General features: G+C 44.0%; 2 protein-coding genes and 1 pseudogene across 2 annotated transcripts; 2 read left to right on the top strand and 1 right to left on the bottom strand.

Moving 5' to 3' along the window:
- Positions 1-10,758: 10,758 nt before the first annotated feature.
- Positions 10,759-12,712, top strand: Cldn23 (claudin 23). Its single transcript, XM_052162168.1, has one exon. It carries the CDS (start codon positions 11,120-11,122, stop codon positions 12,005-12,007), a length of 888 nt encoding a protein of 295 aa, XP_052018128.1. The 5' UTR covers positions 10,759-11,119; the 3' UTR covers positions 12,008-12,712.
- Positions 12,713-20,732: 8,020 nt separating this feature from the next.
- LOC127668913 (prolow-density lipoprotein receptor-related protein 1-like) lies at positions 20,733-70,942 on the bottom strand. Its single transcript, XM_052162791.1, has 33 exons — positions 70,864-70,942; positions 67,459-67,572; positions 64,945-65,064; positions 64,145-64,384; positions 62,958-63,071; positions 60,934-61,053; positions 58,581-58,706; positions 57,828-58,031; positions 56,636-56,804; positions 56,154-56,322; positions 55,177-55,402; positions 53,534-53,659; positions 51,344-51,568; positions 45,594-45,905; positions 43,820-44,032; positions 41,933-42,115; positions 41,217-41,432; positions 38,409-38,647; positions 35,494-35,623; positions 35,123-35,307; positions 34,169-34,355; positions 33,115-33,333; positions 32,540-32,723; positions 30,958-31,159; positions 30,705-30,869; positions 30,187-30,387; positions 28,503-29,052; positions 27,586-27,711; positions 25,566-25,676; positions 23,159-23,395; positions 22,324-22,801; positions 21,137-21,236; positions 20,733-20,762 (listed from the first exon to the last, which is right to left on the bottom strand). Exons 1-33 carry the CDS (start codon positions 70,940-70,942, stop codon positions 20,733-20,735), a joined length of 6,300 nt encoding a protein of 2,099 aa, XP_052018751.1.
- On the top strand, positions 35,775-37,193 carry LOC127668949 (elongation factor Tu, mitochondrial-like; annotated as a pseudogene).
- Positions 70,943-71,926: the final 984 nt, after the last annotated feature.

The raw sequence follows: 71,926 nt of genomic DNA, 5'->3' as shown, positions 1-71,926 counted from the left end.
ACTCCAGGAAGAAAGAGAAAAAAAAAAAACATTTCTCAATACTTCTCTGCCAGTTTGATATGATACTTAAGATAACCTGTAGAAGAGATAAGATTAACATTAAAGTTTAAAATAATGCCAATTATAAATTCTGAGTATTATAACTGATTTATGAGTCAATTTTTTCTACTGCCGTGTGGTGTGTGTCTATAGTGTTTCCATGCCATACAAAGGAAAAATGCATAGAAATAAAGGAAATGGAATGTGTGCCTGTCATCCACTGTGTGTGTGCATTTCTGTGACTTGCCTGATGTCACCTCAAAACAGAACTTAGCTCCCTGCTTTCCATAGCAGATTAGTCCTAATTGTGGCCATAAACAACTGAGTGTATGCACACAGTCGGGAAAGCAAAGTGTCTGTCACAGGATGCAAGGTTGGCAGGGTGACTGACAGCTGGCTCACACCTTTAAGGCAGACAGAAGCAGGAGGCTCTCTGAGACAAGGTAATTCTGGTTTGTATAGGAGCTCCAGGCCATGCAGTGAAACTCTGTCCAGATAAAAAAGGTATTTTTTTTTATTTCAACAGAAAAGAAATAGAGCAACTTAATTTTAAATGCATATTTTTGGGGGGGGGAAGGAATTATGTCAAAGCTCAAAAGAAACCAATCAGCTGTAAAGCCCACTGCTGCAGGCTAGCCCAAGCTGACACTGTGGTACATCCACATTTACCATCTCTCTATGGCACACTCTGGTGAATCTCCTCCTAGGAAATATTCTGGTATTCGCTGCGTGTTTCTTTGGAACAAATGCTAATTCGGAAATAAAAGATCAATCACACAGTAAAGCTCTGAGAAACAGATCTCACATCATCCCGGAATTAAATAGACTATTTTCTCTACCACCAGCAGTTGGAGGGATTTTTGTTTGTGCAGTTTTTGTTTGTTTTATTTTCCATTGTTGTTGTTGTCGTGAGACAGAGTTCTTGCTCATTCCATGGCTGGCCTGGAACTTTCCAGTAAGAATCTTTATTCTGACCCTAACCCAAACCGAATACTATTTTCGCCTTTCACTGTTCATTCTTCTCATCTGTTGTGTGTTACGGAAAGAAGCACAGTTTCTTGTCACCCTTGGGCTTGCTGTTAGACGGCTCCTCTTGTCCCGGACCCCATACATTCTTGGTCCATGGTCACCATGGGGCTGAACTTTAGCACTGTTTCCTAGATGAATACAAAACACTAACTTCTTTTATGATGCATAAGCTAAGTTTTCTTCTAATTTTGTTTGACATCAATATAATTTGAACTTTCATACACCGAGCCTTCTTCTCCATAATTTTCGTCTTTCCATATCTTCACCATTACTTTCCTTGGAAGCTTTGAATGCATTTGCTTTATATGTAATTACGTAATGGGATTAATCAGTTTCTTACAACAGGATATCTGAGGTAACTAACACAAGGCAAAAAGGCTTCGGGATGGAAACTTGGTTTGGTAGGCCAGAGCTCAGACATGGGAGCCTTAGCTTGTCTTCCAGTTCCCATGTGTGGCCACCTGGGTCTGTAACCATAGCGCTGTGGATGGCAGGGACAAGAAGATCACTGGGATTTTATAATTACCAGGAGTCCTGGTAATAGGCAGAAGTCCTGTTTCAAAGGAATTGGGTAGAGGGTGGTAGAATAGAATGCCTTTATCTTCTTCTGACTTCTGTAGGCCTCTCTCTCTCTCTCTCTCTCTCTCTCTCTCTCACACACACACACACACACACACACACAAAGAGCCACACAGTCATACACAATCATACACCACTGTCAAATACATAGTCACATATGGACTCTCTCTCTCTCTCTCTCTTTCTTTCTCTCTCTCTCTCTGATACACACACACAGTCACACAGTCATAGACAATCACACACACTCACTACAGTCACACACAGTCTCTCAGACACAAACACTTATACACACATAGTCATACAGAAAATGAGGAATTAGTATGGTCACAGTTTGGGGGTTCTGGTCTACGCTTGATCATTCTCTTGGCTTTAGCCTATAGTAAGAACACCACATCATGGTGTGATCAGGAAGTACAGGAAAACTCATCACGTGGTCAGGAATTAAAACAAGAAAATCAAGGGTTTGTCAAACAAATAGAGTAATTGTTACTGAGCTTCTAGGAGGGGCTAGTTTTAAGTCAAGGTTTTATTTATAGTCTATAATATTAAGTACATGTGGCTAAAAAACATAACCAGCTGACTCTGTATCAACATGAGATGTCAACAGACTATGGCAGTACCATCATTTAAAAGGAGATAAAAACTTTCAGTCTAATTCTTTTTCAGTTTAACTTGTGTTCTTGACCTTACTGTATTCGGTTTACTATAAGGAAGACAAGCAGTAATGTTCAAAGCCTTAATCATAGACAACAAATATGGAGGCCAGAGACAGAGAACCCAGTGACATCTACTGGCAGCAAACTGATGTGGTTGGTGACTTCAGTTTGAGGTGTGGCTTCCCACAGTGAAATCAAGGCAGACAGACGGTCACTACTCTGTGCTGGGCGGGCTCTGGGGGCCAGAGGCTCATGGGAAGTCCAGTTCTCACCGTGCTTAGACATAGTCACTGGATTGGGATAGTTAACAGCTCCTTACAGAAGAACTGCAGGGGGATGGGGTTTGGGGGTGGGGTGCTCTTCAGAAAGGAGAATCTAGGGCCAGCTGGTACAGGGAGTTCTCTCAATAGTAATACACGCCTGCAGCTCTGAGTCACGCTTCGGTTCTCAGATTCTACTCAGGAGAATGTGGAACAAAGGGGCCAGTTCTGCGGTCTCATGCTATACTTAGTGCAAGTCCTCCCAAGGCTTCCATTTCTTGGTTATAAATCTCTGGACCTAGCCTGCTGTTCCTTATTTACTATGCCGAAGACTAGCATAGTCTCATCAGAAGGCTAGAATAAAGGCCTTTCTCATATAACCCAGGACCACCAGCCCAGGGATGGCACCACCCATAATGGGCGGGGCCCTCCTCCATTGATCACTAATGAAGAAAATGCCTTACAGCTGGATCTCATGGAGGCACTTCCTCAACTGAAGCTCATTTCTCTCTGATGAGTCTAGCTTGGGTGCACCTGGGTTATATAGCATGAGGAGGTGGGGATGGTGAGGACTGGAGGAAGAGGCCGGGTGGAAGTCAGAGCTAGGGCTGCATGGCCCAAGCTCTCTGAACCAGACATTTCAGATTTCTTTGGAAACCTGGATGTGTCATGTGATATTTTTCTGGAAGCTGTCTTGAGAGAGGATGTTTTGCTAAAACAGACGCATGAGAGGGTGTGTGATGTTTTGTTGGAACAGACACTTGAGAGGACTCATGATGTTTGGAAAGAATGTAAGTAGAACTCCACAGACAGTGAAGGGATGCTCTTGCTTTGCTACGCTCTGCAACGCTTTGCTGGCCTTCACCGGTTTCCAATGATCTTCACTTTGTAGAGAGAAAAGTACCAAAGAACCTCTCGAGGTATTCCAGCTGCTTCCTGCTGCTTCCGCTGACTTGTGTTGATTCTGTAGAACCTTGCAGTTTCTGCTGGACTGAGCTGCTGCTACTGATTCATGTTTGATGTTTGCAGTCGGACTGAACTGCTGGTCTCCTAACAATGAAGAGTGGAATTACCCCCACAGGACTACTGCCAATCAGCTTAAAGAGTCTACAGAGAGGAAGTAGGAAAGAAATAGAAGTGGAGAGGACTAAAGGGTGACTTAGGAAGTAGAGTAGACAGGGCTCCTTTCTCCCCTTGGTAAATGATACCTGGGCCTTGCTCACGCTGCACAGATAAGATTCTGGAAGGTGACTCAAAACATAAACTGTTCATGATGCACCCAAGGTGTTTTCATGCACAATAATTCTGATTCTAAGATAGAGGCAAATCATAAAGTGCATTCAAAAGCAGAAATTGTTCTTCCGAGCCCGAGAACATTCTGGGGCCTTGGGGGTGGGCGGTTCACTGTGCTTCCTTCCTTAGAGAGCCCGGGTTGGTCCCTGTGGTCACACTGAAAAGTCGGTGAGCTGTTGGCAACAAGCTGAAGTTCTACTATAGGCTGTGCATTGTGTGCCTCCATAATACAAAATGCTAAAAGTTACAGGCTATTCCATACTGACAGAGAGCGGGTAGGTGGTTCCCAAGGATTGCCTGGCAGGGAGAGGCCAACACAGGGTCAGCTCTGAGGGCCATCGATGTGTTTACATCTTGGTTACTTTGGTATTTTGCACGGATACATATGTTTATTAACTGGTGATTGAATGAAAAAAAAAAGAAAAATAATAAAAACGAAGGGCCTGAAGGCTCCTCAGCATGGTAGAGGAGGAGGGTTATTGTAGATATGAGGAAGAGTGTAGGCAGAGGAAGACACATCGGGGAGAGCCAGAGGATGAGGGTGACCTGAGCTGTGTGAGGAGATGGGGGAGGGGAGAGCCAAACCAAGAGGCCAGGAGGCTAGATCAAAGTGATGGTAACCAAAATGGCTGGATTGTGTAGGGAAGGGCAGCTAGTGGAAGGACAGCCCACACTGGGCTGGAGATAGTTAGGGTAGAGAACAGAACATGCTGACTATGTCCTGTAACAGGCAGAGGCTGAGAGACGCTGGGAGAACCTGGTGGCCAGGTCTGCTTTGAAATGTTAACTGGGCACCGCAGTTAGCCATCTGTCCTGGGTTTGACAGGTCTCAAATAGTTATGATATATGTAGAGTGGGTACATCAGTTGTACCTCATTTATGTGACTTTTCTTGCATGACAGTGTCCTACTTAGCTTCAGCTGTTGACCCAGAACAGCCTAGAGTCATCTGAGAGCAAAGCGTCCACCGAGGAATTGCCTGGATCAGATTGGCCTGGGGGCATCTTCATTGTTCACTGATGCGAGAGGGTCCAGTCCTCTGCGGACTGAGCCAGCTCTAGACATGTGGTCCTAGGCTGTATAAGAAAGTTAGCTAAGCACAGACAGACCTGGAGTGAACCAGCAGGTAGCATCCCCTGTGGTTTCTTCTGCACTCCCTTAGCTGCAAACCAGTTCCCTGACTGGAGGCGATACTGTGTGGAGAAACAGAGTGCCGCCTTCCAGTTCCCGACTTGAGTCCTCCATTAATGCCAGACTGTGACTTGGCAGTGGACAATGAAAGAAACCCTTTTCTTCTTCGTTAAGTTTCTTTTAGTCACAGTATTCTAACAGAGCAACTAAAAGGAAACAGAAACGGTCATTTACAGCAGTTTCCTCATACTTTATGATGTGCCATTACTCTGACTTGTCCTACATTTGATTTCAAGGGCTGAAAGACAGATGGGAAGAAAGATCACGGTAATCAAAAGTTATCAGGTAGAAAGAACAAAAGGCCACTTCACATTCTTGAAAATGTGTTCTCCAGGCCAGGTATCACCACGAAGGTTCTGCCCCACCCAATCCCAAGTGAGTGACGGCCCCTTCGCCCTATGGACACCCCTCTGCGTCCTCGGCTTCTCACATTTCACTTTCTGTTCACCACAGTACAGCAGTGTGGGGCTTCTGGGGATTTTCATTCTACTATAAACAGATGCTCTTTAGACTCCTAGCCCTATAAACTCCTTGCTGTTAGGGTGGACCTGGAATGCATCCCCAGAGGTTCCTGGGTTGAAGGATTGGGTCTGAGGCAAAGGTGCTCCGAGGTGGGGGTCTCTGCGAGGGGAATGGTTCCGGTTCATGGAGACTCTGATCTTTTCACGACTTAGCCCACTGCTGAGTTCATAGCTGAATGGGCAATCAGATGTGGATCTTTGGCTGGAGGAAGTTAATCTGTAGAGGCGTGACGTGACTTTGAAGGATACATGTTTGTCCCTAGTGTTCCTCCTTACCTCAGTACAAGTTTCCTCTGCCATGCCCTTTCACCTTCGTACACTGCCCTGCGGGGGGTGGGGTGGGGGGGGTGGAACAGGAAGTTACCGTGCACTGGAACCTCTGAGACTGTGATTCAAGCAAGCACGTCCTCGTTCAGTGTTTTGTCACAGTAACAGAAAAGTGGACCAACAGCAACCCAGTCAGGGTATTTACGATTGTGAAAACTCAATCCAGAACTTGTTCCTCTTCGTGAAAACGTCTCCTATTTCAATTTGCTTTTGCAGTAATACTGATCAAACTCAGGGCTCTGGGCATGCTAGGTCAGCGCTCTACCGCTAAGCTAGGCATCTGGGCCTGTTAAGCATCAAGATCCTAGTGGATCCAGCCCTTTTGTTTCGGAGAATCTTTTGTCTCAAGAGTTTGGTGATAGTGAGACATGGGAGTTGGGAAGACACGGTCAATAGCTTCTAATATTTGGTCATTGTCTTAGTCAGGGTTTCTATTCCTGCACAAACATCATGACCAAGAAGCAAGTTGGGGAGGAAAGGGTTTATTGAGCTTACACTTCCATGTTGCAGTTCATCACCAAAGGAAGTCAGGACTGGAACTCAAGCAGGTCAGGAAGCAGGAACTGATGCAGAGGCCATGGAGGGATGTTCCTTACTGGCTTGCTTCCCCTGGCTTGCTCAGCCTGCTCTCTTATAGAACCCAAGAGCACCAGCCCAAAGGTGGTACCACCCACAAGGGGCCCTCCCCACTTGATCACTAACTGAGAAAATGCCCCACAGCTGGATCTCATGGAGTCAATTCCCCAACTGAAGCTCCTTTCTCTGTGATAACTCCAGCCTGTGTCAAGTTGACACACAAAACTAGCCAGTACAGTCATGGAGAATGTCTTTTGTTTTGTTTTGTTTTGTTTTTTACAAGGTATTTATTCTAGCTTGAGCTAAGTCAAGGCAGCCATTTCTGTACACATGCACTTCCTGAGACCTAACAGTAAGCTTCTCAGGGGATTCCTACTGCAGGACCAATAGACCCAAGCTTGTTCACGACACACTCTCTGGGCTAGTAGGATATGCAACAAAACCACTAAAATACCTCTTTATATTTTACACTATGAATTCCACGCTGGCTTCAATTCCATGGCTCTCCTCCCTCAGATTCCCAAACCCTGGGATTACAAGAATGTACTGCTACATTCAGCTTAAAAATCTTCCTCTCCTTTCTCCATTCTTTCCGAAAATGCCTGGACAAACCCCAATGGAAAACACCAACATCTGTCCATCTTTGTTCTCTGCATTAAAGCGAAATATTTTTAAGGTACTTTAATTTGAAAGTACTTTTAAAAGTGGAGAAAGATGATCCTCTAAAGATCTATTTAAACCAAAGCTAGGCTGGCAAGGCATCTCAGCAGTCAAAGGCCCTTGCTGCATGGGCCTGTTGACCTGAACTCAGCCCCAGAAACCATACAAAGGTGGAGAGATCGGACTCTCCAGAATTGTTCTCTGACCTCCATATGTGGACTGTAGCATGTGCACACAAAACACATACACACACACACACAGAGAGAGAGGGGGGCAGAGACAGAGAGACTTACACACATAGAGTATAGTTAAAATATATATTTTTACAAACGGTCAGAGCAATCAGAAGTGCCACGACTGAGCTGGGGCTGTAAAAGGACGCTGTTGTTTTTCACACAATGCAATAATTTTGCTTGACATCACTCAGAAGAATTAAGAGCCGGGTCAGAAAGACCTCAGGACACTCGTCTTCATAGCACAGGTCACACTCGCTAAAGGGTTGTAAGGACCCAGTGTCTGTTGAGAGGAGTCATAAGAAACCCAAGTGGCCCAAACGCCACGGGAAACACTTATTCTGCCTCGAATAAGGATATGATACGTGTTTCTGTCAGGTCCAGAGGAGACTCCATTTTCACAAATTATTTCTGTTAGACAGAAGCCAGTTCCCTTCTGCCAGAAGGAACCATTTTCCTTAACACTAGCAGTAGGACAAATGTTTGTCTGTGGTGCCTACTAGCACACCAGAGAGCATGCTGGCCTCCAGACTCCTTAGTATAACAGGTGCCTCGTACAAATTTCAGAGTTTGTTACAGCATCCTAGTTCTTCTCAGCTTCTCCCCTACCCTAAGCTTCTCCAGCACATGGGATCCCTCCCCCCCAGCTACTCCTTCTCCTTATAACCCTGCTACTACTGCCTTGTTTTCTTTTGTGTGCTTCCCTCTCCCTCTCTCTCACCCTCTCCCTCTCCCTCCCTCCCCTCCCCCTCCCCCTTTCCCTCCAACCCTGGACAATGTTTCTGTTTCTCTCATGGTCAGGTCCAGTCCACTGGCCATCCTCATTCTACTACTTTCTCTTCCTGCTCTGGACTCTTCCTGATGACTCTAGCCTCTCTCTCTCTCTCTCTCTCTCTCTCTCTCTCTCTCTCTCTCTCTCTCATAGCTACAATTAAAATAAAAGCAGCTTCCTTTTACCCACACCATGGACTAGTCATGGGGTCAGTTTATACAGTTACAGGATGCATAAAGCTTGAGGACATTCTGCTTAGTGAAATAAGTTAGACACAGGCACAGCTGGCTTCCGTTGCCGTGAAGTATCCAGTTAACCCTGAAAAGGTAGAGTGGTGTTTAGTGAGGGGCTCAGGGATGAAGGGACACATCATTAAATGGTCAGTTTGAGTTTGGAAAGATCCAGAAGTTCTGGAGCAGGGTACTGGTGTTGGTTGCCCAACCGGGAGTGTGTTCATGCCGTAAACTATGCAGTTAAAAATGAGTAAGCCAGTAAATTCTATAGTAGGTTCATACGCTGGTGACTTGTTTTAACTCCACACAAGCTACAGGCAGTCTTGAAGAGGGAGCCTCATTTGAAGAATTGCATCCATTGTCTTGGCCTGTGGGCAAGTCTGTGGGGGTATTCCTAGATTAATGACGACTGTGGGAGGGCTCCGCCCACTGTGGGAGGTGCCTTCCCTGGGCAAGTGGTCTTGAGTTGTATAATGAAGCAAACCACTGAAGACCAAGGAGCAAGTCAGTACATGGTACTTCAGGACATGGTGGATCCTCTGCTTCTGCTTCTGCTTCAGTTCCTGCCCTGAGTCACCTCAACCATGGACAGGGATGCTTATGGAAGTGCGAGCCACCTATACCCTTTTCTTCTGAGGTTGGTTTTGGTTGGTGCATTACCACATTAACAGAATGAGAGCTAGGGCTGCACGCTTAGCCACAGAATTGAATTTTTTAAAATGTGGGGATGGATCAGTGATTAAGAGCCTGTGTGACTTCTGTACAAGATGACGGTTAGGTTCCTAACACCCACTTCTAGTGGCTCACAATCACCTCAAGCTACGTCTCCAGGGACCCAGTTCGATCTACAGCACTAAATCGGCTGATTTTAGTAACTAGTTTTAATTACAAAAAAATTATATAAAATATATTTCCATTGTAAGAACTATAGAGAATACAGAGAAATATTGTAAGAGAACATTTTTCAGGGAAAAACAAGACTCTTGCTCAGCGTCAAGTGAATATGTTCCAAATACGTAAAGGTATTTAAGGAGAAGGTGACCATCTCATACCTAGGCCAACAGGAATGTTAAGATGAGTTTGACAGCCAGTGCCAAAGTAGGTGGTAGTCAATGAACAAAACATATTACGTTATTGTGGGTAATTATATGCTCACTATAAAAACCTTTTTAAAAAAGAAACCTAAGCATGTGGATTGTAAACATTGTATTCTGTCAAATTGGCTAATTAAAGGCTGCACACCAAACCGGTGACATCCGGAATCACTAGCACCAATGCACATTTTCAAGCTTTTGTTTTTTTAACCAATCAAGGTGAATATCGTGCTTCTTCTAATTATATTTCCCTGATTACAAGTTTGTCCTTTTTCATGAAAAAAAAAAAAAGCTAGTTGACATTTTTGGGCAATAACCAATCATATTCCATCCCTTGGTGTTTATTTGGAAACATCATTTGTAGACCTCGGGGTTTCTGCAATATATTACAGTCCTGCTAAGTTCTGAATGGGAAAATCGAGTTGAACTCTTACCCACTTGAAAAAGTTTTCTGTTTGAAGCAGGGCAGTGGTGGTGCACGCTTTGATCCTAGCACTTAGGAGGCAGAGGCAGATCGATTTCTGAGTTCGAGACTAACCTGGTCTACAGAGTGAGTTCCAGGACTCTACACAGAGAAACCATGTCTCGAAAAAAACTTTTTTTGGTTTGTTATTAATTTTTAAATTTATTCATTTTACATCCCAATATCAGCTCCTCCTCTTCTCCCATTACCCCAGATCCTCAGATTCCTACTCAGATTCTTCCTGCATTCCCCTCTGTGAAGGGAGAGCCCCCTCCACTACCCCTCCCCCTTCAAGTCACTGCAGGACTTTTTGACTGAAAAGAAAACTCTTTTGCAACTCTTCAACTCCAGAAATACTCTCCCTTTCTTATGAGTTAAACTTCAGGCAGAGCGTGGGACCTTTCTTAAGCAAGTTTAACAAAGTTTCCATAGTGCAACTATTTGGATACACCCTAGGCCTGGAAGCTGTGGTGCACACAGGTCCTGTGCATAGTAAGCCCACCACTCTGCCCTACGTGGCTGAGGATGGCAGCGCAAAACTTTCAAGGGACACTGGTCACCAGCTGTGAGTGCAAGGAGACTTGCGTTGGCAGGGCCCATCGGCAGAGTTGGGGAAAATTGGGGGCTGTGTAGGGACGCTTTCCGACCTGACCTGAGAAGCACTGGGAAGAGGGGAAGGTGTAGCCAGGCGACAGGTGAGACGACACGAGCGGCCCTCCTCCCTTCGCCCCGCCCACAAGCGCGCGGGCGGTGCCAGGGAGCTAGGGCGGGGCGACCTTTGCTCGAGCCCTAAACCATCCGGGCGGGAGGAGCGGCCGGGCTGGGGTGGGGTGTCCGGGTCCTCTGAGTCCGAGGTCGCCTCTCGCCAAGTGGCCCCGGCGCTCCCGCCCCTCCCACCGGGTAGGGTTTGGCCGCGGGGGCCGCACCCGGGCGCGAGGTTTCGGTCTGACCAGACTCGGAGCTAGTTTCGATTAGGGACAGCGGTTGGGCGAGAGGGCGGAGCGGCCGGGACGCGAGAGAGGAGGGGACTCGGTGTGAGAGAGGCTCAGTGGGGACAGTCCCGCGCGGGAGACAAAGAGAGCCCAGAGAGCGCAGCGAGCATCGCTGCTACCTAGCCAGGCAACCTCGCCGACTTGAGAACGGGGTGCGCGGCGGAGCAGGCACAGCCGCAGGGGACCCACGGGGCTACGCGGGATGCGGACACCGGTGGTGATGACGCTGGGCATGGTGCTCACGCCCTGCGGCTTGCTGCTCAATCTCGTCAGTACACTGGCCCCCGGCTGGCGGCTGGTGAAGGGTTTTCTAAACCAGCCAGCGGATGTGGTGCTGTACCAGGGGCTGTGGGACATATGTCGCGAGCAGAGCAGTCGCGAGCGCGAGTGTGGCCAGCCCGATGAGAACAATTACTTCGAGACCCAGCCTGTGCAGGTGGCCCGGGGACTCATGGTCACGTCCCTGGCCACTACTGCCCTAGGGCTGCTGCTGGCTTCTCTGGGCGTGCGCTGTTGGCAAGATGAGCCCCACTTCGGGCTAGCCGGCCTCTCGGGCGTCGTGCTTTTCGCCGCCGGCCTCTTCAGCCTCATCCCGGTCTCCTGGTATAACCACTTCTTGACAGATCCCGACGTCCTAGCCACCCCGAGCTCGCCGATCACCGTGGAAGTCAGCTACAGCCTGGTGCTGGGCTACCTGGGCAGCTGCCTGCTGCTGCTGGGCGGCTTGTCGCTGGCGCTCAGCTTTGCGCCCTGGTGTGAAGAGCGGTGTCACCGCTGTCGCAAGGCGCCCCCAGCAGGCCCGCGCCGCAGCAGCATCAGCACCGTCTACGTGGACTGGCCGGAACCGGCGCTCACACCGGCTATCAAGTACTACAGCGAGGGTCAGCATCGGCCTCCTCCCGCGGAGCATAGGGACACCGGCAAGCTCAAGGTGGGATTCCCGATGCCGCGACCGCCACCCAAGGCCTACACCAACCCGATGGATGTGCTTGAGGGAGAAGAAAAGAAGGCAGCCACCTCCCAAGGAGGTTCCTCCTCTCGCAGCACTAGGCCCTGCCAAAATTCACTGCCCTGTGACTCCGACCTGTAGACAGGGCTCACCGGAGCTCCACCTGGAGTCTGAGGGTGACTTGAACTTCTGCATGGCCAGTGCATCTGCAACCAGAGCCCTGGATGCCTTCTTATCACTGGAGGGCAAGCCTTCTTTTTCTGGGGACCAAACTCCTCTCCAAATACTAGGTTGGGTTCGTTTGACTTTTCTGGAGTTTTGCTTTTCTCTCCAGAGGGATCAGGTCTTCTTATGCAGTGACAAGAGTGGGTGGCCTTTTTTGCATACTGTTCATCGCAGTAGCGACCAAATTGCAATCAGCCAAAAGTACAGTATTCTAAGTTAGTTACCCATGAGCCTTCACAAACATCACTCTTGAGGTGTTTTGGTTTGGTTTTTCCTCCCTGTTTCAGTCTACAGAGAATATAAATGGCCAAAAAAATGTAAGTCTGGCTGTATTTGAAGGTCGTGCCATAAATCCGGTAGCTTTAATGGCATTTATGAAGTGAAGTAACTTGTTTAACCCATATTTATATTTCTCCCTGCGTACATAGTATTTATCTTTTCTAATCGCTTGTTTCTGTGTAGGAGGTTGAGCTTGTCTTCCAGAAGCCAGGCGGATGCTACACTGTCCCGTTCTCTTAGATACCTCACCCTGAACAGAGATATATTTTGTACAAAACGAACTGTTAAGTTGCATTTGGCTAACGTCCATATGTACATATCTTATTTATAAATAAAAATTGTAAATGTCATTTTCGGTATCCCTACAAAAGCCTGTCTCTGGTGTCTGTTGGGCATCTTGGCATTTGTCACTAAGCAGTTTCCTGGCGTCTGAGCCTCCTCCTGTCTGCAATCGAGCACTCACATCTTTGCCCTTACCCGCCTAAGATTACTAAAAGGAGCCAAGGGGCCCCATTTAAATCCCAGTTGGCTTTGTTTTCAGGCTCAGGTTGTTTTCAGTGCAAGCCAAGTCTATTGTTGAAAAAAAAAAAAAACTAGCAGCACCAGTTTCAGGGACGAGATGGTAGAGCTCTGGTCCTCTTCTGCCCCAGCTACTTCATGTCCCAGCTAGGCAGCCGTGGTGCATGAGGAGCTGAAATCCCCAACAGCTCAGTCTGCCTAAACACTGGAGCCAAAAGCGCCTTTAACTGAACCAAACCTGTTATTTAAAGTTCAGAAGTGGGAACCAAACATGGAGGCCATGCTGGCACTGGAGAGCTACAGTTGGAGGAACTGAAGCTTGTGATGGACCAAGAAGGTAGGTGTTTGCAGCCGCTGCCACTTTGGAGGGGAATCATCTTGTTTTCTTAAGGAACGCCAACTTTACCATCTAGGCACATCACTTTAGTTAATTTTCCAAATGCAGAGTCCAATGCTAGAGACCCCTGAAACTTCATAAGTAGACTCCAGAAGACCACAGTGCAGAGGTTCTCAACCTGTGTGCTGCAACTTACCAAAGGAGGTCCTGCACATCATGTATATCAGATATTTACATTATGATTCATAGCAGTATCAAAATTACAGCTATGAAGTAGCAATGAAATAATTTTATGGTTGGGGGTCACCACAACTTGAGGAACTATATTAAAGGGTCACAGCATTAGGAAGGTTGAGACTCACACCCCAGTGTATATGGTCCTGGAGGTACACCAAGTGGCAAAGCTTCAGCTGGGCCTCTGGCTCATGTATCGCAGTTGGGGGCAGGAGGGCCTTCATCACCAGATGTCTGAGTACCTACTCCATGGATGCTTTAGAAGGGGGAAGCTTACTGAGTGTGTATTAGTCAGGATTTCTGTTACCACGGTGAAACACCATGACCAAAAGCAAGTTGGGGAGGAAAGGGCTTGTTTTGCTTACACTTCCATGTCATAGCCCATCATTGAAAAGAGTCAGGGTAGGAACTCAAATAGAGCAGGAACCCAGAGGCAGGAGCTGAGGTAGGGGCCATGGAAGGATGATGCATACTGGCTTGATCCCTATGGCTTGCTCAGCTTGCTTTCTTATAGAACCCAGGACCACTAGCCCAGGGATGGCACCACCCACGGTAGGCTGGACCCCCACCCCCATTGATCACTGATGGAGAAAATGCCCTACTCTTACGGAGACATTTTCTCATTTGAGGTTCTCTCCTTTCAGATAACTCTAGCTTGTGTTGAGTTGACCTGACACTAGTCAGCATACTGTGGGCATAGAGATAGGATCATAGAAAGTTAGCTCGGATGTATTCAGCTCCCACATCAAAGACAGCAGCAGGAGGTTCTGAAGTCCAGAGGTAGCTAACAACTTGGAGGACCTGGTTTCTTGAGTTGGCTTAGGGTTAGGGTTAGGGTTAGGGTTAGGGTTAGGGTTAGGGTTAGGGATAGGGTTAGGGTTAGGGTTAGGGTTAGGGTTGGGGCTAGGGTTGGGGTTAGGGTTAGGGTTAGGGTGGGTTAGGGTTAGGGTTAGGATTAGGGTGGGTTAGGGTTAGGGTTAGGGTTAGGGTGGGTTAGGGTTAGGGTTGGGGTTAGGGTTAGGGTGGGTTAGGGTTAGGGTTAGGGTTAGGGTTAGGGTTGGGGTTAGTGTTGAGGTTAGGGTTAGGGTGGATTAGGGTTAGGGTTAGGTGTTAGGGTTAGGGATAGGGTTAGGGTGGTTAGGGTTAGGCTTAGAGTTAGGGTTAAGGTTAGGGTTAGGGTTAGGGTTAGGGTGGGTTAGGGTTAGGGATAGGGTTAGGGTTAGGGTGGGTTAGGGTTGGGGTTAGGGTTAGGGTTGGGTTAGTGTGGGTTAGGGTTTTGTTTAGGTGGGTTAGGTTTAGGGGTTATGGTTATGGTTTGGGTTAGGGTAAAGGTTTAGGGTTTGGGTTCAGGTTAGGTTGAAAGCACTGAATTTTACGTGCATCTTGACTCCAAGCACTACTGCTGTGTGCTACTATTGAACAAAGTTGGTCTCTGAGCCTTTACCTTTCCTCCCTCCCTTACTCTCCCTGGCTTATAGACAAAGGTCCTTTTTCTCTGATGTTTGAAATTTGGTCACTGATAGCTAAAACTATCCCCCTCTCTACCAACAGAAATGAATCCAAATGTCCCTTTTAAAATACATGTATTTTTCCCTAAAAATGTTCAGGATAGCATGGAAGGAGACTCCTGCAGAGGGTTGGGATCCTTCCTTGATCCAGGGATCATTCTTTGCCACAGAAACACACACGAGACTTTAAAGAAAACGCTAGAGGAGCAAACTCTGGAGTCACGCTAGCTGTATGATCCCTAGGTTGTTACTGACTAGTTAAGATGCTGCGCTGACGTAGGTAACTCGCTGGTGTAGGACGGCTCCGCCAGCAAGCTTTTTACACCTTTGATAAGTGTGCCCAATCAGCACATAGAGTTTGTGACACCATTGAATGCTCACAGGCTTTCCTGCTCCCCAAGTTTGCCTAGGAGTCAGTCATGCCTGCCAAAGAAGAGAAGAGATCACTTTACATGGCATTGGCTATGCCTGTTCTCAGGTAGGACTTTCCCCGGGATGCAAGCCTCACTGAGTGAGGCGTGGTTTTCAGAGCAGAAGCTGTTTATCCACGCCAGGCTATGGGAAGGGCAGGCAGGCTGCTTCCGAAAACCGCCTCTTCTTTATTGCACAGGTCACCCATCCAGCAAGGAGTTTAAACACCTGACATTTTGCAAGCACACTTGTGGACACTGGAAAAAGAAACAGTTTGACTCTGGCATGCTCTACTGAAGGATATTATAGAATAGGAGAAGAGTAAGTCAGGGTCAGGAGATGGAGGAAGGAGGGTGATATTTTAGGAACAGCGAGAAGGGAAAAGGTAATGCTGGACTAGAACAGTGAAAGAAGAGGATGGGAGGAGCATCCCAGGCACTAGGGATGGCTGAGTCCACTTCCCTGGACCTGCTTCCTTCTGTCCATCACTTTCCTTCATTCAACAGCTGCATGGTAAGGACTAGAAACTAGCAGTGAAGACTAGGTACATCTTGACCTTTGCTCTCTATTGGGCAAATAATAGCATCTTTCATAGGAGACACATTCTCGAACAAATACAATTAGTGTTATAGAATGCTTCTGGAATAAAAAGTAATTTGACATATGACTAGCTAGCTGCAGAAGAACATTTTATTCTGCCAAGGTACAGAGTCGCCCCATAAACTATCAGGCAAGTAAGTGGAAGCCTGTAGCCCCAGATTCTCAGGGTGTGATGGCGCATGCTTATAATCACAGAATTTGGAAAGTAGACACTGGAGGATTAGACGTTCAAGGTCACACAAGGTTGTATTGTGAGTTTGTAGCCAGCCTAGGGACATTGTGATACTTGCTCTCTGAATACACACACACACACACACACACACACACACACACACACAAAGCCTTTCTTCTCATGCATAAATTGTCATGCATATAGAAAGTATATATATATATATAAAATCTCCGTGGCCACTGTTCCCAATTCCCAGGGGGATGTCATTACAGATGAGCTCCTTCTCCCTGTGTGAGAAGACTAAAAATAGGGACTCAGTTATCTACTACTTCAAATAAAAAAATACTGCTGGTGGGGTACAACCACTCTGGAAAGCAATCTGGGGGTTCCTCCGAAAACTGGGCACCTCACTTCCCGAAGATCCTGCTATACCACTCCTGGGCATATACCCAGAGGATTCCCCACCATGTAATAAGGATACATGCTCCACTATGTTCATAGCAGCCCTATTTATAATTGCCAGATGCTGGAAAGAACCCAGGTATCCCTCAACAGAAGAGTGGATGCAAAAAATGTGGTATATCTACGCAATGGAGTACTATTCAGCCATTAGAAACAATGAATTCATGAAATTCTTAGGCAAATGGATGGAGCTAGAGAACATCATACTAAGTGAGGTAACCCAGACTCAAAAGGTGAATCATGGTATGCACTCACTAATAAGTGGATATTAACCTAGAAAACTGGAATACCCAAAACATAATCCACACATCAAATGAGATACAAGAAGAAAGGAGGAGTGGCCCCTGGTTCTGGAAAGACTCAGTGAAGCAGTATTCAACAAAACCAGAACGGGGAAGTGGGAAGGGGTGGGTGGGAGGACAGGGGAAGAGAAGGGGGCTTACGGGACTTTCGGGGAGTGGGGGGCTAGAAAAGGTGAAATCATTTGAAATGTAAATAAATTATATCGAATAAAAAAATTAAAAAAAAAAGAAAAAAAAGTGTTTAAAATTCCCACCCTTTCTTACCACCCACGCTTACCCATGTTCCTCTGTGGCCTCACTATGCAGCAAGCAGTGAAATGACTCTTCCCCTCGTCCTCACAAAATGAGAAAGAGGGTCACGGATACAAAGATTAGCTTGTTCAAAACAAGGAAAACACAGATAAAGCTCAGCAGAGGGGACAATGCTGGTGAGTGGGGGAATGTGGAGGGCTGTCTTCAGTGGGGGGTATATCTATAATCCCAGCACTTGTGAGTTGGGGGACAAAAGGGGCTGAGGTAGGAGTATTGGGAGTCCACAGCCAGTCAGGTCAGCATAGCAAGACCCTGTGTCAGACAGTAGAACAAAGAATGGAACAGAAGCCTTGACTTACACATTATCCAGACTGACAAGGAGGAGATGAGTCAGTTGTCTCACTTGGAAAGCAATGTGCCTGCTGGTGGAGAGCCAGCCGGACAGAGCAGGAATAGCACTTCACAGGGATCAAGCACCTTTGCCACTTGCATGGCTAATGCTCTTGCTAACCCCTCCCCCACCACAGCCATTGGTGGCCATGGTGCTCCAGAGGTGATTCCTCTTATTACTGGGCTGCCAGGGACTAAACAGAGTAGTAGACTTTCCTAGCATAGGTGTGGTCTGTGCTGATGGATGAGACTTGCCCTCCTCATCTGTAATCCTGGAATGACTGCTGGATATTACCAGAGGGCCTCCTTCCCTTTAGTCCACTGAAGATAACAGTTAAGGCCTCTGCTGAGAGCACACACAGAAAATCTGGACAGAGCATACCAGGAAGCTGATTGGCATAAATGCTAGAAGCTGGTCTGGGAGCTACAAACTCTGTATTCAGAGTTTCACTTTCTTTGAATTCCATAAGCCTTCCAGGAATTAAAATAGTAGGGATCCTCCTAGAATTCCCCTTTGGCTGGCTGTTTTCTGTAAGAAGTGTAAGTAGCCTAATTTAACACGCTGGGGGGAAAATTGCTAGCAAACATAGAAAGTCATGTGTGTGGTATGTCTTTGAGCCTAATGCATAGGCCAATCAGCATTTCTTTCTAAAGATCCTTATTTTTCCAGAAGAACACCTAGAGATTTCACTTCTATCATGAGTTTCCTGCTCTATTTATTCATGGGCAGCTATGTTGTTGTGCTGCCTAGTTTTTTGTCAACTTGACAAAAGCTAGGGTCATCTTACAGCAGGGAACCTCAATTGAGGACATGACCCCATAAGACTGGGCTCTGGGTAAGCCTGTAGAACATTTTTTAAGTTAGTGATTGATGTGGGAGGGCCCAGTCCATTGTGTGTAAGGCCACCCTGGACTGCTGGCCCTGAGTTCTATAAGAGATCAGGCTGAGCAAGCCGTAAACAGCACCACACTCCTTCATGGCCTCTACATCAGCTTCTGCCTCCAGGTTCCTGCCCTGTTTGAGTCCTTGCCTTGGTTTCTCTAAATGGGCCATGCTTCAGGATATGTAAGCCAAACCAATACTCCTTCTGAAGATGTTTTTGGCCATGGTGTGTTATCATAGCAATAGTGATCCCAACTAAGAGAGCTGTAAACTTGAAGTTCTAATAACAAATGTAAAGAAACTGATAAATTAACATATAACATAGACATTCTCACACTAGAAGGCTGCTATGGTTTAAAATGCATCATTTCTACCAGTTTAAAAAAAAATGTTATCAAATTGACACATCAGCTCAGAAGATAGGGACAGATAGGAATTGTTAAATATAGTCTTGAGAAACCTTTCTGACATCATGCCCTTTTGCTGAAAAGGACATTCAGTATGTTGTATACAGTCTTGAACAGGGAAAAGCTTTAAAGGGATATGTTACAATAGATTCAGATGGAGTATACTTAGGCATATACTCATAGGAAATGTAGATGGTCCCGACACAGGATGTGAGGAAGGGGAGGAGGAGGAGGAGAAGGAGGAGGAGGAGGAGGAGGAGGAGGAGGAGGAGGAGGAGGAGGAGGAGGACGGTAATACACAGACTGGCTATGGCCAGTAGCCTTCTTCCCCTGAAATGGCAGGAATTCCTGGGGTCTGTGTGGAATCTGGGTCTGAGGAGTGACTGACAGTCACATTGAAGCACTGAGTCTGCAGAAGCCAGAACACAAGGCCTGAGGATCTGGAAGAAGGAGAAAGGTCCTGAGGGGACCAAGGCGGCAGCTCCGTCCTATCCAAAGAGATGGCAGTGATGTACTTAACCTGCTTTGATTTTTCTCATGGCATTGTCATATATGTGTGAAGAGTAAAGCCAGGGACTTGTCAAGGGCAGAATGATCAGGGATGTCAGCTTCTGGGAGGTAGAAAAAACAAATTCCCTTTGTAGCTGAGGGGACACGACGTACTGGGAGGTGGAGATGAATTTTCTCTGGCACCGCTGAGCTTCTGCCCAACTTAATGATGCTTGTCCTACCTTCTAGCTAGAAAGACCTAGCACAGCCTAATCAGGAAGGGAGGCTCCCATGGCTTTCGTTTTTCAGGTCAAGTTGATCTTTACTCAGAAGATTTTATACCTCATTGAAAAGCATGGAACATTTTATGCATATAATAACAATCCACATTAGGCTAGTGGCTTGTACAAGCTCATTCTGTGAAACAACATGCAGAAGTCTAGAAAAGATCTTAGGCAAGGAAACTCTCCCACATGATACTGGGCTTATTTCAATTTAGACTCATGTGACTGGATTCAGGTACTATGTTAAGCCATGTATAGGCATTGTATAGGACAAAGTGATTTGCCCAAGTTTGCTCCTACCAAGCTTTAGACCACACTACCATTGTGACCCTATGTACATCACAAATTCAATGCCTTTGATTGCCCATGAAGCACTATAACCTAGCAAGATAAGCAGACATATTAGCCGGCCAAGCACTTGTGCAGTCCTCATTAGGCAAGAGCTAGTTAGGATTAATCCTGGTGTAGCCTGTATCCTATGTTGATGATGATAGTATCCACTGATGTTATTTTAAATAGCATAAAGCATATCATGTGTCTGAGACTCTACATCTACAAAATACTTTTATCTTTTCCAATGGTTTCAGAATTGATTGCTGTTGTCATAATGGGAACGGTTTTTATAAACAATTGCCTACCTATCCAGAAGTGAAATTTATCCAGGCTAGTGAACCTAGAGAGCAAATACTTGAACACTTGTCATTATACAGAAACTTGACTTTTAACTGGAGTGGCAAGAAGATTTCTCTCCTTGGTGAACTAGAAAACTGGCTCAGAGGACTATCTCAAAGTCAGTGTCAGAGCTAAGATTTAAATCTAGAACTTCCGACTGGCACGGGGTCACGTGACTTGGACTGACTCGTGCTTTCCCCTGAGTCACAGCCTAAGCTGAATGGAAGTCAAACTGGATTCTCCCCATATTTAAGAAGCTACAGTTTTCTACGACCCACTAAGTGATCTAAAAACCAGACGGCCATCTCTAATTTAAGAAGAAATCACTTGAAGTAGTAATCAGTAGTTACCAGAAACTGTTAGGAAAGTTAAGACAGCATACAGATGAACTGGACAAGCAGCATTTATTTAAATGTTTTAGCTCTTTTTTTTTAATGAGGTCATTCAGTTTGTAAAGGGGTTAAGGATTCCTGTGGGAAGAGAGTTGGAGTTAGAGAACATACACTGCCTTTATACAAAACAAGAAAAAAAGTTAGCGGAACTAAATATGTTAGTAGAGATCATGGGGGTGGGGTACCTAAGGTTTTGGGGTAACTCAGATCCTAACAGCATCCCACCCCATTCACAATATCTTTAGCCCTATGTGCATACTACTGAAATGTCTATGCCTCTGTTTCATGCATGTTTTATTTTAATTCTCCAAATCGGAGCTAACTACCAAAGACTGTATAAGCAGAAGTTTAGTAAAATTACAGCCACATTTGCCCAGCCTGGATTTTTCACAATCACTTTTTAAAAGCATATCACAATACCCCCTTTCCTCAGATAAACCTCCCCAACGTACCTGGTCATCATAGACTTCATTGACAAAAGTCTCACTCTTCATTAGATTTTCTTCTTCTTGGTTATTTTCTTTATCATAGTCCAAATTTCTTGATGATGTTCTACAATCAAATGATGTCAAAGGAATAGGTTGCATAGGAACCAAGATTAAAATATTATTACAGTGGGGGAAGAGACCCCTCAGTTCTTAACATTCATTCCCTGCTCTGCAGAGGATGTAAATTCAGTTTCCAGTACCCACATGGAGGCTCAAAACTCTCTGGAACTCCAGTTTCAAAGGTCTCTCTGGCCTTTGAAGGTACTGTACACATAAAGCATACATGCATAATGCATTATCTAAGCAAACACTTATGCATACAATATAAAAATAAATAAATCTAATATATATATATATATATATATCTTATCCACTGTCTTGATTAATTACATAGAAACTGTGTTTCATTTTAATCACCTCTTAGATAAAGCAAATGATCTGAAATAGATGATAGTTGAGTCCATTATTATTTGTTACTAGGTAAAATTTAATATTGTTTCTCCCCTTAAGAAAACCCAGTGACCAGTCAATGGGAAATAACTTCGGGGATAGACAAGGGACAGCAGGACATAAGTGAAGTAGGAAAGCAGGATGACAAGGCAGAGGGACCAAGAGTAAACCAGTTACCAGGACTGGCTCCCTAAGGAGAGGGCATGCAGACACAAAAGAGGAGGGAGACATTGTAAAGGGGAAAGGAAGATGTCCACCAAACAAGGAGAGGAATATCAAAGCAGAACAATCTACTCAGACTTCTTGAGAGAATGAATTCACTGCCTTCTGTGACAGCCAGCCTGGCATCCTGGCAAATTACTAACCTCCTAACAAACATTCCTGCAGTCCCAGGTGCTGACCTATCACGTCATAGATGGGGAATCTCTTCCCTTTCCGTACTGCAGCTTCGCCACTGACTGGCCTTAACACAGATTGTACCCTTGCAAATTTCTCACCCCCAATACTTTATCACACACCTCAGGTCTCAAGGAGATTGACCCAATTCCTATCTTTCCTGGTCATTTAATAAGTGCCTCATCCAAATCTTTCCTCAGAAAATGAATCCCTAGAATGGACTTAAACCTTTAACTCTACTCATCATGTATTATAAGCTGCCATTGAAACACAGCTCTTACATGAAAACACTCATAGGCACTCACCTCTTGAATTTACGTTCTCTTCTGGAATGTAGAAACAGCCCCCAAACTGCCAGAGCAGCTGATAAAGCAATGACTCCACCCAGTGCCACGTAGCCACTGACGGGGCCACGGGCTGCTTCTTGGCAGAACTCACCACCATATCCAACCAGGCAGCGACATTTTTGTAGTTTTCCTTCCATTATGCAGATCCCTCTCCCATGGCAAAAGTCTTGGCTACAGGGTGTGTGTTCTGCTGTCTGCAAATGCTTGGACTGACCAGTTTCCACCCTTCCATTGGTTTTGGGGACGTTGCTCTCTGACACAGACATTTGACTGGTTAGTGTTTTTCTGACAGGATGTTTCATGTCTTCTTGCCCTAGATATACATCCGTGGCAGACTCAGTAGTCTGGAAAAGTTCAAAAGCTTCTGGTATCAACCTTTTCTGAGCTTCTGATTTCTTAAGTACTGATGTTGAGTGGATTTTACCTGGATTTAAACCTACGAAGACCAAGACAGATGGAATCATTGGCCCAACCTCCTTCCCTTATGCTGTGGTTACTCAGTCATTCTATCTAAGCTGGTGGTATCAAGACCTGTTCAAACAACTGTCCAGCTTCTTGACTTCACTCGCATGCTCCCCGTCCTAGAACCATAGGCATATTAGTTTTCCAGAGGAATGTATAACAATTTATATGCCCCAAAGTAGGGATTTCATATTGTCCAGTAACAAAACCCAGTACTAACATGACAGTGTTATGTTATATAGGATAACTATTTAAGGAGTGGTATTGAATTGGGTACATCCAAAAGCCATGCACGCTGTGGCTCAGTGGAGGCTGGGTAGGAGGTACTCACAGTCCACTTCATCAGAACCATCCAAACAGTCAATGTGACCATCGCAAATTTGCTCCTTGGAAATGCACCTCTGGCCATCCTTACAGCATTGTGACATCGGAGAGCACTGGACAGCTTCCACGCATGTGTGGCCATCAACCAAGCAGTATCCACTGGGACACCGGCAAGTCTTGCCCTCGGGATTTGGTAAACAGATATGACTGCATCCTCCATTGTCTCTTGAGCAGCTGTTGTTACCTGTACATCACCCCCGTTCCCAAGCCAACAATAAATATATAAAGTGAGATTAGGCTCTGGAGGGAGTTTTCTACAAGCTCTTTACAAATACATTAACAGCATATGACACAGATGTTTCCAACAAATTAGATAGCTCTTCAATTTGATTCCTTTTAGTTAATTGGGCTCTGAGTAATTCTTCATAGATCAGTATGGCTATAAACATATAACAAGGGCCCACCTTAAGAAAAATTGAGGGGATCTCCTAATTATTCAAGACCACATTGTGAGCATGCTTTACCCAAATGTCAGAACAAGAAAATTCTTGGAAATAAAATTACGGTTAGTTGAAGCCATGGAAACTGTGAGGTTTGTTATCCCTTTTGTAACCTGATTAAGAGAGTCATTTCTCATTTAGCATCATTCTTCAAGGCTTCATTTTAAACTTGTGATGCGGTCTTACTTTGTGAGACACTCCAGGCACTATATCACAGAGCTGTATATGATGCAGACAAACTTACACAAAGGTTTCCACCTTTGTACCTCCTGTAATGCTAAGAACTAAGTGAGTTCTTCCATTTATCACTTGGCAGAAATCTTAAAATTATGTCCCCACCAAGCCAAGACTCTGGTGGTTTCCACATGACTAGCACACTTTCACAGAGGTTTGACTGTCACAAAAACCAAAGGGCAGCTTTCTCTTAAGACTGATTTGCCTATCACATCACATCTGACTGTCCCCAAGTTGATGGTTTGAGAGTCATTCAACATCAAAAGTAGATACAATGGAGTAGCAGAAAGAAACCTAGCTCCTCTTCAGAGTTCAAGTGTGTGTGTGCTGCTGAAGATTCCATCTTAAGTCTCTTGGGTAGTAGGCAAGAGTTACCTCAAAGCAGTCCCCTCCAGTTCGTTTTACTTTAAAAACAGGATCTCAATAAGTAGCAGGCCTGCACCAACCACCAGGTGTCCCTCAAGTCTTGAGTGGGTGTTTTGCTTGTAACAATACTAGTCCTGTTTAGTCTACATGAGCCAAGTGATATATTCTGGTTTCTGATTTTCCTTTTATGTGAATGTGTGTCTCATTGTCTATATGTGCTTCTTGTACTTTTTCTTTGGTTCTTTTTTCTTTTTGTTTATTTTGTCCAACTCTCTCTCTCTCTCTCTCTCTCTCTCTCTCTCTCTCTCTGCTTTTATTTTATTTTATTATTATTTTTTAGATGCCTGTTTGTATTCTACTTGGGGGGTAAATTAGGGTGGGTAGGAAGTGGGGAAAATATAGGAGGAGTTAGGGGAGGAAAAACAGTAACAGAATATACTGTATGAAAAAAATCTATGTTCAATAATAAAAAAGAAAGAAGCAAGTGAGAGGAGGAGGCTTACTTGGTGGTAACGCTCAGGCACTGTGTTCACAGGAGCTGGGTTAGATCACAAACACAATGATGCCCCAAACAACAACACACAAAAAAGGTAGAAAACACAACTGTTGGAAGCCAAACAGGCTAGAAGGTTCATAAAGACAAAAATAATTGAAATACAATGTAAAAGAACAAAACTGAAAATAGGACTCAGATTCTATAGTTGGAGGTCTTTAGTGCCCCTCAAAGGTCTCTATGGTCCAGTCTAACCACAGTACAACACTGTTGAAAGGCACTGGAAATAGAAGAAATACGGCTTAGTGGGAGGTATTTAACCATGGGAGGCACATCTCTGAAGAGGCCTCTTCCCCTTCTGTCTTTCAAACAGGAGGAGAGCAGATTTTCTCTGCCATGTGCTCCTGTAATAATGTGTTGCTTTGCCATAGACCCCAAGGCAAGGAGGCACAGTCACAGACTGAAACCTGAAAACGCAATGAGCCAGAAGACCTCCCCTCTGCAGAAGCCAGCTGTCTCTGGGGTGTGTTATAGTCATTGAAAGCTAACATCATATCTACCAACGTCACTTCCATGGATTTACCACAGCCATGTTTGGTACACTATTAATAAGGCACTGGTGTCAATGGTATGCCTGACCCAGAATGTAAGGAACCGCCTATAAACAAGAGCACTGTGCAGAACAGTAAGAATTTTAGACAGAGATATGTTAACATAGTGGAAAACACCAAGACATTCCAAGGAGATGGTAGAGTGGAATTCCTCCTCCTTGGGAACTCAGTAGACTGCAATGTCGTCACAGTCACTGGGCATGTACTTACCCTGTTGACTAAGGACACTATACACTTTTAAGTCGACAATCTTCTGGTCCACTTGGAACCACTGGTTTTCCGAGACTTGTGCCTTGTTGTACCAAACTCTGGTGATCTGGGCTGAAACAAGAAACAGTGAGTAACTGTTAAAATCCATGGTAGAACCGTTCCCTAGGCAAAGGATTGCATTCAGTAGGGACACTTTAACCCATCCATGTTATCTAACGAAGCAAAAAGGTGCTTTTCAGAAGAGGCGCCCATGTTTCTGCATTTTATTGTGAGAAAGAAGTTCTGGGAGAACTTTTTAAAATGACAAACTTCTAACCATAACAAAGTTGCATGTTAGCCACCAGTTGTGTGGTATTATCTTGGTACTAGGGACGCTAAGACAGGAATATTGTGAACTTGGGACCATCCTGGGCTACAGAGTGAGATACTGCCTTAAAAAACAAACAAAAGCAAACAAACACAAAAAATAAAGTCAAATTTACATGTCAATAAATTATAGCTAGAGCAGTAATAGATGTTGGACTAGATAGTCAGAACATGTGACACTTATATGCAGTCCACGTGGTTAGTGAAGAATATCTCAAAATCTATTGGAACATATCTCTGGAAATGATTCATCTGTGAGAGTCATGAGGAATCCTAAAGTGGGTGGAAGGGGGCTCATCATGAGTCATATACCTCAGATCCTCTAGGATATTACTGACAACTTGTTTTGCTGTGGTCAATAGACATTTGGAAATTTAAGGAGACAGCTTTATTTTAATTTTTTTCTAGTTTCCTCAAATCTTGATACTCGTTAGAGGTTTATTCACAGGAATCTAGCACAAATACAGAGGTGTACAAGAACACTCTGACTTTGAACAATAAATAGTGTAGAAATGCTACATTGGAGTCAGGAATACAGCTCGTTGTGTGCCGGGAAAGCAGATGCAGGCGAACACTGGGGAAGAAAGGGATCAGTAGATAGGGAATGGGGCTTTGGGAAAGGCTATAGGGCTTTGACTACGAATAAACTGTTACAATAAACACGTACAAAAAGGTCATGGTAAAACCCATTTCTTTGTACATGAGCGTGCAGAGTAGAAGTGCACACAAAAGAACATACAAATTAGAAAGGGTAATTTAAAAATGAAACTAGAAAGAACGTTGTATAATCCACCCGGTACCTCAAGTTTCCTTTGTCGACTAAAGACATGCATTGTCATTTCTTGATGAGCTGGAACGGCTAGTAACTGGGGGTGGCCATGCCACGTGGTCCCAACTCCTGGCCCTGTTCCCTCTGCATTAGCGTTGCCCAAAGGTACATGTGCTGAAGACTTGGTGTCCAGCTTGAGGTTAAGGCAAGGGAGTTAAAATTTTAGGTCCCTGGCCTTCCTCTTTCTCTCTTCACATTTTGCCTCCATGGGGTAACTGGATTCTCTACCACATTGTCCACCATGATATACTTCCTCACCGAAGATTCAAGTGTCATTGGAACAAGTGAACTGAAACCCACAGACCTGAGTCCAAATCCTCCTCATAAGTTGGTAAGTTGGTTGCCACAGGTGTTTTGTCACAGTGGCAGATTGATAACATGGCAGGAAGGATCACCCTATGAAACACAGAAGTTTCAGGATCTAAGCTTTATCTTATAGAACAGTGGTTCTCAGTCTGTGGGTAGTGACCTTTTGAAGGTCTCAAATTAAATATTCTACATATCAGATATTACATTGCAATTCATCACAGTGGCAAATATATGGTTATAAAGGAGCAACAAAAATAATTTTGTAGTTAAGGGTCACCACAATGTGAGGTCACAGCGTTAGGAAGGATGAGGGCCACTGAAACAGAGAATAACCAAATATGTGCAAGGCCCTCCAAGTCAAAGATGCACTGTTCCACATCCTCTGTAGTCTAGGGAAGTTGGTCCTTCCTCTAAAAAGAAGACACTGCCAGGCACAGGTGCTATGTAGAAGCAGATATCCTTTGAATTGCAGGAGTAAGTTCAGACCACTTTTTAGTCTACACAGTGGAGACCTACCATCATCAACCGTTGTCCACAACATCATGTCTTGACCACACGCAAAGAGGTGAAGGCCCTTAAGTCCTTGGTGGTCCACTCTGTATCTTGAGCCATCTAGCTGAATACTTTGTATAAGTCCCTGCCCTGGAAAGAGATGGTCAGTTAATTTCATTAGTCTTGATAGCTATACTATATCCTGAAGATTGCTGTATCTTGTTCCAGTTTCAGAATGACATTGTTTGCCATTTGGGACCTGAAATCGATTCTCTGTCATTCATCTCTCCATAACAATGATTCACAATGGTTTCTTTATACATACATGCATACATGCATGCATACATACATACACATACATATGTAGTATATACGATGTGCATGTGTGAGTGTACATGATGAGAAAGTATGTAAGTTAGCTGTTTACATATGAGTGTAGGTATGTTTGTGTCCCAGCATATGTTTTAAGGTCAGTGGACAAAGTTTCTGTCTTTGCTTTCCATCTTGTTTAAGGCAGAAGCTCTTCACTGTTTACTTCCTCATATACCAGGCTAGCTGGACCATGGAATCCTACCTCCAGTATCACCACAGGACAGCTGGGATGTGCTGCTATGCCTACATTTACATAGTTCTTGGGATTTCAACTTAGGTCCTTATACTTGCAAGGCAAGTGCTTCCCCCACTGAACCATTGTCCCAGCATATATCATTCATATATTTTGAGTTTTCAGTCTTCTCTTTTACAAAGGGGCGGCTGCATGACTCTGTGGACTATACTGTGCTACTTAGGGATACATCTATTTGTCTCTACTGTGTTGGCAGATTCAGGAGATCTAAAAGTTCTTTGAGGTTATAGCTGAGAATCCTTGACCAGAAAGAACTTCATTATTCAGTGCAAGGTCTGTAAGGTTCATATTTAGGGTGCCGATATTAATTGCTTACCAGTATCAGCCCAGTACACTCGGGTCCCTGAATCCGAAAAGGCCAGGCCCACAGGGACTTGGGATTTCAGCCATAGCACTTTTCTCCGGCTGCCATCCATAGAGGCACATTCAATGCTGGAGTCACGTCTCCCGTTATCCTGTGAACCCAGGTCTGCCAAGCACATGACTGCAGTGGGTGGGTGGAGGGCAATGGAGGTTGGGTGGTAAAGGTTTTCACTGAGCAAAACAATGGGATACTGGCCGTTTGAGACCGCAACGTTGATGTAGGGATTCTCAGTGTCGATCCAGTATATGTTTCCACTCATCCAGTCCAAGGCAAAGTCAATCACCGCACCCTTCACAGAGATGACTCTCCGCCATGAGAGTGTCCCTGGCTCTTTCAGCCTCAGCAGCCTGATGTCACTGGTGTTGAGCTCTGACAGGTAGAGGGCCTTTTCCTGGACAAGATAATCCACTGCCGCCAGCTGTTTGACACTGGTAAAGGGAAGTGTTCTGTGTTCTGGTACAGTTGTTTGTTGCGGTGTAGTCTTAAGATTTTTCAGATAGATCTATGGGGAGAAGTTAGGTAGATGGCAGTGATCAAGTCTACTCGAATCTTCTACTCTCAATATGATATTGGCGCTAGGATGATTAAATCAATATTTCCAGACACTCTACATTTTGAAAGCAGAAAGCAGTTGATTTGTTCCTTTCCTGGAGCCTCTAGCACTGAGAATTCCTGAAATCCATGTGTCTTAGTCAGGGTTACTATTGCTGTGATGAAATACCATGACCAAGAGCAAGTTGAGGACGAAAGGTTTTATTTGACTTATGCTCTTATGTCACAATATCATCAAAGGCAGTCAAGACAGGTACTCAAACAGGGCAGGAACCTGGAGGCAGGACCTGATGCAGAGACCATGGATGAGTACTACTTACTGGCTTGCTCAGTCTGTTTTCCTATAAAACTCAAGACCACCAGTCCAGGGATAGCACCACCCACGATGGGCTGGGCCCACCCCCATCATCATTAATTAAGAAAATGCCCTACAGCTGGAACGTACAAGGCACTTTCTCAATTGAGACTCCCTTTTCCCAGATAACTCTAGCTTGTGTCAAGGCGACTTAATGCTAGCTACTACATCACACATTTTGACATGATCCCTGTTAAAGGCCTTTATCTTTAAATAATATTCATTAATTAATATCACACTGGCACTGGAGCTTTCTTCAACCCTAAAGTGTGTATCATGGTTTTATAATACCAAGAACTGACAAGTCCTCCGGGTGGAGACGTACATGACTGTACTTTTAGCATCTATTAATTTAAGACATGATACTTCACAAAATGAGCTTCCTCCCCAGGGTAGAATGCAGGTAGCAACTTGGATTGAAACTAATCTGAATCCTCATAAATCACTGGATAACTAAACAGAGGCAAACATATTCTCTACTTCCCAACCTTACCATATCAGGTGTGCTAAGTAAGTTAAAGGAACTTAAGTGCACATCATTTTCTTTTAAGCATTTCAAGAGAACCTTATTTTGGTCAGCTTAACCCTTCTCAGATGGAGATATTTTGTATCACAAGAACACCCAAGGTACAGTGAATACTAAAACTTAAGTTGTGGAGAAGTCTACACTCAGTCAGAAACAGAACATGAACTAAGCTTAGGCGTGTCAAGAAAGCTCTAGAACAGTACCTGGGTGAGAACAGTGGGCAAGACTAGGAACACAAAGCCAGACTCCTGGAGGGAGACACAGGTGATTCCATCATCTGCCAGTAGGAGGCCAACCGGACAACGGCAACTTCCCTTGGCTCGTGGGCTCAGAAGGCACAAGTGAGAACATCCTATGTCCAGACAAGGACTAGAAGACCTGGGCTGGAGGACTTCATGCATTATCTGAAAGAAAAGGGTGCTAAAGTGCTAAATCCTTTCAAATAGAAAGTCAACCATTCTTCTCTCCTCTCCTCTCTTTCCTTCCCTCTTTCCCTCTTCCCCCCACTCCACCTTCCACCTTCCTTCCCTTCTCTCCTTTTCTGTGTGCTGAAGATTGAACACATGGCCTCATGCCTGCTTAACATGTAACAGCACTCTACCTCCGAGCTACAGTCTCAGCCCCAAGAATGCTCTTAATAGCTGTAGATGGTGCCACTAAGCTTGGTGATTTGGGGTAGCTCAGAGGACCGGGCAGATGTTTTAAAGAGTCCTCCACATACCTTGAGTCCATAAGGCTGTCCAGAACGCTTGATTAGGACAACCCTGTTCTTGCCTGTCATCTTCTCAACATGCTGTATTGTTCTTGTCTGAAGGTCAGACCAGAAGACTTTATCTTCGAACACGGCGACTGAAAAGGGACTCTTGATTTGTGTAAGCTGCATCATCTACAATGGTGAAGGTGAGCTTTCTGGGGTGAGCTTTACACAAGACTCATGACATTTCAACTGATCCTAATGTCAAAAGGACACTTACACTAAAGCCACTACCATCTAGGTTGACAGAGCCAATGCAGTGAAATTTCTCATCGGACCAGAATATCTTCCAACTTAACTGGTCAAGAGCGATGCTAGTTGGTCGGCCAAGGCCTTGATTGACAAGTGTCTTTCTGCTGCCACCATCCATGCCAGCTTGCTCTATTCGAGGTTCCTCTCCAACTTCAGACCAGTACATCAATCTGTGTGGATAACAGCCAGCTGTAAGGTAGCATACCACCTTGGAGAACATGTCTATCAATTAACTTCTTAAAACATTGACTTAAAAAGATTCCAAATGTGTCTTAAAAAAATAATAGCTTAGAGTTCAATGTCATCATAGCAATAAGGAAAAAAATGCTGTTATGGCTATATCAATGTTTCCTCGACTTTTAATTATTTTAGTTTCTTAAGTATAATTGTGAAAAATTAAAAGGGAAATTTCTTGAAACTTTATGGTAACATTTTGTCATTAATTACCACAAGAATCTTGGGAATACAATAGTTCACAGCCTGGAAAGTATTCATGGAACTTACCAGTCTTTCCTTAACTAGAGGGTAGGTTAAGAAAGAAAGAAAGAAAGAAAGAAAGAAAGAAAGAAAGAAAGAAAGAAGGAAAGAAAGAAGGAAAGAAAAGGAAATGAAAGAAAAGAAAAAAGAAAGAGAAAGAAAAAGAACAGAAATAGTGAGAGAAATAAAAATAGAAAAAAGGAAAAATTAAAAATTAAAAATGGCTTTGAAAATTGTCATGGGTGGATGTGTAGGTGAAACCTCATTATTGCCTATGACTGATAAATGTACTAGAAATTACTGTTAGTTTCCTGCATTGAGTCATTCCAACAATTTCTGAGATGTGTTAAAAAGGTAAGTAAAAGAAAGGATATCAAATGTGGGTTACCATTGGACCCTAGATTTCCTGTATCATTTTCTTATATTCGTTATTCACATAGTCATCCCAGTGACAGAATTGGAACGTTAACTGATTTGTGAGCCTTTGGGCTGGAGGTTGTGTCAATGGGAAATTTTCTTGTCTTGAAGCCTGACAACGTGAGTTCAGTTTTTGGAAAAACCAAATGCTGGGAAGGGAGAACTAGCTCCTACAAGCTATCCTGTGACTTCTACACATATACCATGGCACTGGAACATGTGCGTGCAAGCACACACACACACACACACACACACACACACACATACATACACGCGCGCGCGCGAGCGTTTTTTAAATTATAAAATTACATCCCTTTTCAGAAAGAAAAGACTGTAAGTGAAATCATTCAAGCTTAACTCAAATCTGGATGATCGTAAATTAACTATCCTTATTTCCCTCCCTCTCTGCCATTTAAAAAATCATAAGTACATTCCCGGAGTTCATTGTTTGCCTTAGATACCATTAGTTGACCACAATGTAAATTTCACTTTGAACTTTTCCCAAAATTTAGGTTGATATCAATCAGCATTAGATCTAAAATTAGTCATGTTTTCAATTCACTCATTCTGCATTGAGCTAACACAAACATCAAGTAGAATACAGGAAGAATAAGAAGGTTGCGATTTTGAGCCTGGTGCTTTGACAGCCGACTCACCCATTTAAGGGATCCAAAGCCAAAGACTGAGGCTGAATCAGGTCATCATCCAGGACAACTGTGTACTCAGATTTTCCTCTCCCAATAGCAGTTAACTGAATTGCCAAAATCTGGCCAGCTCTCCCATCAGTCCAGTAGAGATTTCTTCCAATCCAGTCAACCCCTATACAGTCTGGCTTTATCCCTAAAGAGACCATTCAATAGGTATGCTTATGCTAAACTGTAATTTCAGTAGGCTTAAGACAAAAGACTCTAGACTTATATGCCATATTCATCCACTTTCCAACTGCTATGTGCATATGCAACACATAAAACTATTAATATGTCCCAAAATACTATTGTCGAGGAAGTTCATCATTAAAGTAGTGGTCGTTGGCTTGCAACTTGGTAGAACCCATGTCCACTAAGATGACAATGGGTATGTCTTTCTGTTTCTTACTAACCAGCAAGCCTTGGCCTCTTTCAATTGAAGAGATAAAACTCCACTCATGTTTACATTAGTTGCCCCTCATCATATTGTTTATGTTCTGCATTGCATTGTGTGGATTTAATAAGAACTTTCCAGAGCTGCATACCTTGTACCACTATTCCGGCCTTCTTCGTGGTCATGCTTATCCACCTTATACTTTCTGAATTTGGATCTGCCCAGAAGATTTTCTGATCCACTAGGTCATAGTCCACCGAATAAATAACCAGGTTCTTGTCTGCAGTTGCCAGAATATCTTCTTTTAAGCTTCTCAATCCAGAAAGGAATAAGTTAAACTCAATTGAAACAAGAAGGATTGGCTCAGCACCTGCGCAAGAGAGATAGCTTTCAACACAACCATAAAGAAGTTTACATAGTAAAGATCAGCACCGGCTAAATGAAAGAATATAGCACAATGTAGGGCCTTTGGATTATCCTGGCCAAGGCTGGGCTGCCAATTACCTTGCACAGAAGTGTTTTATAACAGTGGTTACAGTAATAACCACATCTTAAAGGTATATAGAATGCAACAATTATTAACTTAAGTAAAAGTAGCATCTTTTTATTTTATCTTATTTATTTTATGATTTATCTTACTTATTAATATCTTATTTATTTTCTTAGTGGACTAAATAGTGAGTTTCATTGTGGCACTGTATTAGACACATCAGTGCTACCTGCTCACATTCACTCCCTCCCCCTACTGTTCCCCACAATGTTGGTCCATTCGCTTTCTTCAAGTAGTCCCAGTTCCATTTTCCTGTCACACAGGCACATGCACACACTCCACAGATAAGAGAAAATATATGACATTTTATCTTTCTTTTATTACCTCTCTTATTCTCCCCTCCCTTTAATACTTTGTCCCACCCACAGTCCCCCTTTAACTTCCATACCATGCATCTATTCATATTTAAATTTAGATTCCCTACAAGTGACATAATTTCATTTTTCTTTATGGCTGGATAAATTCCATGATGCACATACACCACATTTTTCTTTATCCACATCTGGTCATAGACATTAGGCTGGTTAGCAGTGAAATATTGGGGCAGGTGGGCAGGAAAGAAATGTTTGATAAGTCATGTTGACCCACAGTCACTGAGTCAGGGATTCAAATCTCACAATCCATAATTTAGAAGATAGTCCCAGCTCCAAGTTACCTGTTGCCTTACAAGTGTAGCCATCAGGCCCCAGCAAGTATCCAGGGTGACAGGCACAGATATATGAGCCCTCAGTATTGATACAGGTCTGACTGCAAGGTTGACCAGATGGCTGCTGGCACTCATTTACATCCTGACAGATTTGACCACTCCTCTCCAGCTCAAAGCCTGGGGCACAAACACATACCTGAAAGAGAAGAGAAGCCATCAGCATACTCCGAAGACATACTAGCATTGATAAAAGGGCTTTGATCTTCATAGGTGAGCCATTCTATGTTGACAACTAAAACAGCTTTGCTCTGAACAGACCCTTCACTTTGTCTCATCAATCTTGCTGTACCCCTTACACCCTTCTATCCATCATGGGACAGGAGTAACAATGGCTAGGTTCACCTCAGGATATCAGAGCCTTTGCTGCATCCATAAGTGGAAAAGCACATGGAGCTTACTGAATTGGCCATCTGCCAGCGGAGAGCTGGTGTGACCAAATATCAGAACTCTTTCTTTCACTCGACTATGAGACTCAAGTTCACTGCATGCTGCTGAGTAATGCTGCCTAACATAGACAGTCTGCAACAACTTATGAGCAGGGCAAGTTCCAAATACCTACATGGAAGAAAATTTCACACTGTCATTTTCCTGACCTGCCCAGATATTGGAATCTTAACATCATGCAACATTTCTCCTACAGCTCACAGCAGAGATTGGAAGAGGCACAGGAGTAATTTTAATGACAGTGTCCTAGGAGACACAATATAGGGGAGAGGTTAAACAGGCCTCAGGAGGAGCTAGAAAAGCTCAGGTACCTGCAGAGGCACTCAAGACAGTTCTACAATGTATATATTTTTTGAGATCAAGGTGCCATTGGGGGACAACCTGAATGAGTACAGCGCTGATTTCTCTCAGAGCACTTAGGTGGCTGATAGAGAGCAAATTGCAGCTTCAGCAACTCACCGGCCCAGCTGGGGACGGGTAGCAAGAGTGGTCACAGAGCCCAGGGCTGCACACTGATGAGGAGCACTCCCCACCCTCATCTGAACCATCCGCACAGTCCTCTCGCCCATCACACACCATGCTGAAGCTGAGGCAGGCACCAGCAGCACACTGGAACTCGGAATCCTGGCATTTCTGGGGAGCACCTGTTGGAGAGGAATGGCTTTCTACTAGAGTTTTACAAGCATCCCCCAGCATCCCTCCTCTACAGGGCTCCTTTATCTACAACCAAGACCCATCCAATGAGAGAAGAGGGTGGGCTCCAGGTTCTGTGGCATTCGCATGGAAGCCCCTGCCTTCTGCCTCGGCATTGAGGATGCCCTTGAACTTACATCCAGCCTCGTCACTGCCATCTCTGCAGTCACTCTGCCCATCACAGTGCCAGAAGTCAGGCACACACTGGTCCCCACTGCCACAAGCCCACTGCCTTGGGCCGCATGAGATCACCTTGAGGCCGCAGTCCTGAGGAGACAGTGACAGTCAGTGTCCATCTGAAGAAGGAATTTGCAGAGTTAGACAAGGCCCAGGGTTAAGAGACTACTTTCTGCCTCAGTTTCTGTGAATTCATACGTGCATCCTCCCTGTTGTGCTTAGAAGACCTTACTTCATTGCCATGTACAAAAGCGCGAGGGAGGTGTGCTGAGTTCCAACGCTTAGTATTCTGTCTGGGTCCCTGAGTACTACCACAACCACAACTGTCACTCTATTGCAAGTGACACTGGGCTTCAGCAGTTTTGGCGCCAGCTTGACTCTTTTGACCTGCTGAAGGTCCCAGCATCACCCTTCAGATGCTACCTCTTGTGTCTGGCGGTCAAGCAAACCCGTGTGCATGACAAACTCCATGTCAATGTGAGTACCATTCAGAGTAGACCACAGTGAGGTTATCTTGACATCATGAATAGTTTACCAGAGAGAGATGGGCTAACTCAAGAGGTATAAGAAGATAGACAATGTCCCAGAGGAGCTAACTCAGGGTATTACTATCAACATACCTTATGAGAAGTTACATAGCTCTGCTGCGAACCACTGTGCCCACACAGACTGACCACCTGGTTATGCAATTATGTTAAGAATAAGGTCACAGACCCTTCTCCCCTACATGGCAGCATCCTGGTGATGGCAGCTAATGACAGCCTCATGTCCCCAGTTTGGAGAGTACTTATTACTATGGGCTAAACAGATTGGGGTAGAACATGTTGTGGTATATGTAAATAAGACAAACACTGTCCAGGGCTGGGAAATGGTTAAACTAGGGGAGTTGAAGATCCAGGGGTTGTTTGCTGAGTTTGACTATTAAGGAGAGAAGATTCCAGTCATCATGGGCTCTGTTCTCTATGCCCCTGAGAACCATGATCCTGAACTAGGCATAAAGTCTGTGTAGAGGCTGCTGGATGCTGTGAGTACTTAACCAGTGCCCACTCCACACCTAGAAAAGCCATTTATGATACACATAGAATGAGGTTACTCTATTCTAGCCTCGGGACACTGGTGACAGGTACAACAGAGTGTGGCATATATGTGAGTCACTGGGATATAAGAGCATTTGACCTGTGGTGACGAACACTGAGATGTTCTACAAAGAGCCTGGAGAAGGCTGAGGCAGGGAGATATCCTGGGGGCTCTGGTCTGAGACTTGAATCAGGAGGCTCTGAGGCATGGTCATGGTCAACCTAGGCTCCATTCAGCCTGACTAGAAAGTTGAGGTGCAGGTTTATGTCCTCATCAAAGAGGACAGTGGCTTCCACAAGCTCTTTGTGTATCATTTCATGCCTGGAATGGTCTCTCTTTCTTGGGACATGCATGGCCTTGCGTGCCATCTTTCCTGCAGGGAATCAACTTGTCATGCCTGGAGAGGACCTGAGTGAGGCTTAGCCTCATCTTCTCACAGACCATGATTCTAGAGAATACAGTGATTCATCTTGAGAGATGGCAACAAGACCGTTACCCTGACCTTGTCACTTACACACCTGCTGTGACTGAGGAGTGCCAACCTCAAATGGATCTGAGTCTGAACCCCTGCTCAGGTTCTTGAGCTTAGTAGGGCTGCCCTGATCAGTATTTCCTACTGTGCATGCAAGCTGTGCCCACACTGCATGTAACTAGGGGCACCTCTACTCTCAAGGAGTGACCTGCCAGGTGAGATGTGCAAATAAGCTGTTTTGCAACTAATCTGAAAATAAATAAATTGTAGAGGAATGAGCAACTGGGAAGTATTCATTTCATCTGGATAACAGAAGGAAATAAATAAACTTCTAGTAATAAACTTGGAAGTCTTTCTTCTGCAATGGATACATGCTCTGGCGAATTAAAATTGACAGTATCTTTTTCATCTACTCTGACTTGAGTATTTAGAGGGGAAAGGCGATCTGTGCATCTGTTCATCCCCAAAGCCCTTAAACCAGTGTTTTTCAGTCTATGTGACATGACCCCTTCAAGGGCTTAAACAACCCTTTTACAGAGTCGCCTAAGACCATCAGAAAATATGAATGATTTTTGTTATGATTAATAACAGTAGCAAAATTACAGTTATGAAATAATTTTATGTTTGAGAGTTGCTACAACATGAGGAAACGTATTAAAGGTTCACAGCATTAGGAAGGCTGACACCTACTGTTTTAGACACATTTCTAGCTGTTGAACACTAAGGTCATATGCAAGCTGTGAGCATCTGAGAGACATCATCAACAGTTCTCCAGGAGCTCCAAGAAGCTTCCTGGTAACAATCAAAAGGAGCTGGGGACCAATCTGTCTATTTCCAGAGCTCAGCTTTTGATTGGCTACTCAAGCCATAGTGGTCATGTTCTAATCCTTGGAGTCCTCCTACAACACAAGTGCTTCTTAAAAGTTTGACTTCCTACAGTTTCCAGGTAACACCCTGATGAAGTTATGGGTGACTTCTCTGCCTCTACATTTTCCTGAATTTCCCAACAGAAAGCATGGGTCACTGTGATGACTGAGAACTACAGTTATCAATTGTGTTTATCAGTGGATTCAAAAATATTTTTGAAGATCAAATCTTTACCATGCATGCACAGATTGTTATTGCATTAGTTGATATAACTTAGTAACTTAGAGATTTAATGTATGAGAGAATATGGGTCCATTACAAGCAACTACTATGCCACGCCCTAGGGAAGATTTGAGCATACACAGATTCTAGCATTCTGGGAAGATCCAAGGACTGACTCCCCTTGGCTATTCAGCGGCAATGGTACCTCTGCATTTTTCTGAAGGAGAAGTATGCTACCTTCTCGTCGGTTCCATCTTTGCAGTCCACATCATGGTCACATATCCACTCTGCCAACACACATTCTCCACTCTTCGGGCACTTCATCTCCCCTTCTGCGCACTGCAGGGACCAGGCAACAGGGCAGCCTTCCTCATCTGAGTGGTCCAGGCAGTCTCGGTTCCCATCACAATGCAGAGAAGAAGATATGCACTGGCCGTTCTCACATTGAAAATCAGAAGAGCTGCATTTTTCATGAACTGAGAAAGGTAATGCTTTGGGTAAGGGCTCAGACAACTCTGAGGCAACCCAGGGGTTAGAAAAATATTTTCAGGATTCTCCTGAGTTCTGCTATCACCATGGGAACTAGCCTCATCAGATATCGAAAGAAAACTCCAGTTAAAAGTTACCCTAAAAAGAATTTACCATTAATCTACTGCCTCAGTTCTGCCTTGGTCCTAGAAAATACAGGCTAAGAGATAGGGATGGGAGAACCTTTATACAGACCTGACACAGGCAAAGTGAAGGCTCTCCGCAGCAAACTTCCTGCATCAACAATACAAGAAATTCTCTCCCAACACCCAAAATGTTCTATAACTACTGTTACTGGACTCAATGCCTACACACAGAAGATGTTTGATTTAATCACAGAAAATTATGTAAATAGATCTCAAAGGTGTGCTTTATCTAGAGTTTACATTCCTTTGAGTATCTCATTCCTCCTGATGGTTGCCTGATCCAGCTGCGATCACTGCCCTGGCTACATGGTTCACTCCACAACCAGACAGGCCTGAGCCCCACCCAGCTCTTCCCACTTTAATCCCCTTGACAGAAGGCTCCCAAGGTGATGTAGGTCTTTGAACCATGCCATTAGAAAGAGAAATCAAGACTCTGTGGCCCATAACATTAAAGAGAAAACAAGACCCCCAAGTGAGATAACCCAGCAGTTGAAAAGGCCTGGGAGCAAATGTAAAACATTGAGGAAAGTAGATTGTTAGCTTGACAAAAAAGTAATTTTGCAAAATAGACTAGTTTTTTCCCCTAACGGAAATATTCTTGCAATGAAAACAGGACAATATGGTAGGACACTCAAGATGCCTCTAGCTCCAGCCCTTTACCATCAAACGCCCATGGTAAGTACAGTACTCTCTGTGTGTGTGTATGTGTGTGTACAGTGTGTATGTGTATAGTGTATGCAGTGTATAGTGTATGTGTAGTATGTGTGTGTATTGGTGTGTATGTGCTTAGTGTATGTAGTATGTATAGTGTTTTTTATGTGTGTGCATACGTATGGGTGTAGTATATGTATAGTGTGTATGTGTATAGTGTATATAGTGTGTATAGTGTGTGTGTAGCATGTGTTATGTGTGTGTATAATGTACGTAGTATGTGTAGAATGTTTGTGTAGTGTGTATACAGTGTGTGCAGTATGTGAAGTATGTGTGTATGTGTGTATATTTATAGTGAATGTTTGTGTTATGTGTGTGTAGTGTTTGTGTGTGTGGGTATATTTGTGTAGCTTGTGTGTGTATAGTGTGTATGTGTATAGTGTATGTGTATAGTATGTTATGTGTGTATATGCATAGTGTTTGTGCATATGGGTATGTGTATGTACTGTGTATGTATATGTGTGTAGTGTATAGAGTATGTATGTGTGTAGTATGAGTTTGTGTAGTATGTGTTATGTTTGTGTGTGTATGGATATATGTGTGTAGTGTGTGTATATGTGTGTAGTGTGTAGAGTAAGTATAATGGTGTGTATAGTGTGTGTAGCATGTGTTTGTGTAGTATGTGTGTATAGTATGTGTGCGCATGTATGCATGTGTGTGTGTGTGTGTGTGTTCACCAGGATAAACAGTTGACATATGCCTTTTGCGTCGTCTCTCACTCTGTTATCTGGCCCTTGTTATAGTCTACTTAGAAGTATAATTTTCACATTTTAATACTCCTGGTGATTTTACTATTCCGATAAGCTCAGAGCAATGAAAGTGTTGCCGTATGTTCCCAGAACAAGACAATGCTGTGGCAGGCATAGCGGCACACACCTTTGATCGAGGCAGAGGTCTAGGGATCTGTGTGAAATCAAGGCCATCAGGCGTTTGGAGCATGTTCCAGACCAGCCAGGGCTACACAGTGAACTCTGTCTCAGAAACAAAAAGCAACCACTGCCTGCAAAGGCTGTGGTAAAACTTATGAAGCAAATGGCTAATTCAGATGTGTACCCAAGGCTACATAGTGAACAATCTGTCCCAAGCAGGGAAACACACACCCTCTCCCCTCCCCCTGCACAAAGGCTATGGCAGGCCTTAGTAAGCAAATTATCATATTATATAGGACTGTTAATAAATCAACAGTATAAAGGCATCTTTACTATTGTTACAAAAATAGTGCAGTGATGTATTTATTGGTGGGGTGATAAGGATGCTGTGATCAGAGCTTTGAAGTAACTATGTATGTATGTATGTATGTATGTATGTATGTATTTATTTATTTATTTATTTTTCATAGGAACAATGGTTCAGTACCTGCTCAGTGATAATGTTTAGGTTATCATTCATAGCACTCTTGTAGAATATAATTTCCAAAAAGAAGATGAATCAACTATAAGACAGTTGGAAGTATTCCCACAGACCAGACATCTGGGTTAGCACAGAGGGTGGCATATCTCTTTAGTCCAAGGGGCAGAGGCAGGTGGACCTCTGTGAATTCCAGGTCAGCCTGGATTACACAGTGAAACTCAGAACACCACTTTGGAAAATCACACACACACACACACACACACACACTTGCGTGTACATGCACGCCTCTTGGGAGGCTCCTGGAACTTACGGCAGCCTTGTTCATCTCTTCTGTCCAAACAGTCTGGCTTCCCATCACATCTCCAACTCTTAGGGATACAGCGGGTCTTGTTGTCACAGCGCAGTGAGCAGTCATCAGCCGGCCTCCAGCAGCCCAATTCATCAGACCCATCGGAGCAATGCTGGGCCCCGTCACAGTGATATCTCTCCTCTATGCACCTACTTCCATCCAGACACTGGAAGACCCCTAAAATGGAAAAGGCCTGGACTCAAATTGGTCATGAGGAAGATTTTAAATGAGATGAACTCCCTGTGTTCTGGAGTCTGAGGGTTAACAGAGTGCATCCCATGTATCTGAGTTCTGATGTTTAGAAGATACACAAAACAGCTTAATAACTTGTTCGGGTCAATTATGATATTAACCTGAACTAAGTCATTTAAATAATTGCTTTAACAACTTGCTAAATGATTGCCAACTCTTATAGAGTGGGCCATTTAGGTCATCCTGTGGACCGGCCTATAAGAAGGCAAATATTGAAACACTTAGCAAATTTAAGGAAGCAAACAGGCAACAAACACAGACAAATAGATGAAGTGTGTTCTTAGAGAACCAACATTCCAGCAGATAAGGACATGCAGACTTATCCAGAGGAATTTGGGAGGTCAGATTTTAAAACACACTCTGGGAGTTCCTATCATGGGCCTGAAGAGGAGCCTAGCAAAAGTCCCAACGTCAGGATCACCAACCTGGTTGATGGCAGATCTGGAAGCAGTTTTTCTCATCTGAGCCATCCTGACAGTCATCCTCACCATTGCAGAGAGATTCCCTGGAGATGCACCCCTTCCCGTCCTGGCAGGGGACAGAGGACCGGGCACAGAGAACAGGAGGAAGGGAAGGGGAAGTGGACACTGGTTCCTTAAGCCCAGGATCTAGAGCAAACAATATCACTTCAGCAAATCAATCCAGGAGGGCCCAGCAACAGGACACATTCCCACTGTCCCCTCCCTCAGAAAGTCATGTCAGGACTGAGTATCCATACGGCTCCACCTTCCAAGAACCAGAGAAAGCATCAGATCTTAAAGAATGCTTAGATATGTGAGCTGCATAGACCCTCATCCACTGGCTTTGAATTTCAGCAAGTTCTTTTTCCTTCCTGAGCTATCTGGTGTTCTATTTGCATCTGAGAAATGTAAAGCGAGTGTAACTGTGTGTTGTATAATGTTCTGTCAATCACAGACTGCACATAGGTGCTGCATTAGAACAACACGGAGCTGGAAACATCTGGTTGTTCAACTGGTATGAACAAAGCAACTGCTCTTATTTGGAGTGGTTGTACTATCAGTCTACGTCTGGGTTTGTGTGAGTATATTCTATAACAGCAACACAGCAGTGATACCACATAGTACAACGATTCTCAGGATGTGTTCCCAGCATGATGTAATACACCACTGTCCTGGTTCCTCGGCATGGGATGAGATCCAACGTGAGCTAGGCATTCATTTATTGAGATGCATAAATTACATTACCACAAGTTATATTTGCCAGCAACTATGTGTTAGAAATCAGAATAGGATTTAAGGCAGGAGGACTAACTATATCTGTGTAACCTCAAGAATAAATCATCAGACCTGATCTCCTAAGATCCCTTAACTCCTAAGATCAATATAAAGCAACCAGTGAGCCCAAAGTCCTGTGTGTCACAGAGAAGAGGAGATGGGATTGGATACAGAGAGAAAATGGTTCCACCCCTCTGGTGTCCAGTGTTCCCTGAGATGCCCAGCTGTTTCCACGAGGAAGGTTCTCAAACCTAGTGTAGAAACTCCTTTTTGTCTTCTTCACAACCTAAGACTGGATGTGTTTGGTCCTGTTGAAGGATTATGTGAAATGGTGATATAGAAACCTGACCCAACTCCAACAAATGCAAGAATGGTGGAGACTTCAGTTCAAAAACCTAAAACCCGAAAAGCTTCAAAATATAAAACTTTCCAAGTCCAACATGATGTCACAAAGGAAAACTCAATACCCAACTTCCCATGTCAGGTCCCATCTCAAAGGCAGGCACACTAAAACTGTTGTAGGAAATGACTTTCAGCTTGTGTTCATAATGTATGTATGGATTATAACAAATTTCACACTTGGGTTTCATCTGTCAGAGATTTCACTATGCATCTTAAAAAGGCTCCAAAGCTTAAAATAGAGGTCCAAAACTTGAACCACTCTTGGCCCTAAATATTTCGGGTAAAGGATATTCAGCCTGTATCATTGCCGTGGAGGTAAGTCACAGAAGGTCCCCTATACAATGTCACTGCTATATGTCTCATGAAAGAATGGGTTTTTTGGTAAATCAGTTTGGGAACAGTTTAGAACTGATTATGTTCATACCCATGATCCTTGAGTACATTAACATGAAAGAGCTTTCTCCCAAGGGCCATGACAGGTAGACCTCTCATGGTCATTTTAGCTGGCTAATTCTCTTAGCAACTTTGAAATGTGTTCAGTTCTTAAACTCCCATCATATGAACAAGTTAGGGAGAGTGTGGCTGGACTGAGGAGAAAATAGGTGGTAATATAAACAACAGGGTACCCAGGATTTTTACCCTAAAAAACGTGAAGGATGTCCCCACAAGACTCACCTGGCACTTCTTGGTTCTCGGCCAAGATGATCATTTTCTTTATGTGTGGTTCCTTCAGCGTGGAGAAGGGTTCCAGTGTCTTCCTGTTCCATAGCACAAGAGCTGCCTTGTCTGCGGTCACCAGGTAAGGCGCATGGGCCACCATAACCACATCGCTCCAGGTTGTGTTAAGTGAGCATGTTTGGTTTTTTACTAGACTAAGACTGTGCAACCCTAGGGAAGAACCAAGGTTGGTCTGTGACCTAGAGTGAGGTGGGATGCGTGGGCCCCATGCAATGGAGATCCGAAGACCCCAAACTCCAAGGAGGTACATTCCCCTCCTTGCAAGTGTCTCAGCTTTTAATTTTATAGGTTAAAAATAACCAATGGGTGTCTTAAGCCCCTGGACAGTGGTGATCTTAGATCTGACATGCAGGGACAGTGGCTACAGCTGCACTGTCTCAATTATGTGTTGTGTTTGGTCAGGGTTTTGGTTTTTTTAATCAACCTGACACAAACCAGAATCATTCAGGAAAGGGAACTTTAATTAAAAAGTCCCTCTGTCAGATTGGCCCATAGGCAAGCCTGTGGGGTATTTTCTTGATTAATGACTGATGTGGAAGGTCCCAGATCATTGTGGGTGGTACCATCCCTGGGCAGGCCATCCTGGGTTATATAGGAAAACAAATTTAGAAAGCCAGGAGGGAACCGGGCAGTGGTGGCACACACCTTTAATCCCAGCACTTGGGAGGCAGAAGCAGGCAGATTTCTGAGGTTGAGACCAGCCTGGTCTCTATGGAGTAAGTTCCAGGACAGCCAGAACTACACAGAAAAACCCTGTCTTGAAAAAAATAACAACAACAAAGCAAGCAAGCAAGCAAGCCAGGAAGAGGAAGCCAGTAAACAACACTCTTTAAGGCTTCTGAAGTATGTAGGTCTCTGCCTCTGTTTCTGCCCTGACTTCTCTTCCTTCATGATGGACCGTAAGTTGAAGGGTCAGGTAAACCTTTTCTTCCCCAAATTGCTTTTGGTCATGGTGTTTTATCACAGTGATAGAAAAGCATCATGAACTAAAAAACATAGCTATCAGTATGTTGCCACCAGGCTGCATGGTAGCTGTTAGGTAAGAAGATCAGAATCACCAAAGTTACGGCTCACACTTGATACCAGTGTCTAACCACAGCCCTGGTCGCTCCTTTGCAAGGAAAGTTTGCCTCTATTTCTAGTTGTGAAAGGAAAAACACATTTAAAACAAACCTTTGGAAAAACAACTATGTGAATCTTTTTGATGCTCTTAAGTCTATTATTTCTGAAAGTGTTCTAAGATTTTCAATTCCTAAACCAGAGTGGTAGATAAGAGATGGATTTGAAGTGCCTTGCATTTACTGTCAAATTTCAAGTCAAAGTCTTTGTTTAAGCAGTGCTCAGAATAAGTAGGACAGAACAAGAAAGGTTTTGAATATTCTCTATACAAAGTAACAGTACATGCTTGAGATGACGAATACACTAATTACTATAATTTGCTCGTTATACATTATATACGGGTGTCAAAATACCATAATTCAACCCACGTGCATGTGCAACTATTTTGTGTCCATCAAAAATTTAAAACAAAAATTTCCACCATAGACCAAAACACAAAAATAAATTTAAAGTTCAAAGAAATGACTAGAGGAAGCATGATGCTAAAATGAAGCTTTGGCATGTGTCCTCAGGTCCCCGCCCCCCCCCTGCCCCCCTCCCTCAACCCCTCCCCCCCACCCCACCACTGTGCTTTATCTTGTACAGTACTTACCAAGCCCTTTGGTGGTCCAGAGGATGCTAGCAGACCCAAGGTCCAAAGTCATCCGAGTGTCTGCTGCCCAGGTAGCTCTCCATACTTCCTGTCTGTTTCTGCCATCGAGGGTCATGCTTTGTAAGGGCTTCCCACTCTCCACCCAGTACAGCACCCTTCTGGGCCAATCAAGAAGGAGCTGCAGAATGATGTTTCGAGTGCTGTGGAGGGTGTGTGACTCAGCGCCCGGCATTCTGGTCTTCTGAATAGTACGTCGGTCACAGGGTACCCAGAATAGGTTCCCAGTGGATATGTCCACATTTGCTGAACAGACTGTAGGAGGGACAGAGGCCACATTGGAAAAGGCTTCTAGGCATGTTCATGTACTGGTTCTAATGGGTCAAGGGGAGAAGGACACCAGCCTCCTCAAGGAGACACTTCTTTGAATCATGAGCCTCATAGTCTGGATCCAGTAGCTTGTTGGTTGAGCTCCACTGGTCCTCACGGCCACCTAGAAAGATCTACTACATCTTGAAGGAGATGGCCACGTGGCCTGCATTTGCATGCAGGTCTGTAACTTCAGAGTTATGTTCCTTCTTCTCACGGGTCAATTTGCAAATCTATCAATTATACTTCAAGGGGCTAGAGCTGAAATTGCTTCAGGAAAACTAGGACACGTGACATCACTTCAACTAGGATAGAAAGATAACCATAGCGCATAGACCCCAAATCCAGGATGAGAAGGATCAAGTTCATAAAAATTATGGGTATTTCAATGATTAGAATGAAAATGCCAACCCCCCCCCAAAGTTCATAGGAAGTTGCACTATTAAGAGGTGTGGCCTTGTTGGAGTAAATCAAGCCACACCCAGTATCATTCTTTATTCTTGTTGCCTTTAGATCAGGATATAGAACCCTCAATTCCTTCTTCAGCACCACGTCTGCCTGTGTGCCACCCTGCTTCCCACCAGGATGACAATAGATGAAGTCTCTGGACTATAAGTTAACTACAGTTTAACTACAGTTAAATTAACTGTTAATTTATCTGTAAGTTAAATTTCTTCCTTTCTAAGAGTTGCTGTGGTCACGGTGTTTCTTCATGGCAATAGAAACGTTGACTAAGACAGGTATCCTTTTTCAGATGAAAATAACAGAGTTATGTGATAACTCCAAACACTCTTCACTTCCTACTCAAGCTCCATATAGCTAGTGTACAGCTGGAACTAGGCTGGGATTCAGCTACTGTGGGATGTAGCCTACCATTAAAATTCACAGCAATATCAAGCTAGAAGGTCAGAATGCCTCCCTCAAAACCCTGTGGCTATGCCTCTGTGTCCTCATACCAAGGATAAGGATGCTTCTCTCATGAGCTTGTCACAAGCTTAATTAAAATAGGCAAAAATCTTAAAATACTCTCTGCTATTTTATGGTAAGTTACTAAAGCTGATCAAACAAGCTCACAATAGTGAACCATCAGGGAACTCTGCTAGTTGGTGGATCAATATAAGTAATTAAATTAATTATATAGATTTTCTAAAAATAATAAATACTCAACTACTATAGTCTTTATTATGTTATTACTATTTACTATTACTGGCTTAGGATTTCTTATTGTGGAACTGAATGTGGTTCTGAATTTGGAATTCTTTCTGGATTTTTGCACAGGTCCTTGAGAAGGGGACTCTAGTCTAAATCCAATATTCTGTATATCCAATATCTTTGTTTTCTGTATACTTTATAAAACGCTGTATACTTTATAAAGCATCTGACTCGTTGAGAACAGATAAGGAATTTTTGTCCTATTGCATCATGGGGGTGTTCAAAAACCACTGAGATGTTGCTATTTTGGACTTTGAAGTTTCAAATTAGCACTGCACAAACGGTATCACACTTTTTTGCACAGTTTCAGTCCACAAGTCTAAAATGGATAGTTTTCAAATCCATTTTAACCATGTAACATGGTAGCTTGGAAGCTGGCATTGTGGGCATATTTACACCCTGAAATGCACAGCTCATGGGAGAGGACTTCTTTAGGGGTTGCTTGTTTGTGTGTTTTGTTCCTTATTTATCCAGAAATGGATAAATGCCTTTGGGCCAAATATGGTCCACTGCCTTTTTATATGGATAACTTTTCAGGGAATATGGTTAATAAGTCATACATTCTATAAGGCTATTTTCATACTACAATAACAGATAACCACTGAGCATGGTGGATACTCTTTGGTCTTTCATACAAAGTTTGTAACCCCTTTAATCATTACTTGAAAACAGCGATGACTTAGTAGGTCCAGATGCTTGCCACCAAGTCCTATAACCTGAGTTCAATCCCTGGAACCCACATGGCAAAAGCAGAGAATTGATTGTCAAACGTTGTCCTCTGACCTACTCACACACATGTGGCACATGGACATGGACACACACATGCATACATGTATACACACACACCACAAAATAAAATAAATGCAAAGAAAGTAGAATTGTTAAGAGTACTGATTCCATTTACATGTGAAATTAAACTCTAAATTCCCAAAAAGTCAACGAATCCAAGAATCATTATACTTATAATGCTTTATTGAGGTCATCAAAGCCATGTTTTTATGACACTAGATGACCTAATCCCCTTGTGTCTTCTCCACTTCACATTTGTTTCACTTTCCTATTGAATCAAAAGTATAAAATGATATTCAAGTCAAAACTGCACTTCTGCAACAACTTTACCAGATACAGCCAACCTTAGCTTTTGAAAAACAGCCATAGATTATGTACTGTTTATCTTTATAGAGGTAAGATTTTTTATGAGCATATGTCAGGTAATATATACACGTTTTTCCCATTATGTTAGTCAGTTTTTGTTTTTGCTTGTGTTTTTTAGCCTTTGATATCTAAGGTGGAATGAAGGATTTATTCTGATCCCTGACTTCATTCAGTCTGAAATTTGTCTCGAAGGCCTCTGGTCCTGTGTGTGGTCAGGCAGGACTCTATGGCAGTGTGCATATAGTAAAACAAAGTGGTCACGTTGTCTGTGAAGTTGTTGGGTTGAAGGCAAGCTGGACTTTCACAGGTTATTCCCCAGCAGCCTGCGTCCCTCGCCAGGCTCTGCCTTCTCATAACCCACTCATTTCTGAAGTCCTCACTCGTTTAATCTATGGATAAAGTTAGCATCCTACTGATTAGATCCCAGGGATGCTACCCAGAAACCAAGTCTTCATTCTGCATATGACTGGTCCAAGGGTGGTTCCAATGATAGGGTTCATTTCCTATCCAAACTGTAACATGCAGAGGGGCAATTGTCAAGCACTTTGAAGCACAGACACTGGGCATGATAGTGAGAAAGTGATGTTAACTACTGAGGGAGAAGATGATCACATGAGTTGTTACTCAGGGCGAGGGGGCAGGACATCATAGGGAAGCTGGTACACACAGGTACACACAGTACTGTGTAGTACTTGCAGTCCTATAAGGGGTAGACTTGCAGTACTACCAGTGCAAGTCTAAAAGCAGCAAGTCAACCCAAATGGACTGAGAGCCAAAACTAACTTTCCCCCTTATGCATTTATATGTTATTTGCTCAGTTGGGATTTCCTTTATACAAGTTGGTCACCTCAGGCATTTATTATAGTTATGGAAAGTTATCACCACTCCACAATAGAGCCAGCTCAGATGAAACCAGCAGTTTCCTAATACAATACTTAGTCTTCTTCTTTTACAGTGTGAGCACATTTTTTTTTTACTACATCACAGCCTCTCATGGGAGCATAGGAGGAACTTACATAAGATAATATGCCTAAATTCTCCTCATATCCATGAAATAATTCTTGCCCAAGCTCAATGCTCTCTCTCTTTACCATGCTCTTGCAGTTGTCAGAGAGCTTCCATTCTTATAATGAACTGTGGATTTAACCTTGGCCTTTTGCAGATTCAAGGTTAAATGGCTACTTGCCAGGTTTATAGAATGTTCTTTGAACAATGTCACATTGACTCTTAAAGAGATGTTACAATGATGTTGTCTTAGTTAGGGTTTTACTGCTGTGAACAGATACCATGACCAAGGCAACTCTTATAAGGACAACATTTAACTGGGGCTGGCTTACAGGTTCAGAGGTTCAGTCCATTATCATCAAGGTAGGAACATGGTAGCATCCAGGAAGGCATGGTGCAGGAGGAGCTGAGAGTTCTGCATCTTCATCTGAAGGCTGCTAGTAGAATACTGACTTGCAGGCAGCTAGGACAAGAGCATTGAAGCCCATATCCACAGTGACACACCTAATCCAATAAGGCTACTCTTCCTAATAGTGCCACTACCTGGGTCAAACATATATAAACCACCACAGATGTCCTCTCATTTTTTAACTAAAATAAAATTTAGCTGGATTTTTCAGCCTCAGTTTTCAACTTTAGCATAAGAATATGGTGTCTGAAAGAAAATGGTGACATCAGGACACTGAGGGGTTGTAAGAAGGAGGCCACATAAAGCAGATCTAGCTAGCAGGAATGATATCATCGCTTTTGCCATGTTTGATCACTGCTGCAATTTGTTTGGTTTTGACTATCCCCATAAAGTTTATGTGTTAGGACCTTGATGGTAAGCCTGTGGTGCTATTGGGGGACTGTGGAACTTTTAAAAGATGAGGATCAGTAGGAGATAATCCAGTAATTGGGAATATGTGTACTAAGAGGGTCTCTAGGTATCTAGTACCTTCCCCCCAACTCTGTTTTGGACCATGAGGTAACACGTTGGGTCCTTGATTCCCCACCATTGGCATACAGTACTACCACTGCAAGTCTAAAAGCGAGTCAACCCAAACGGACTGAGAGCCAAAACCAACTTTTCCCCCTTATGCATTTATACATTATTTGCTCAGTTAGGATTTCCTTTTTACAAGTTGGTCACCTCAGACATTTATTATAGTTATGGAAAGTTATTATCACTCCACAATAAAGCCAGTTCAGATGAAACCAGCAGTCCTTGCTATAATAACAGCAACACAGAAGCCAATTAGTATTTCCAGCCAGTCGGGAGGAGGTAACACTTCCATTAACCGGGAAGATGTCTATGGTTAGGCATCCCCCAGACAGCTGTTAGGTGCTGTCATGGTTAGTTTGTCCTGTATGTTTTCTGACTGGGGAATTAGAAGCTGCTGTTAAACTCCCATTGTACTTACCTTGCAGCCCTCTGTCCATCCCTGAGGAAAGTGTCAAAGGCACGTCTCATAGCAGGGCATAGCCTTAGTGTTTGGCAAAGTGCACAGGTACAGGTGTTTAGAAACCTAGTTACCCACCCCATAGCTCAGGTCCCTGTCCTTTACAGAGGAGATATTTGCTGTGTTTAGACAAAGTACGGGGAACTTGAGGGCGAGGTGTGGCATTTAGGAATGTGGGAAGGGAAAGTATACATTGCCATATTAAGAAAATATCTTGCTTTTCCTCTCCAAAATCTGCATTGCAAATGACTTTTAAATTAGGATATGAAAAATCTGCAATGCAAAACCAAAGAATAAAAGGTCCTTTTTTTCTAACCCCCACCCCCCCCCCATTCTTCCCTGACTTAAGGCCAGGAAAGCAAAATATAAAAACTCTTATATCTCTATTTAGCCTCATCACAGTGGTCGTGCCTGAGAACAATGGGTCAATAAACGATATCACTTTCAATTAGCCACATCTAATCTTTGGTATGAAGGAACATTCAGATTAGGGATAGATTGGCTCTTTGGCCCTACACATTTTAGAACCAGAAAATAAAAGGAGAAAAAAAGATGCCTACCACAGCTCACCTGTTTGCTGGCTCCAAATCTCTTGCTTTTCTCCTGAATATCCAGTTGAATAAACAAGATGTCCCTGGGCATTTGACCAATAGATGAAGTTTCTTTTCCAATCAATGTCCAGTAAATACAGGTTCCCAGAATGCTCTTCAACTAGAGTTCTCTCTATAGCACTTCCCATAGAGCTGACTTTCAGCAAGTATAGACGTTTGCCAGAGGAAAATACAACTTTTAATTCTACGAAGAAAAAGGAGAGCTGTGCTATAGAGATAAAGATAGTCTATCAGATGATCTCCAGGTTCCCTTCTGAGAGTAGCCATATCTCAAGCTCAGGCACCCATGCAAATGTCTTACATCCCTCTGCAGCACACACACACATACACACACACACACACACACACACAACACATAGCCTCTAAGGGCACAGGTTATTTGGGCGAATGCCAGTGTTCCTTAGCTTTCCCAAGGCACTGGGTCTTTCTGGTTTTTGATTGATGCGTAAGACTGCTGCTCTCCTTGATTTAATAATGTCTTGCTACTGGAGTATTTGTTTATTTGGTTGGTTGGTTTTCATTTTGGTTTGTTTTCCAAGACAGGGTTTCTCTGTGTAGCCCCAGCTGTCCTGGAACTTGCTCTGTAGATCAGGCTGGCCTCAAACTCAGAAATCAGCCTGCCTCTACTTCCTCTGTGTTGGGATTAAAGGTGTTTACCACCACGGACACTACTAGCTACTAGAGAATTTTTACTAATTTCTCTTATTTGAGGAAAAATTGAGTATGTTGGTTTAATTGCATGCTATATATAATGCTCAAAATTATGTCTGAGCTGATTACTTGGCAACAACCACTTATTCCATGTTGGTTCCATTCAAAGCTGTCTCCATGGATTGTATTTTTAAAAATAAGTTGGAGTACAAACACATTTACATTGTTTACTCTTCTTAAAACTTTCATGTTCTAGTTTTTAAAGCCACATATGTTGGGTAGAAATAGTCAAGAGATTGAGTAGATGTTAATATTTTGGAGATAAAACAGCAGCATGGGAAATTTGTGTTAACAGTATTCGACAAAAAATGTGTTCAAGAGAGACTTTGCTTAAAAATGAAGTCAGGATACGTGATAGCAATTGTAGAAGACATTTCTTCTGTTAATTTACATGTAAGATTTTTATGTAAACCTGTAGAATATCACTTAGGCTTCAAAAGAAATAGAGTTAGTAAAATGACTTAGCAGGTAAAAGTGGCATGTAAGTCTGAGACCCTAAGTTCTATCTCTGGAAGAAGAAAGGTAGCTGGACAGAACCAACTCCAAAAAGTTGTCCTCTGATGAACGTCTGCACACAGTGGCACATGTGTTCCTTGTCACAACTATAATAAATGAAACTGAAAATTAAAAGAGAAGAAAGCCGGGAGATGTGGTACACACTGGTGATCACGGCACCTGAGAAGCCAAGGCACAAAGATTGTGAGTTTGGGGCCAACATGGGTCACATAGTAAATCAAAGCCAGCCCAGACTGTGTGCCAAGACCTGTTTCAAAAAGTCAAGTGTGTGTGAGTGTATGTGTGTGTGTGTGTGTGTGTGTATGATTCTATCACATGCTAGAACATAGAGATATAACATTAAAGATATTATTCTAAATGAAATACAACAGAGTCATAGAACTCACAATTTCACCAAATATGGTAGGTAGAATAGGCAAGTCACGCACGGATAGACAGTAGAATGATGGTTGACAGGAACTACAGGCAAAGAGAGTAGTATTTGTGCCTAAGATGTAAAGAGCATCATTTGGGAAGATGAAGAAGTTCTAGAGATGCTCTTGGTGACAGTTGCACAAAAACACGAATGTTCTCAGGTCACAATACAATTAAAAATGGCTAAATATTAAGTTTTTGTTAGGTCACTTTAGCACTATTTATTATAAAACTAAATCAAGGGGACTGGCAGCTGACTCCAGCCCCTGGGAGGCAGAGATAAGAAGAACTCTGTGATTTCGAGGCCAGCCTAGTCTATATAATGAGTTCCTTGCCATCCAGAGCTACCCAACAATCAAACAAAAATAGAATGAAGGTGTATTGACAACAAACTGGTCATCAAAGGAGATCGTTGGAACAGAAAGTGATTGATTCAGAAGAATCTGCCTTACTTCCAAGCTAACCTGGAGCAAACCTAAGACTGTCCCCATTTCAGAAGAGCACTTACCACTGCATGTACCAGAAGGTAAAAGAAACAGTCCCTCTGGACAGACACACTTGTACCCCTTGGGATGGATGGGGGACAGGAGGCACAGGTGACTGCAAGAACCTGGAACACATGCCGAGTGTCTGCCTGTTTAAACAGAAACAGTAAACATAGTTTTAGGTTCCCTGTCCGAATCCATTCAAAACTCAGAACTGAAGAAGAAATCAGATGGTTTGCCTTCAGAGGAATCCAAATCTACTTGTCACCTTCTTGTGGCTGTGCTGACTGGCTGTCAGACAAGGGTCTGTCTTATGCTAGGGTCAGCAAACTTGAATCAACTGCACCTTCTCCCTTGAAGTTAATGCAAAATGAGGATCCCATTGGTTTGCTAGGAGATTCCCTTTAAGAAGAACAACAATATCAGCCAACCAGATCCCCCAGAGCTCTCAGGGACTAAACCACCAAGCAAAGAGTACACATGAAGGGACCCATGGCACCAGCTGCATATGTAGCAGAGGATGTCCTTATCTGGCATCATTGAGAGGGGAGGCCCTTGGTCCTGTGGAGGCTTGATACACTACCGTAGGTGAATGCTAGGGTGGTGAGTCAGGAGTGGGTGGGTGGTAGGGTAAGGAAGCACCCTCATAGAAGTAGGGTGAGGGTGAGGGTGAAGGGGATTGTGGAGGGAAAACCAGAAAGGGGGACAATATTCGAAATGTAAATAAACAAAACAACCAATAAAAAGATAAAAAATAAATGAATGAATATATAAATTTAAAAAAAGAAGGGTCTCTATTCTCCACCATGATTAGTTTCTAAGATACACTGGTGGTGATTCAGGACTTTGTTTCCTGCACTTGGGACCCAGAGATGGAAGAATCTGTGTGAGTTTGAGGCCAGCAAGTTCTAGGACTACATAGAGAGACCCTAGCTCAAAAACCTAAACAAACAAACAAACAAACAAACAAACAAATAAGACACATTAAACAGAAGCATCCAAGTTGAACCTGATGTACAGTTGGTGTTAACAAATACTTTTAATTCTGCCCTTCTGATTTCCATCTAGAAGTGGGTACCAAACTTTGTTCCATTTTCACACAATAGCCCATATGTCAGTGAAGACAAACTGAACCGACTGGGGACAGCTTGTGTTCTTCTTCTTAATTAATTTTTAAAGTTCACATGTTTTATTACTTTTTTGTGTATGTGTTTTGTCTGGATGTATGTATGCAAACCAAGTACCCAAAGCACTGCCTGGTGCTCCCCCAAAGCCAGAAGAGGGCATTGGATCCCCTGGGAGCAGAATGACAGACAATTGTGAGCCACAGATCAGGTGATGAGGATTGAACCTGGCTTCTCTGGAAGAGCAGCTAGTGCTCTTAGCCCTGAGCCAATGCTCCAGCCTGGAGCTTATATTTAGGGTCAATACTCCAGACCCTAAAACTCCAGCTGATGGTTTAGCCAGGCACAGGGCACAGGCCTTGGAATGAGCTTCTCTGTGATGTTTTTGATCTGCTCAGCTTAGTCAGAAATCCTATGCGAGACTGGATGGAACAGTGACTAGAACACATCCCTGATTCAAAACATCAAGTTTCAGTCACAGGCTGAGGTCACACCTTGGGCGGTTTCTATCTCCGCAATTGAGAAGCAAGGAGCTCACTTACTTTTGGGTTGCTGGGTCTTGTGGAGGACTGAGAAAGCAGAGAGGGAGACCTGGAGCAGCACCTCTCTCTCCTTTGGGCTGCTGGGTGAGGTACGAATCAGTTGAGTTTGATTTGCCCAGAAGAAAGCATTTTCAAATACAGCCAAACCAACAGGGTCTTCGTCTTCGAAAAATACCCGAGGGAAGGTATGCCTCCCGCTGCCATCCACGTTCAGTGTCTCTATGGACTGAAGAATTAGAGTCTCGTGAGACAGAGGTAGGCAAGTGCGACTGATGTTACGGTCATTCATCTAAGATTGTAGAGGCATCTGTTAAAGTCAGCACACTGAGTTGTCCTTCTTCAGATTTTGGCTACCATAGCGTCTGCTCTACATCCAGGCATGGTACCAATGCTGCTCGAGCAGTGAGTTCTCATCTCTAAGAATTATTCCCTCACAAGAGCATCCTGATCAGCTTAAATCACAGTGTAGGAAATGAGAGACTCGCGAATGTGTCTCATCCGGCTATGAGCTTCTGCTTTTAGTCACTATGTCATAGTGACCTTTTAGTTTGTCATTTCCCATATTGGGGGATTATAAACTGCATCATTAGGCCTTGGGAATCTGAGTACAGAACTCTAAAGTGTCATGGACATTTCCAGAAATCTTTAAAAAAAAACATCTTGTATCATGGGCACAACATAAATCATGGCCTTTTTTTTTTTTTTTTTTTTTTTTTTTTTTTTTTTTTGCAAAATTTTAGCACTGTTGGACTATAGAGTCTGTTAAAGCAACAGCAATAGCAGCACACCAAGTCTCCCAAGCTGTCGACACAGTCTGCTCTACTCAAAGATGCTGTGCAATTAAACCTGGATCTTCTTGTTTGGCTCCACAAGTTACTTCATGGAGTTAATGCTAGATATAAGAGAAGGCATAACTGTGGACCCATTCCAAGCTCCTGGCAACAGAGCTCCCATTCCTCTGGGCATAGCAACAGTACCTCTTTATAGCCACTGATCCAGTAGAGTCTCCCAGTCATGTGATCAAGTGTCAGTCCTAGGGGCTCCTCTGTGGTCACGACCGCTAGCATCTTCCTGTCTGAGCCATCCATTCCTGCAGTTTCAATAGTCTTTACCCCATTCTCACCTCGATCTACCCAATACAGATACCTGCAAGCAGCAGAAGTACACGGTTCTTTAAAAATGGCCTCAATTGTGCACACACATTATTCACAACAACTCCCTTCGTGTTCTCCTATGAGCTTTGTCCCTGTGCTGCTACCCAAAGCCCGAGAGCTCAGCTCCTGTATTTATCAAGCACGGAAAGATTTGGCTTCGTGAAATCCAATCTAGGATGTCCAAATATGGATTTCTGTGGAGCAAAGGAAATCTAAAGGCCAGTTTGCTCTCTTCTTAGTATCTAAAATGCCAAGGGATTTTTTTTTTTTTGCATACATCCCAAGAGAATCACTACACTACGTACCTTTTTGCAGGAAACACCACTAGCTCCTCAGGCACAAGATCCTTCTCCAAGATTTTGACATAGCCTCTGCCATCACTTAAGCCAGCACAGATGACTCTTGCAGAGCTGCTAGCCCAGTACAGCTGTCCCGTGACCCAGTCCAGAGAAATACTGCTCACAGGTGGAAGTTCTGCTGACACAGGAGACAGAGTTACACTGCAGGTAGAAATGATACTTGACAAGACTGTCGGACACCTGATTTGGATCTATGCCATGAGGCATATAGGACCCAAGGAATAATGGCTAGAGTTAGTCCATAGAGTCTCCAACATGGAGGGATACATGGGAATGAGGAGAAGCACAACCAAAGAAAATGAGAGTGTGTGACCTCAGCTCAGACGCTGGTCACCACAGATGTCTCTGGAAGTCGTGATGAGCTCTGTCTTGTCACTATGCCTACTGGGCCATGTCTCTTTTTACTGTGCTGTCTGGTTAATCCTTGCCCTCACCTAGTGAAACAAATTTTGGTTAGTGCCATCATCTTAGAGAGGTAGATCAAAGGACTGAGGACACAAGTTCAAACATCTAGTGATGGAGAATGCTCTCTGTGGCTTAAAGCTACATCCTAAGATTTGTATTCTTCTTAAAAAGTGCTTTTGTATAACAAACAATGTTCTGTGATGTTCTAACTGAACCAGCCTACCATACACATGTATCATATCAGGATTTCATATACTCTGATTCTTATAACAGGAAGTCATAAAATCTTGCCCATATAGATATACATAGATACAGATATAGATATGTAGATATAGATTAGATATAGATACAGAAACCTCTCAGAGTATGCTGAAGTAATCTTATAGATTGAATGTGGGGTGTATCACAAAACAGCCAATAGGTTAAAAGCTTGGTCTCCACTCTGGCACTGTTATTGCTGGGTAGTAAAAATTAAGTGAGGGGCCTTGTGGGATGTTTTAAGGTTGTTGGGGGGTATCCCCTTGAAGGGAATTGAAGGATGGCAGTCTTGTCCTCTCTCCATGGAGTAAGAAGCACCCCCCCTCCACTTCCACCATGATATGCTGCTGGTTGACCTCCCAGAAATTTGAAGCTCCAAATACTTTTCTCTTGTTTAAGGTTGGTAATCTCAGGAATTTTGTATCAGTAACATAAGAAGTATTAAAAAGTTGAATCTTAATACTCAAAAACAAACCTGGGTAGAGTGGAACAGAGTTTGGTTTCCCAAAGACAAACACATTCAAGACTTTATCCACCCAGAAGTACACGTTTCTGCTCAGGTCATAAGCCACAGAACTGGGCCTCGACTTCACAGAGATCAGCATCTCATGGATCCCTGTTCTTCGGTCCAGGATTCTGAGCTCTTTATCTGTTGCTATGAGAATCTTAACATCATCATCTGCAGTGGAAGGAAAAGAGTAGCTTATTACGCTGACACTTTCTTGTGTGCCTTTCACTTTAACTGAAGATGCTGTTCCTTCTTCTACACGCAAGTCTGCTTATCCCTAAGGCATAGGCAAAGCACACTCTGAAGAGATCTACTGGGCCATCTTAGTCATCCCGCCACCCCAGGTTACAGCACGTGAACGCTCATCTTTGGGACACCATTACCTCATTTGATTTCAGCCTCTGCAGCTCTCATCCAGACAGAACTCTAATCTGTACTTGTCACATAGCACCCACATGTGAGTGTGGCCAAGAAGCACAGGCCAAGCTAAATCTCTATTGGTTGACTCTCTTGAGCACCCGTTTCTACAGCCTACAAAGGAACTATGTTATTTTAAAGACCTCAATGCAACTGGCACTCTGGTTAGGTAATGCCTGTCACAATAGCATCTTCTTTGGAAAGAAAAGAATCATTGTGTCTAGTACTGCCTGTGTCACTTTTCTCTATAATTACTATTAAGAATAGAGCAGAAGCTGTGCTTGCTTTGCCTGTAAAACTCACCTGTAACTCGACAGTCTGTGCCATTGTAGAGCTGGTGACCTTGAATACAGCCACAGGAATAAGAGCCTGGTGTGTTATGACATAGTTGGCCACAAGGACCGTATGCCAGAGAGCACTCATCTACATCTGATGACAGAGAGGCGGAAGTCAGAGATGACTCAGGAATTATAGCTCCAGTATTTTAGTGCATAAAAGTTACTGAGTCACCATGGAGTTCCCATTCTCATGAATGGGAAGGGACTTCAGTATAGCAAGCCCTGCTGTTTGGGTGGCATAAATTACAATCTGTGTTAATCTAGCAATATCCTTGGGCTATACCATTTGCTAGTCACACCAAAGTCTATTTTAGAATGACAAATGTTAGGGCCTAGAAAACAATGATTCAAACTACAGCAGTGCTAGTGTTTGAATTGTATTGAATTATAATCACACACACACATACACACACAAAGACAGAAACAACTCAAATTCATCATTAATAACTAAATACGTAAAATGTGGTACAAACATAGTAGAATTCTATTCAGCCTTTAGTAAAAAAGGAAGACTGACAGATGAACTCTAGAGGCATGTGGCACACAAAAGAACAATGTTAGTTCACTATTTGTGCCACAGAACACTTCATCTAAATGGATGGAAAAGGTCATGTTTACAGCTCTAACAGAAGTACAGCTTCTTTACAAAGCCTGTAGTTACAAACTAAGCCTGGTGACACTTACCTATTAACCTACTACTGGGGGGATGGAAAACAGGAAAACGAGGAGATGGAGTACTTCCTCAACTACATAGTAAAATCATTTCTACCCTGCACCACATGAGACTGTGTACAAACAAACAAAAACAGCAACAGAAATTAAATAGGACTCTCTACTAGATAAATGCCAAAGCTATGAGAGATTTATTGATTTATGGAAAATGTTTTTCTTCTTGAACCACACAGACCTAGAGTATAACAGTACTCTTCTATCCCAGGAGACTAATCAACATATGGCTACTGTCAAGCTTTTAGCCCTGCCATGGGTCAGAGACCAAAAACTGTGCTACATCCCTACCTGGACGCTTCTGAGAGTCATGACCAGCTTCTAATGAAGCCTTACTAAATTTAATAATGTAAAGTCTTATTTTAATTTAAACAATAAAATGACTTAAATTTAATTACTTAAATGTATTAAAATGTAATTATACATTATGAGCTTCAAACTAGATTCATCAGAGTTATTGATGAAGTCTTAATAGAAAATCCATTGTAGAACACAATTTTAAAGTTCCTGCATAGCCTTCCCAGTTGGGTAGGCCCACAGGTCCATCAGAAGACAGTACTGAGCGCACAGATGAGGCTCAGAGCAGAGCTGAACCTGTCCTTTGAGTGAAGACATTATTCTTGTATTGCATTTTAATCACACTATATTGTTATAGATAAGTGCTATGGGTTACCAGCCCTATGATTTGCACTTTATTAATTATAATAAAGATGTGGATATTTTAGCCCTAATATTTCCATAATCCCATTTTACAAAAGAGAGAAATGAGACTTGAGGGTCGACTAGCCAGGAGAAGACCAGCTAAAAGGATCAAGCAAAGGCAAACGTGTTATGGGCTATAAGTTCAGAATCTGTCCAGACCTGGGTGCAGAGTCCTAGGCAGAGGCTGTGAAGTGACAAAGGTATTTGTTCAAGGACAGAGCCCAAAATCTCCACAATATGCACAATTTAGTACTTTTTCTTTGGCCAATAATTGACTTGCAAGTCTCACGAGCTAGGATAACAACTAGAGTCAACAGGGAATGGGAATTGCGATGCTGGTGGAAATTCATGTTCTTCAGGCTTCCACTTCTGAAACAGAGCCACATGGCTGAAAACAGTGGTTCAAACAGCAGGCCTGCTGGAAGTGTTCACAATCACAAAAACAGCGGACGCAACCCAAATGCACCATTAACAGCTAAGTAGATAAGACGAGGTATGAACGTAAAATAGAATTCTATTCAGCCTTCAGTAGGAAAGGAAGACTGTCTCTTGAACCCTAATGACACGTAACACACACGAGGACAAATGTGGTGTGACTCCACTCATGTGGCGGTGCTACATAGAATATACAAATCCACAAAGACAGAAAGCCAGGAGAGGTTACTAGAGGCTAAGGGGGTGAACTTTATGGGGTTATTGTCAAGTAGATAGAGAATTCCTGTTTGGAATGATGAAAAAAGCTACATATGCATGGTGGTGATAGTTGCACATTACAAACCTAAGCCCCAATTAACAGGAAACTTAACAAGGCTAAGATGCTAAAGATTCATGTTGTGTATCTTACGCCACAATAAGAATGTTTCTAAAAGACAAGCCAGGTGATTTCTGACCTCCACAGCTCCATCCATCAGGCTGTAACTGCCACCCTGGTGTGCAGGAACATTGGACACCCCAGTGGGTATCGCTGCATGGGCCCTCACAGCCCCCATTCAGCAGGGAGCAGTTTTTACCTGTAGGGACGAGATAGCTGTCAAAGCGACTGTACTCAGTGGCGATTAATGCCTTACAAGATATGTTGTATCATGTACCTCCTATAGTGGACTAGGAACAGATGGCTCCTGAGAGACACCCTTTGGCCCTTGCCACTGGCCTTAGAGTGTAAAGCTAGGGGAAGACTGTGGCGATGGAAAGATTTAAGCCAGGGAGATTGGCAGAGGCTTTTCTTTCCAAGCAAATATGTGGGCGATTTCAAGTGCAGGTCTAGTTATTTTCCTTCTACAAAGAGGCCAAGGCCTTCTTATGTGTTTCCTGTGGGGCTATATGGATGAGGACATTTGGTCCTGCATTTTGTATTTATGAATACAATCTTTCAGGCACAAACCCTACATTTGGCCTTGTCATTAGTGCATTTAATAGCCTTCACTTGAGCTCCTGTAGTACAAAGTGTTTTCAGAAGCCTTTCAGGGAGTCTCAGGCAAGGGGGACAGGAGACAGATGACCAAATGACTTGAGGTCATTTGAGGTGATGACACCCACTGTCCCTTCTCCAGCAGACCCAACAGTGACTCTTCTAGAGAAAATCAGAAGGTTAAAAAGACAGGGTTACAGCTGGGTGATGGTGCACACACCTTTACTCCCAGCACGTGGACAGCAGAGCCAGGCAGATCTCTGAGTTCGAGGCCAGCCTGGTCTACAGAGCAAGTTCCAGGACAGCCAGGGCTACACAGAGAAACCCTGTCTTAGAGAGAGAGAGAGAGAGAGAGAGAGAGAGAGAGAGAGAGAGAGAGAGAGAGAGAGAGAGAGAGAGAGAGAGAGAGAGAGAGAGACTTTTCAGCAACCCCTCCTCCTCACCAGAAAACATGCTGAGGTCTTTCTCAATTAAATCTGCGGAGAATTCTATTTTTTTCCCTTAAACAAATTGATTCATTCCTCCCCCAGACATTTGCCAAATGGTTTCTATTGCTTTAATTGATTTTGTAGTTTTCTTGTACTGATCTGCAAAGTCAAGTTGGGTCATAGAAAACCCAGGCTGAAGGTTGAACAAAAGCAGCTGTGTGCACCAGTCAAGGCGCTCTATAGAGGCCTCTAGGCTGGTAAAGTCTCAGTGCATTGTTACAGATGGTTGAGCCTTGTGTAAGGGTCCGGTTCTTGTTGAGATCTGTTACGTGGCCACTACCAATATTAGATGATGCACTACTGGCTTTGTTCCAGAATTCATAAGCAGTACTATATATAGGTTTTTAGCTAACTAATCTCCTTAAAGCTACAAACTAAGAATTACCCTTGATGTTTTGCAAGCTAGGAGAGTTTGCTCAGTTACGATACCAAAGCCAAGAGCTTTAATGTAATAAGCAAAAATGCAATATACTTAAATATAAGGAAAAAAGATAACTTCCTGCATGCGTGCGTGAGTGTGTGTGTGTGTGTGTTTGTGTGTGTGTGTGTTTGTGTGTGTGTGCGTGCGTGCGTGCGTGTGTTTCTTTTCTAGAATTCTCTCAAGGAGTTGGCCCTGATGATAACTGTCAGGGTTGAAATCTGAAATGTCAACTACAGATTCTCGTGTTTGAACACGTGCTCCCCAGATAATGGTGCTATATTAGGAAGCGTGGGACCTTTGGGATATGGGAACCAGCAAGCAAAAGTGGGTCACTGGGGGCAGATCTTGAGTTTCAGCCTCAGCCCCACTCTGCAGAGATGAGAAAAGCAGCCACCACACACCCCTCCTGCCTTGGACAGCAGACCTCAGCCATGGCCTGTGAATGCCTACCAAAATAAATCCCTGTTTCCTTAATTACTTCTGCCAGATACTTTGTCACAGCCAAGCAAAAAGTAATTAAGACGGTGACTAAAGCATTAGGCTCTGTCATCTCGTCTCCTCGGCCTCCCGCCTGAAGCTGAGGAAGCAGCTTCTTACCGCACGTCCTGGGTTCATCAGCACCATCTGTACAGTCAGCTCTCCCATCGCACATCAGAGACTCTGGGATGCATTTCCCACCATCACAGCTCACAGCGCCTTCTGGACAGGAGGCTGTGGAAGAAGTCGATCATTCTTTTTCGTTACTACTTATACGGGAGGAGCATAGAAAGAGACAACAACTCTTTCAGTAGGTTACATGGCAGTATTTCCATAGCCTTTAGCAATTCAAGGTTAGAGAGTAAAGCTTATCACTTTGAACTTTTCTTCTTCTTCTTCTTCTTCTTCTTCTTCTTCTTCTTCTTCTTCTTCTTCTTCTTCTTCTTCTTCTTCTTCTTCTTCTTCTCCTTTTTCTCCTTCTTCTCCTTCTTCTCCTTCTCCTCCTTCTCCCCCTCTTCTTCCTCCTCCTCCTCTTTGTCCTCCACTTCCTCCTCCTCCTCTTCCTCCTCTTCCTCCTCCTCCTCCTCCTCCTCCTCCTCCTCCTCCTCCTCCTCCTCCTCCTTGTTCTTCAGGGAATCAGGGCTTTAGACTCAACCACAAAAATAACAAGACATCTGGGCACTTGATTGAAACTGTGCTAAACTTGACTGATCTGGCTTTAAATAGTTGGAATTAAAATGGTGTTAGAGCCAGCCGCTTGACCCAAAATGAGCATTCCTTTAAGAAGTACTTAATTTACAGATGTTTGAAGCTGAGTGTGCTACAGTGTGCAGCCTTAGCTCCAGGAAATACTGAGCAGGATTCTGGTTCACCAACAAACCAGAGGCACCTGGGGCTTTAGACAAACCTGTCCTGGGTCTGGGGGGTTGTCTAAAAGAGGATTATGGTGCTCCCCACACTTAGGGGTTGTTTTTTTCCTTTTTAGTGGGATCTTTCCCCCATCACTATGTGAGGACAGGAGTTGTCTCTTGTTATGTTTCCTTCATAGACGTCAGCTCAGGCTGTCTATGGATTGCTCTTCATCTATGGGAACATTCTAGGCAACGCTCATTCAGCATATAACAAGAGGTGTTTTTTTTTTATCTCAGCAGCTCTGCAATTCCATGGATACATTGCCTATTGCTAGGGAGTATCAACTTCTTAGAGAAAGGATGGCAGCCTCTGCCTGGGGGTTAAATGTGGACTATATAAAGCAGCCCGTGTCCTACACCCTGCCCTTGAAACATCAGTTGGGAAGCCAAGCTTACCACAGTCCTGCTCGTCCGAGGCATCGCCACAGTGATCGACGCCATCACACCTCCAGCTGTCCATGATGCATGCCCTGTTTCGGCACTGCCACTGCCCAGCCAAGCAACGGGTGTGGGGACAGTGTGCGTTTATGGACCCGTCTTCACAGTTCTGATGGGCATCGCAAGTTTCCCCGACATCCAGACACTGAGCCTTTCCTGGACAGTGGATTTTGTAGTCCGGACATGCCGTCAAGCTCTCTGAAAGGCAGGGATGATGTGGACAGAGAACTGCTGGATTATGATGGAGATGCATATCTAAGTGAGTGCTATGGCTATGGTGGACTCCGTCTACAGAACCGCTAAGAGATGCTAGTTAGACGTCATTAGTCACACGGGTGTGGCTTTTGGCGAGGAAGTTTTTCTCCAAGGAAGTTTTAAAAGAGTCGACAAGGTTAATAATTTTGAAAACACAAAGAAATAGTTCCAAGAGTCTCCTATAAGACCAAAGACAATGTAGCCTCTGGCTTAGCACACACAACCTCAGGCTATTTTACGGCTTACTTTCAGTTAGCATTGCTGATGCTGATACAAGCTTTGAGTGAGCAGAGAGATGACAGACTGTTGAAAATAAGTTTTACAAGGCTGATGAAATGGCCCAGTCAGTAATGGCCCCTGTCGCTAAGCCTGCTGACCTGAGTTCAACCCCTGGGAACCCAAGTTGTCCTCTGACCTCTCCACACACATGATGGTGCATAGGGCACACACACGCATCCACACATAAGTAAATAGATGCAATTTTAAAAGCAAGCTGTACCTACCACAGTTAACCTCGTCAGAGCCATCTAAGCAGTCGCTGGCACCGTCGCAGAGCCAGCTAGCAGGAATACACTTCCCAGTGCCACACTGCCAGGCTTCTGGGTGTCCACGACATGTTTGCTCTGCAGATCAGAGTGGGATTCAGTAACAGACATGGAGGAAGGTGCCCATCAGTTGGCTGGATTTTGTGCCATACGTTTTAAATAGCAAAACAATAATTACTTCTCAGTTCGACACTGATCACAACCCTCAACTTGCTGGTCCCTTCCACACTCCCAGCTATGACTTGTAGCATTCCTTCCTTCTCCCATCACTGGGACAAAACATTTGACAGAAGCAACTTGACAGAAGAAGAAGGTCTTTGGGTTCTTGGTCTAATAAGGGATACAGTCTATCAAGGCAGAGAAGGCATGGCAGCCAGAGTGTGAGTGGCTTGTCACTGCAGTCACGGCCCTCGGTAAGGGACCAGAGGGAGGTACATGTGCACACTAGGTTCATTTTCTCCTTTTCCACTTTGTTTATTCAGTCTAGGGTGTCAGTACATGGGAAGGTGCCACTACATTCAGGGTGAATGCACCTGAATTCTCAGGTGTACACTCTCTCTTCTTCTGTTAAACTATGGAAGCACCATTGCAGACATACTTAGAAATGTGCCTGTTAGATGACTCTAGATCCAGTCTAGTTGAGAGCTAACATCTGCCTTCACAAGGACCAGTGACCCAATATCCTTCACCGCTTACTCTTCCTACCATCTCTTAGAACACTGTTATCTAGCAAAAGTTTTGACAGAAAAAATACTTTGTACATGTTCTGTCTAAGTTAATAGCTGGTCGTACATGGCTAATGAACACATGAAAGGTAGGTTTTGCAAGACAGACTTGAGGTTTATTTACGTTTAGCCATTCAGAGAGATTTTGACCCCTATAGGTGGCTGGAGGCCAGGGTGATCCACCTCTTCAAATTCCTTTGATATTTGAAACTATATGCAGATCTAAGACAACCTGAGAACTAGTAAACATTGCTTCAAATTATTCCACTTAAGTAAGGAGACTTGGAGATCTAGCACAGCACATATGACGGCCACACATCGCAGCAAGCATGAAAGTGTCTTCCACCCTGTGAAAGTTCACAGGCTTCTGTATGTTCATTTGCTTCTTTGCTTTTTGCTAATTATTTGATTCTGGGGGATTTAACCTGAAGCCTTACACATGTTAAGCAGACCCTCGACCCTGTCGCTGCACCTTGAGTCCTGAGGGTATTTGGAATTTCATGTGAAGTTAGAGACAGCAAGTGACCATCAGGAAGAAGCATGTGGAAAAGAAAGAAGGGCATAATCACCAATACATTGTGATTTGCCTCTGTTCATGAGGACTTTATTTTCTGTCTTATATTCATGACCCCTTAAGAAGCCTTCTGCCTGTGCTGGCATGCAGATGACCTACCCGCGACTTTGAATAGTCTAAGCACTGAGAACTGGAGCTTCACAGCAACAAAATATTTCCTAAGTAGTTAACTTGGCTTCTAACTCTTTTTTTATTTGTTTGATTTGCATACAAAAAAAGCCTTTTGAGTACTGTGGCCTGTCAGGCTTCCCTGAAGGCCTCTGGATTGGTCTAGTTAAACTAATATGGATACCAAGGTTTAAGCTTCAATCTAAGATGCAAACTTTACTTTTACAGTGGTGCCACTAATACTTGAAGATTTGTGGATTAGTCTTTAAGAGCCTGTGGCCATTCTTCATGTTTGAATTTCTCCTCGGGACATACACACACACACACACACACACACACACACACAAACACACTAAGGCAAAAGATCTTAACCTGTGGGTTGCAGCCCCTTTGGGGATCCAACTACCCTTCCACAGTGGTTGTCTAAGACCATTGGAAAACATATGCATTCACATTATGACTCCTAACAGCAGCAACAGTACAGTTATGAAGTAGCAATGAAAATAATTTTGTGGTTCAGGGTCACCGCAACATAAAGAACTGTATTAAAGGTAACACAGTTAGGAAGTTTGAGAGTTACTACATTAATGTACCAAGAGGATGGGACCCAAAGTTAAGTAATTCTAATTGGTTTTTTTTTTTTTGCTGCATCTTAGATCAGCCTAGCGTCTTGCACATGCTACATGCTAGCTCCTCCCCCTTTTTGCATTTTTGAGACAAGGTCCTGATAATTTTTCCAGGCTGGTTTTGAACTCAGGCTATAGCCTAAGCTGGCCTTGGACTTGTGATCCTCCTGTCTCAGCCTCCCAAGGAGTTTGTGTTTCAAATATACTCCACACACACACACAACCTGTAGGTAATTTTATGTGATATTTTCAGAGAACCTGTCTTTTGGCTGAGACTCACCCATTGCACAAATTCAGGTATGGAATGTCCCCACTGTGATATCATGTTTGTATGAAAGCATTTTGGACTTTAGAACATTTCAGACTTTCAGATTAAAAATGTTCAACCTGAACATGGAAACCAGGGCTGGGGCCCGAGAGCATCTTGCTAAGTGCTTACCACAGTGCTCATCACTCCCATCTGGGCACTCTTGCTCCCCATTGCAGAGCCAGGCCACAGGGATGCACTTCTCACCACAAGCCACTTGCAGGGTCCTGTTACACTCTAGTTCACCTGCAGTGTGACAACCAAGAAGCAATGTCAAGACAGTTTCTGGCTTCCACAGCACGAGAAAAGTCTTCATCGTGATAAGAGGCCAAGAGTCTTTCCTTTTGGAAGACTCGATCCCCCTCAACTCACTTGGGATCACCAGGGAATTCCTTGTACTATGTGCCTGTTCTGTTAATTGAGGGAGACTCAAGGTTGTGCAGCAACAGACATGTGTGTGGTGCTTCCTGCTCTAGCTTGGTCAGGAAGCCAAAGAGTGTGAGCACTTAAAGGTTTGAGGTTTAGGCCGTAAGTACTTTCATTTCATCTTAGACATGTATACAGACCAGTGTTTAATGGGAGTCGTAGGCTCAAAGATGACATCCTTTTTAAGAGTGTTTCTCTAACAGCTACACTATAAATATTCGGAAGCTTTCAGCCCCTTGAAAAACATCGAATTTGTATTGTTCTATTCCAGCCAGGATCATCTATTTACTAAGCTCAGTGGTCCGTGGTTAACTAACAAAATCGAGCTAACTCATAAAGAAGAAAAGCCAATGGTTGGTAGAAAACATAAGCTATATTTATGGTCTGTACTCGTTGGCATCTCTACACTTGGTAGAAGTCTCAACAAGGTCTACCTCCAACAGCAGCTATGGGCGGCTAAGTGATTGAAACGGGCATAAAAGCTGATGAGCAGACCGTTCCACACAAGAGACTGTATCCCTGCTGTACTTTCATTCTTCTAAGACAGCATTATCAGTTTCACTGACTTTAAAACAAATTCAGCTCACACAAAGCCCTACAAATACACCCTCCACCCCTGGGGAGTACTATTTATTCATGGATTAGCGGCCACCTTTGGCATCTCCTAGCATTCCTTCTAGGCTACAACATGCAACTGGAATAAAGCTGTTGAGACCATTCCGTGTCTGGAAACGGCTACTATGGGAACGGGCTCAGCCAGCAGATCACCTGGGTTGGAACATTTTTATTGGATCACCTACAGACTGACTGGTAGGTCTCCAGCCGTCCACCTATGCAGACATGGGCTCAACCTGGACCATAGTTCTATCTAACCATCATTCCTGGTGGTTAGATAGAAGCCAGCATTCCTCAAGAACAGGAAAAAAGATTCCTGTGTGCCAAAAGGGGTCGGTCACTCTCCTTACCTCTGGCCGAAGGGACTTCCACAGCTCCATTGGCATCTTCCTGCGGCTGCACATCAAAGCTTACAGTAGCCACTAGGCTCCCTCAGTCCCTATTCACAAGAACCTGCCATAGACTCCCCTTCAGAGTCTCCCAACCCTGTCTCCCCACAGCTACTCACCCTTTTCATAACCGGCCACTCTCTATGACTCCAGCACTTACCCTTGTATCCCCTTACTCTTTTTCACTGTGACTTACTCTCTGTCTCTTTCTATTTTGCTTAACACAACTAATTTCTCCCACTCTGCTGATTCCCTAGGCCTGGAAAAGCCCAGTCTGCTAGCAATGTTCAGGCTATCATATTCTCCCTCTCCTCTCTGAAACCTTCCAGATGTTTCTGGCTGCTCACTCTAATCTCTCTCTCTCTCTCTCTCTCTCTCTCTCTCTCTCTCTCTCTCTCTCTCTCCCCACCCCCTCTCCTCTCTCTTCTCACCTCTCTCCTCTCCTCTATCTTTGCTCTCCTCTTTCTCCCTTCCTTCCCTCTCTTTTCTCTCTCTTCTCTCCCCCTCCTTCTCTCTCCCCCTCTCTCTCTCCCTCTCCCTCCCCCCTCTCTCTCTTCCCCCCCTCTCATATCTACAATAGAAATCTTAGCCAGCTTGTGGAGTGGTCACGTCAGCAGTTTCTTCACTGCGCCCTCTCGCACTCTGATAAGATGACCTCAGTTTCCTTGTCTATACAGGGAGTCTAGGCAATAAGTGATCCTACAAAAGGAGATTGAAGGCTTAAGTAGGCACATAGCTGCTTGACACAGAAGCTGCTAGATCGATGCTTATCAACCAGCAACTCCTTTGCTGCCTCTTGCAGCAGATCCTTCCAGAAGGATCTCTCAGAGCTGCAGTCAATGCTCAAAAACTCAGACCATTAGGTGAGTCACAACTGAAAATTATTTTGTCTCAGAGATTCTCTGGGAACCAAAAAAAAGCACATGAATTGTAGATATTATCTGCAGACTGGTTTACAATAATTTTAAAATATAGGTAGGTGCTTACTATAAAGGCACTTAAATACCATTTACTGCCACTTATTGATATTAAATTCATAGTAACTTTCTTATAATCATGGTGTCACGTACACTGATAAAAGTTGTCCTAAAACACATGTAAAGATACCTTTATACTAAAAGATGTGAAATAACTACATAGTTTAAAAAAGCAAACCAAACCCAACAAACAAACAAATAAACAAGTAACTTTAAATCCTGTTTAGAAGTAGTGTAGGAAGAACAGCCATGGACTAGATGTTCGTTGGGTTGGGTATATATATCCTGAAGGTCAGAGCCTTGGAAGGGCTCCTCCAAAGTGGTTGAAATTGGCTTAACCAAAAACAAAGATGCAAAGGTTAAAATGACGTCATACTTGCCTTCCTTCGCACCTGGTTGGGGTAGGACCAGGCTCACCTGTGTGATGGGATTGCTAGCAGCAAGGCGGGTCTTTCTCACATGCCGACGACGTCAGCAGCCAGCAACTTGACCCACTGACAACAGTGCATGTCTCAGCTCCCCTGGGACGCATCCTACTCCCCCTCCCCCAGATCACAACATCTTTGGATCTGTCTATGAGAGTCCCATCAACAGGTGCAGCAGGAAGTGCTCCCATCTGCTCTTTCCCAGGGACAGCTTTTAAAGAGCGGCACCTCTTCACTATACTGGGTGCCTATAACCACACACCCCTACCGTGACTGGTGGGAAACCCGAGCTAAAAAGCGAGTCCCACCAGGTCTGGACTTTGAGGGCGGAAGCATCCATCTGAGAGGTAAGATGATCTAGGCACTCAAGGGTGGAGAGCTCCCTTGGTATTTGCTGGGTGACTCCAAGAAAACCTTTGTCCTTGATCTTACCTCTCCTCCGATCCACAGTTTTGCAAAGGGTCTGGCAGTCCTGGATCATCCAGGGCTCTCTCCGCAGGATGCTCAGCCCCACCCTTCTACATCTTACTTGCCACACTGCTCAGCTGAGGACAGCACACTCAGCGAAGACGACCGAAGTTCTCCTTCTGTCCCTGCAGCGCAGCTGCTAGTACAATACTGCTACCCCACACCCCACATCCTACTCCCTGCAAACCAGAACTGCGACCCTTCCGAGGGCGCCCCCTGACCACGGGCCCCACTTACCTGCCTCTGAGCGTCCGACGCTGCCTCCCAAAAATACCAGCACTAAGGAGAAAAGGAGCAAGAGCGTCCGGCACCGCATGCCTAGCAGGGACAGACGGTGGGATCTTGCTCCCTGGGCGCCTGAGTGAGGACAGCCCAGAAGGGAGGAGCAAGAGGCGAGGGGCGCGGGATGCGCGGGCGCCAGTTCCCACGCCTCTTTCTTTGCAGGCTCCTGAATGGGAGCCCTGAGTTCTCTGGTGCAAACATTGGGCGCCCGCTCTCCCAGGTAAGACCTGCCTCTGTCCAGGAAGGTCTCCTCGCATTGTGGCTGGGGAATTTGTGCCACCGATCCCCAAGGGGACTAGAAGCAGAGCCGCTGGGTTCACCGAAAGCTGGCCCTTAAGGACACAGAAAGGGTTAGTCAGTCACACTTAAGCCGCACAGGAGTCACCTGGAAAACTAGGCAGACATTCTGTCTGTAAAGAACTGGGACATGCCTGTCACTCAGGTGATGCAGTGTGCCTGCTGCTCTGACCTAACTTTGCAAAGCTTAGACTTCTCTGTGTCTCACTGTCTCTGCTGCCACTGTCTCCCCCACCCCACCCCCACCTCGTTCCTCTCCACTCCAGCCCCCACCCCAGAGTTTGTGGTGAATCCCGCCCCGCCTCTATTCCTGCCCTCTCCCAGCCCTTCTCCCTGGATACAAAGGCAGAATTAATCCTTTCAATGACTCAGGGTCAGTGATGGTGATGAAGGTTCTGGGGACCATTTTTTTTTTCATTGCTAAATCCGGAAAGGACACTCCTGGTTCAGTCCATATGACTAACTGGGCGAGGCGAATTTGAGCAGACTTAGGCATAAACCCAAGAGAGATGGAAGGACTTAGCTGGTGGTCATCTTATGCCCCCTACACTGCTGTTTAGAAAAGAGTAGAAGCAGCAGGTAAAGGTAAGTGACAGATTTTCACAGCTCCCTTCCACCTACTGCCCTAGTATGGTCAACATTCTTTCTCCCAAGCAAGCCAGCAGAGGTGAACTCCAGCTTCTTGGAAATGTATGATGCTAAACAGGCAAGGAACATTTGT

This window comes from Apodemus sylvaticus, chromosome 18, assembly GCF_947179515.1.
Source record: "Apodemus sylvaticus chromosome 18, mApoSyl1.1, whole genome shotgun sequence".
Lineage (NCBI taxonomy): Eukaryota > Metazoa > Chordata > Mammalia > Rodentia > Muridae > Apodemus > Apodemus sylvaticus.
Note: the sequence above shows the minus strand (reverse complement) of the source record. Positions and strands in the feature narration are given on the sequence as shown.

Bases quoted from the DNA above. Each gene is read 5' to 3' on its own strand.
- Cldn23 (XM_052162168.1), top strand. From the start codon at position 11,120: ATGCGGACACCGGTGGTGATGACGCTGGGCATGGTGCTCACGCCCTGC.
- LOC127668913 (XM_052162791.1), bottom strand. From the start codon at position 70,942: ATGCGGTGCCGGACGCTCTTGCTCCTTTTCTCCTTAGTGCTGGTATTT. The intron at 41,433-41,932 runs GTTGGTGATCCT...TTTCCATTTTAG, and splicing joins CCAGATCTGCCATCAACCAG to GGGTCTTCCAGTGTCTGGAT. The intron at 38,648-41,216 runs GTAAGTTCCAGG...TACCTTTCTCAG, and splicing joins AAGAGATGAACAAGGCTGCC to TTCATGAAAAATGCAGCTCT.